Here is a 72,089-nt window from a genome sequence, read left to right on the forward strand (position 1 = left end):
GACAGGAGAAATTAGAGATCCAAATATAGTGGAGAATGGCAGATTGTAATACAAGAAATAAAAAAAATAGTACTTGTGGGTACATGATAAAGAGATGTTACAGTTAGTTTAGTGTATTTACATAAATGTACATATATGTGTGAGTAAATATGTATGTAACTAATAGTACTTAAGTATAGTGCATATATACTGCATGGATATGTATTTTTAGAGAGGGGACCAAGAAGTTTTTCTTTTTTTTTCTTAAATTGTCTTTCCTATAGCGGGGTGATCACATGGAATGGTATAATTTGATGGAGAGTTGTCTTTTTTAACCCTTTAGAATAATGTACCCCTATTGTAAAATATAAGGATATTATAATTCCATACTGAGTTTCATTGTGCATTCATTTACACACACAGGTAATGTGAGAGACAACAGAGGGATGAAAGGAGGCTGCCTGTGGTCAATAAAAGAAAGAAGGTCAAGAGAAACACTGACAAGTGGAGCAGAGAAGAGAAAAGGAGATCAAGAAAAACATTGAAAAAAAAGATAAACTAAAAAATAGGATTAGAGAAGAAAAAAAAATCAAAGACAACATTAAAAGGTAATATAAATGAAAAACAATATACTTGAGATTCATTTTTCCTTTAGACTGTCATTAAGGGAATGGTCACCCTATCTCTAATTTGTCCTGGGTGCCTGTTGCCATTCTGATTAAGAGACAGGATAACCGGTATGTGATATTTGAGCATTCTGCTTTATTTTAGACAGAGGAGAAACTGCACACAGACACCATGCTTCTCTTCCTTCAGGAAGTCTCAACTTTATTAACACTTCTGCATTAACAAACAGACATGACACATGACACCAGATCAGTGTGAGATCTGTATGAGATCTGTATGAGAGCACATTTATTATTGCATATCTTAACAGTGCCATATCAACTTGATTGACGCTACAGTGCATAATTATTAACATTTGAGTTGTTGCCGCTATTTGGGTTTTTTTGTGGCAAAATGAGTGAGTTTGTGTATGAGCACATATTTAAGTTTTTGGTGAATTTTCAAGTTTTTCTGATTTAAAAAAAGATCGGAAATTTGAAAAAACAGTTTTTGATAAACATTCCTTTAATTGTTATAATAGTATTGTACCATGGCCCAGTAAGCAAATCGTGACCAAATTACAAAGGTTTGTATTTTTTTTAATTAACTCTTCCTCCCTCTGTAGCAGCAGCATAAAGGACTAATATATGTTTGGATTGATGTTTTATGAATGCTTATTAGAGATACATGGGCAATTATATGCCCCTCAATAAAGGCAACACTTTCTAACTAATTCCTGATAAACAACTGATTGCCTTTTTAATTCTACAGTCTGTTGACTTATCTTGAAGATAAAAGTGTTCTTTGTTATTGTGTGACAATGTACCCATATGCATTACATCAGTGCACATTTTCTCTGCAGCACAAACACAGTTGTGGCTCCTGTCTCATGCCTGAGGAATATTGTAAGACAGCAAAGAGGATCAGTCTTTGTCAAAAACATCAATACCCTCCTGAGCCTTGGTGACAGATAAAACCTCTTGTGGATGGAAAACAAATAGAGCTGTTAATGATCTCTGTGCTTTTAATGTTGGATTAGTAGCAGTTCATAACAAATGCAAATGGGATCTACCCATGTCTCTGCTTTCAGTCTCTTGTTCCTAGAATATATTTTCTTTATGCTTCATAATCACGGGAAGCCAATGTAGTTCAGTCCATGCTATCACAAAGCCACTAGTTTAGATACTTAAAAAACAGTAAAGATGATCAGCAACTAAATGGTTAATGGACACTCTGGTCAATGGAAATATGTGGTGCTAAATTCATTTTACTTAACTTTGTAATGAATTCATAAATGGGGCACCATGGGATCAGTTTTATAATGCTCAGTATTAAGATAACCAATAGAAGCAAGGTATGAAATACATGTTGTTTGCTGTAAGACTAGGGAGTACACATATTCTCACTGCTTATTAAGCATAACAGATGTAAATGCTTTATCTTGCCGTAGATTATGAAGTTCAAAGCAGGAAAGCAGAAATTGCATAATTGCTCTGTACAATAGCTGATGAATATGATACCACACCTGTTTTACTTGAAAACAAAATGACAATTATAAAAAATATTTTTTCCAGAGATACTACTGTATATTGAACTTAATACTAAATATGCACATATCACAAAACTTGTACGGTCCAGGAATAAAATAAAAAAACTTCTACATAGTTTTCAATTATGCAATAACAAGTACAGGTCCATAAAGATCATGTAAGATTATCTGATGGGACAGATTATAGCCTAGAGCTCCCTATTGTGCTAATGTATGTGCCTGCTTTAGGTAACTGAATTTAAAGTGAGTAGTATTACATATCTAGCTTCATGTTCTTCAAATGATATTACAGTCCTTAATGAGATACAGCACCAAGGTCAGCCAAGACTTAGATCAATTATAACAAATGACTGCTGAGAGTGGTAGATCTACAGCAACTGAACACTTCTTTTTATCTTCTATTTATCTTTGCACTGTACATTTAACAGCTATATTCTTCTCTAGAATTAAAAGTCATACCCCCTTTGTGTAAACATTTCTGTGACACAAATTAAGATTTATCACACTGCCGCTGCAGCATTACCTTGAATTTCTTTTGATTATTGTATATCACAGAAAAAATAAGATATATTTATCATTAGAATGTATTTAATACCCAGTTACATTTTTCTGGAATATATTTATTAATATGGAAGTATACAAAAAAAGTCACAGAAGGCTTCAAAATAAGAAATGTTTATAATTAGCATGCCTTTAATAACCAATTACATTTTTCTGGAACATATATATTAACGTGGAAGTATACAAAATAGGCACCACCTGCATTTACAAAAATGACTAAGGCTTATGGTCACATTGCATAATACTGAAGAATAGATATACAGATGTAAGTTGTTGTTCCAGCACAGGAGATTATTAATCAATGCCATTAAATTGATTACTATATATTTATGGCAGGAATCAATTTTCTTCAATTATTCTTGTCCATAAAACTATAAATATATGGAGCTGACTCAACTCCAACATCATTTTATATTTTCATTTTAGCCATTGCTCATGCAAACATGTACAGACTTGGTTGGATTTTTAAAGACATTACTCAAGGATTACAAAAATTGTTAGCAAATATACTGTTTTTACCTGTAGTTATATAAATATTATATATATATATATATATATATATATATATGGTAGTATATAATATGTTCTATTTAGATTATTATTATTTACATGGATGTATTTCCTTTGGGCAGCAAAGGAAATTTACTTATACACAGTTTACTGTAAGCCAAAGATATGAGTGATCTCTTATATAGATCCTGGGCTGCACTCTACACTTCATGGCAGATATAAAAATTCGGCCCATGGTACAGAATGCAGCACCAGTGGGCAACTGAGAGGACAGGTAAGGGTTGTTGGGGGGAAATGCAACAGTTCCCATTTTACATAAATAAAAACAAAACAAAAACATAATGTTAATCCTAGCAGTGCTGGAAAATAAAAGACACAAGCAAGTGCAAAGTTTGTTGCATGCTGCAGATATTTAACTAGCAAAGCAGTAAATATTACCTTCTTATAGAAACCCTTGACTGACAAACGTGTTATTGGCAATGATCACAGGTCTGGAGCTACTTGTGGTACTACCTATTGCCACAGTGTTTTCATCTGGTGTCTCTGATCAATAAAGTAGTTTGTGCTATTCATCAGCTTATATTTGAATAAACTTCTAATTCAAAATGATATTCATTAAATACATTTTTAGCCCCTTTTAAAATAAATCTGCATGAATACAGTGAATGCTCTTATATTCATTTCATAATAAAATTGTGCTCTCTACAAACAAACTGGTGATTTGAAATCGTTTTTAAGTATTAAAGACTAAGCTGGTGAGATAGCAGCACTTAGGGCTTCTGAAAAGCAGCTTTTGGAGACTAAGTGCTAGGAAGTTACTTGATCCCTCTGTTTACATGTGTTTAGGATTACTATCTAGAAGCCGGGGGAAATATTGGAATCCTGCTTCCATGGTGTTCTGAAATCCGAGGAAGTCATTTATTTAAGTGATATATTTCATTTGTTGCAAAATGTACTTGCAAAAGATATACTTTTCTTTATGTTTTTCATAAATTCATCTAAATTACGTACTGATTTTTTATTAAACCTCATATGAGAAAATCTGTCCTAAAAATTTTTCAAAGCACAGCTACTGTCTAACTTTTTTGACAAGCGCGACTTTTCCAGCACTCACGACTGTTTTGACTCGACTATTTGTTTCTTTATGAACCTTTTTTTTTTTTTGCGATTTTTTTTTACGCGACCACAAATTTTTTTACGTGACCACAACCTTTTCCTTGCAAATTATTTTTGCGACAAATGTTTGTGCCCGTTTAGCAAAAAAAATCTGCCAATAGCAAACTGTGGAATTTTGCTGCAAATCAATGCCTGGTGAAAAATTTTGCTCATCTCTAGTTATAAACTAATAAATCATATGAAAGAAAAGTCTAATGTAAGGTGACAAAACTGTATTCATTCATTCTGTTTTTAAAGTCTACTATGCCATATGCCCCCCAGTGCATGGAGATTGCCTTGCACCAACTCTATCAGGATTATTATGAGGGGTAGTCTTTAGTACTATCTGTAAATGTGGACCACTGTTAAATTAATCTTCAGTCTGATACAGTATATTGATACAGTATATTTGTATATCATTTGTATGTTTTATGTACACACCCTTCTACTGTACCATACTGAGCTTTATGAATACATGATAAGAAGCCATAATGGCAGATTTAAATAAGTGAGAATTCCAAATAATGACAAGACACAGTAGTGTTGTTTGATGTTTTGTGAAGTAATGGATTCAGTTTTTTATATATATATATATATATAAATAGCACACTTTTAGGTAAATAATATATATTTATTCAACAATTATGCATCAAGGGAAAGTGCCTAATCTTTGGTCCATCAGTTTATATAAAGTTAGTGCCTGGAAGCTTTTTAAAGTGATTCAGATGCTTTCCTGTAAAAACCTAAGCATAAAGAGTAGTAGATTGCATTTTTAAATATACACTGCCTATATACTGTATGGCAATATATTCTAAATATAAACTATATCTAAATACAATGTAAACCATGCTTTACAGAGAACTGGGCAGGTCACAACCCCATTTGGGTTACTGTTGGGCAAGAAGCGGTATTAAAGCATGTATAAATCACAGTCTAAGAAGCAATACCAAATTCTCTGTTTGAAAATGGAAGCATTTGGCTATTAGCCGTAAATACTGATTGGTTGTCCGTTACTGTGCTACCCAATCAATGTGAATTCTAAGATAATAACAAGTAATGAGGCTCTGTCCAAAATATTGCACATTGTAGGCTCAGAATACAATAGCTAACGAATGCTGTCCAATGTATTGCAGACATCCTGGATTCCAAATGGAAATGGCCAGTATAATCATATAATTCTATGTTATCGTTACCGATTATAGAAAATGTTTTTTGTTTTTTTTTAATTAATGAGACAATCAACTCTTACACCCATTCTTCATGCATTCACCTCTGTTATCTTATCTTGCTATGGGGGAAGGGGGAGAAGGCTGACCCTGTGGCTCTATTCACACTTTGACACTAATCAGTAAAAGCTGATCTCCGATTATAATCATGCCTAAGGGGCCTTTTCCTGCTATCGCACTTTGTCTTCCTCCATTTATTCTCATAGGAAGAAGCTGGCAATTTAAGCAGCTCCACTAGCCATTAATCCTAGCTTTAAATCTTGGTTTTTTCCCAGAGCATATGCTGTTTGTAAGCCTGTCTGGCTGTTTTTATGTCAAGTACTGTTTTGCTTCAGCCTGCATTAGCCTTAATATTAAATCAAATTTCTGGTAATAACAAAAGATACAAAATGAAATATTTACCATTATATGATCATAAAAGCCTATGATCATATATATTTTGTTCCTGTCATAAAGAAGTGTCACAGATAGGCCTGTGCTGCTATTCTGAAGGTCATTATTATTATTAAAGAAATATCTTTTGGAGCTCTGCATAATGGCATCATCATACACAATAGTGTTGCCAAACAAAATCACACCAACTTAGTTATATTTTTTAATACCTTGTTTCCATTTCTCCAGATTGTGCTCACAATTAACATTTGTAAATAAAGTCCTTTGTAAAAACACAAGATGCTGAGAAAATCAAGGTAAATTTCCCTACTATACACTCTAAGCACTATGATATAGTAATGCAAGAATATAGACAAATCCACACTTTATTTCATATACATTCTGTTCATTTTTGTATATGTTTTTAGCAACAAACTGTAGTTTATCTTGTATGTGCTTTGACCTCTTCAATAACCTGCCTATCACTTCATCTTCTTTAGCATCTGTCTTGATGGGTTCCTAATATATGGAAAATGAACAAGCTTTTAAGAGAAGTGAAAAGACAGAGAAAAGGCAAGATTATATGTATACAGATTCTCATGAACCCAGCCAGGATTAGGTGGTATGCAAGGTTAATGCCTTTTATTAGGTGTGTTTTTAAAATCCTTTTCTCTTTTAGCCAAGAAGAATTTATTAAAAATAATGCTGTTACTTCAAAGCTTCAGTGTGTAAGAAAAAAGAAGGAAGTTTATTTTAGGTAATATCTGTTTTAAATCATTCTGCATCAGAAATATAGATGTCTTATGCTAAAATTGATTTGTTTTGTTAGTCCACAAAATGTAATCTAAATAACTAGTGAAACTTGCCTGCTCCTGCCTGTTAACAATTATAAAAGCACACAGCTAAATTCTGAACCTCATACCATTCAAACTGCAGAATTAAATAAAATAACAGGTGTAAAAATCACAGGAGTACATATATACTGAATATTTAATAAAAGGGACAAACTTTATTAACACCTATAGCAACCAATATGATGTTTGTTTTTAGTAAACTGCTAAGACTACTAACTAATTTGTTACTATGGTATACTAAACTTGTGAAAACTTATGAGTAAATGTACCATGTCCCATGAAACACCTCAAGCTCTAATAGTTCAGAGACTGCTTTTGTCCAATTGTCAAGTTTTTCATCAGGACATTTGCCCAGTGTACTGGGGGGGGGGATATTGATTGTAAATTGAAATTATTGGCCGGCATGTTGGTCTGAGTTATGTTAATCTTTTCTTTTTTTAATAAAAAAAACATGAAAACCTTAAGGGATGCCAATATGTTAGGCACCCCCAGTGAATGTAACTGGCAGTTTTTTCCCCCTTGTGCTTGTCGTGGGGGGGCTACGGTATAGCAGACCATGTGGTCTGGGCCCCCCACGACCACAGGGTCTGCTGTATACATAGTTACGCCGCTGACCAATAACATATGGCACATACATATATTTTTATGCAGACCTACATTGTTTGGTGGTATAGTTGTCCTTTAAAATCCTTTAAAATAGTGGTACCATTGGGGCTGGGAGGTGAGAGAGGGCTGAAAGACAAACTCAAATTTAAAAACTAAAAATTCAACCTCACTATGTTACATAACAGGACTATAATATTGTGGCTTTTGTGACTTTAAATGAACAAAATGTGAAGATTTCATTTATAGTGAAATTTGCTCAGGATGTACTTTGAGGAAGCCAAATGTTTTTCTGCTGGCACCAACCAGTGCTTTGCCACATCTTAATGTTACTTTTCTGCATGTGTTGTATACAAAAACTGCACAGTCATATAGTACATGCTGCTCAGCCTGTGATTTCCTAATCTGGGAATATACAGTAGGACATTTTGCACATCGCAGAATTATTTGCACAGTGAACATATTTGCCCTGCTTGTATTTATATTTATGAAGCCGAACAAGTTTGGTGTAACATAAATGCAATTTTTTTATTTTCAGCGCAATTATCCTTAAAGGGGTTGTCCACTTGTGATTTAGCTTTTAGTATGATGCAGAGAGTAATATTCTGAGACAATTTGCAATTGGTCTGCATTTTTTAGTTATTTAAATTTTTAGTTATTTTATTAAGCAGCAGCTTTCCAGTTATCCGGTTGATAGGAACCAAATTACCTTAGCAACCAGGTAGTGGTATAAATGAGACTATATATGAACAGGAGAGGACCTTAGTTGAAAAATAAGGTTTACAAAGTAACAATAACAATAAAGTTGTAGCCTCAGAGAGCAATATATTTTTGGCTGCTGGGGTCACTGACCCCCATTTGAAAGCTGAAAAGAGTCAGAAGAAGAAGAACAGAAATAATTAAAAAACTACAAATAATAAATAATGAAGGCTAATTGAAAAGTTGCTTAGACTTGGTCATTCTATAAAAGTGCTGTATGGCACACACAGGCAGGGTATGGCAGGTAGAGTAGAGAGGAAGATCTAACCCTAACCAATCACCATACTACAGTGTGGCAGGAAGTGATCATAAAGCTAATGGCCAATAAAGTACAATATGTAAATAGGAAAAAAAAAGATACATGGGCTTTTTCTGAGTAACAATGGAAATAAGGAAGGTAGGGTTTAAGTATAAAGGGATTGTTAACCCTATAGGTTCCTACACAATATTTTATTAGGAGTTTTATCCAAGAGGTAGTAGGAGGCAAAAAACTGTAATTAGCAAAGATTTGCTGTTTGTAAGTTGTGTATATGGCTACCAGATTTTTTATGATCTTGCCTTTCTAAATATATATGACATTCTGAGGTTGCCTTAGGAGCATATTCATTAATCTGTGTAAAACACATACTATGATAACAGCATATTAACGCCAAGGTATACAGTGTAAAATCCTGCATATTTATAGAGCTGGATAATGATTGTATATGTGTAGCCAGGTGTAAGATTCTGGTGTTAATATAGGTGTTAACTTACAACTGCATAAACATTGATTTCTGTTGCTTTTTGAATACCTCATTTTTGACAGCTTGAATTTGTCTCTTTGACTTAATAGGATATGCCAGCTTTGTAAAAGTAATACAGGTGTTAGTCTGGTGAAAAAAAAAAATGAACATTTAAGGCCAAAATGTCCAAAATTAAAATCTACAATTTATAATTTTCTAAAGGCATGATTTTTTGTGACCCTACATTTGTAGGGTAGCTTTTAACTCAGGAGAAAAGTAAAATGCCATAACTTTTTTTGATGTGACCACCACTTTTTAATTTTCATTTGGCAAATCTTTGTTGTAGCGAATTTTTTTGACAGTTTCCCAAAAAGATTCGCCAAAGGCACAATGCATACATTTGCAGTGGATACATGCCTGGAGAAAAAATTCACTCATCACTAGTCTGAAGTCAGTAAGTGGGTGGAAGTCAGACAGGAGGAAGAAAAGCTGGAGGAAAAGCAGCAGAAGAGAGCAGCAGCAACTGCTGTCTCTTTAAGTAATAAGCAGCGTGTTCATAGTAGGAACACGTTGTTTATAAGGATATAATATACAGTTTGGTCCTATAGGAGAATGACCAAACTGTAGATTATATAAATCAATATCCAGGAGATGGAAGTAACCAAGATTGCAGTTAGTGATAGTTTCCTTTCTGTTGTATTTGTTTATTGTTTTTGCAACATAATAAGCCTGCTTATAGGGCAATCCTTTATTACTTTGGGGAAAAAAACATTTGGAAAGGCCCCCTAATAGTTACTAAACAACTTCTTATTTACAGGATCATGGCACAGTTAGGATGTGCATAGTGCTTTGGGATCCCATTGCTAATTCCTTAAATCCTGACCCCACTGCAAAGTAGAGGCCAAGGCATAGGATTTAAATTTTAGTTTAGTTAAGGACCTCTACTCCTAGAGAGATATAATACTTCTTGCCATAGCAAAAGTTATCAGGTCATTTGAAAAAAATAACAGAGACCTTTAGAAAGGCTTCACTAACTGCAATCTGTTTGTATTAATTTTAACTCTGATCACCTTTTTTATATGTGCTTACATTTTCAGGTGTTATGTGGGTGGTGTTGATTCAGGCTATGCAGGGCACATTTGTTTGAAGGCCTAAAAAAGTGGCATATTCCTTTATCATGGATGCAAATCTGCTGCACCCAACAGCAACTTAAAAAGTTACACAGAATTTTTATTTAGACAGATAGCTTTAACCTTATATATTTGCAGGCAGCAGGTGCAGGCTAAAATTCAGCAGCCTATGTAACAAAACCGTGGGCTGCACAATGGGCTTCCACAGGTCATGAAGCAGTATGGGGCCAATAATAACAGAGGCAAGTAGTTTATTGTGTTGGGCATCTCAGACAGCTCTCATCCATCAAAATGGGAATGGCTCAGCAGTCAATTAACTCCCAGGACAGCCCTCCCTGCATTCTAACTATGCCAAATGACAGAATCAACACCTGCCTTTGTATGATTTTCTTACACTTGTTTAAGGAATGCAGTAGTCCCTAGTGAAATCAGAAGATGGCAAATAGAGTTGTACCACATGTATAAAATCACTTTATTAATGAAATTCTATGGTGGCTTCTAGAATCCTTTAGATTTTTATTAGTTTATTTTTAGTTGTTAATGAACCTCAGCATCTGCAATCTTCCTTAAGTATGCTACCCAACAACTCATCCTCATAATCATTAGTCTGCTATTTACATGACCACAGCTACTTCTTATCATTGTTGTTATTTATATTGGTTTACCAGGATATTAGAGGTATTCAAATGTATGTGCATTATACTGGATTAAATACCACATAAAAGGATTAATTAAAAGTGTATAATGAGGCCAACAAGGGGAAGAAGTTCCAGCCATGTTGTAACCAATAAAACTGACAACCTAACAATATAAAGAATCTGGCATTCTGTCTCTTTCTAGATTTCCATTTTATTGCTTATGTTAGAACCCTTGGATTAAAATAATTCAGCAAGCTAAAATAGCTAGCAGCATTTTTCCACTTGCTCTCCCCACTGTGCATAATTTAATGGTATAAAGAAAGCATTATATATTATTCTGTGTTCCAGCAAATATTCTTCTGCAAAGAAAAAATACTAAATAAGCATATTGCTATAGCAAAATAAAATAGATTTGACAATACTGTAGTTAAGTGTGAAAGGAAACAAAATGAAAGATGGACATAATGATAGAAACTGCACTAGTATCAAGGGGTAGTAATATTCATGACATTTCAAACAGATGAGAACAAAATTTGATAGTAACCATACATTTAGTTAATGTACCAGTTCCTGCACACAAAAAAAGAATGCTACAAGCTGATACTAAAACTGATTTGCAGTATCTAAATTAGTAAATCAGTTTTCAAATCATGCACAACAACATTTTAAAGCTTTTGGATAAATGCAATTTAGTTTAAGCCAAAGTAGTTAAATTGTTAATGAAATTATGAATTAATAAATCAAATTATTAAAATAAAATATGCTTGTATGTTAAAAAATGGCTATTCAATTTCTGGACTCCATTTAGACACGTCCTTCCCTTTAAAAACAGAATCAATCTAAATCTGTCCTATTCTATTAGAAAAGAAGTGTAGAATAGAATACCTCACTCCTGGCGCGGTCAAAAAAAGCACAGGCGACAAAAAATAGATGCAGGTGACAAAATATAGATGCGGGCGACAAAAAAAATTGCCACAGACAACAAATAAGTTGCAAGCGACAAAAAAATCGCTTTACAAATGCATTTCGTGAATTTTCTTGCCGTTTCGCGAAATTTATGGCAAACCGAAACGGGACAGATTAGTTCATCACTACTCATGGCCTATAGGTCCTTGATTTTGACAGCAAAGTTTAGGTATAGATTGTTAAACAAAGTCACAACTGCATGAAGGCACTTTTACTTTTCTGCACTCGGCTCCTGTGCTCATGTCTGAGAGTGTATATGGAGATTGTATGTTATGCCCATAGTTGTGTAGTTTTCTTCTTAGACTCTAAAAATATGCATAAATGAAAGTTTTTTTATTAAATTGTCCTTAATATGGGCTGTAATTCATTGTCTGAATAAAAAAACTCTTTATATAGCATTTATATTTTCTTTTGTAAGCCTTAAATTTTAGCTGTGGCATTAAAAAAACTTTCTGTCAAATTATGTAATTGCTGTTTTGACATATTAGCTCTCCAAACAACTAAGAATAAACAATATAGGTGTGATCGGGAAAAAAACGATCCTCATACAAAGCATATTTGAAAGATTACCACTACATCCAAAATGTACTCTACATCTAATTTGTTGGGGCATTTGTTGCAGACCAGAACCCCTTCTTTCTAGAACAGTATATGAGAAACACATGTTTATTGGATAGTGTTCCTCCAATTTTAGAATTTCATACGTAAGTGAAGGTTTCTAGAAACCAATATTAATTGTAATTGAGAGCTAATACTATGTAGATAGTTGGCGGCTAGTTATACTGGCTGCTGTCTCCAGGAGCCGATAGTTTAGGAAGTGGTAGGAATCATGCACTGCTAGCTATCTTAGGAAGCCATGGTCTATCTATACACGACGCCAAACACATAAATATGCCACATTTGATTCTGGTTTTAAACTGTCCTCTAAGTTTGTTACCTGGGATATTATGTTTAACATACCAATAAAACTTTTATTTTAACTTCTTACTTCAAAATGCCATTGGGTAAGAACTGAGGAATTAACTTGGAGTGCCCTTTAAAAGAGAGTCTTTTTTTGATATTCTTTTGATATTTGCACACATATCCACCCATTGTGTGCAGACTAGTATAGGGAACATGGTGTTCCTTATATCTGTTCAGACTGCTATGTTTACTTAAATAGTTATGTTATTTTTAAGAGTGAAATCTGTTCCTTCTGATACTATAATTTACTCATTTATTTAACTTTATAGGGCATGGAGAAATATGGAATAAGGAATGGGATATGGAATAGGGAAGCTGTGAAAAATATGAAATAAAAGTAGTGAAGCAGATAGTTTTATCAAAACAGTGCATATGGTAAATTTGCTATCAATTTTACTCAGAAGTTATACCGATTTAGTATATATGCCCCTATAATGGCTTCTCTAAATTGATGATTTGATTGTGGACTGGAACGCCTCAGAAGATAGAGAGAATAGTCACAGCAGTTGTTTATATCAGTTTTCATTTTATATTGAAAAATAATAGTGTATATGTATAAACAAAAGAACACAGTGAAAGCCTTCTGAAAGCCTTTTGAAAACAGAATGTATTCATATGCCTCATGCTATATATATTATATTGCCTGTAGTAAAAATTAGATTCTCACTGAAAGAATTATAGGCAGAGACATGCAAATTAGTCCTTTGTATCCATGTGGACAACTACTCATCCCTGTGATACAAATGTGATAAGGATGTATATGAATGAAATATGGAAGGTTGACTACACTGGTTTATGTATCAGACATGTTGTACATCAGCAACTATTTCACATTAAATATGTATAACTTGTTTTTGACTGTAGCTTGTTTTTGACCTTCAACTTCTTTTTCTGTGCCATGAAGTGCCAGTGTATACATACTTTTCTAGTGAGTCAAATAATTGTAGTTATGAGAATCCTAGAAGTTTGTTAATTTCACTTATGACCATGTGACGAGAGGAGGGACTATGGGCACCTGGCCACCACCCTAGGCTAGTCCAATCTGAACTGGGCATTGATTTGGAAAAAGATTTTTTGAGGGGAAGCAAATTTTTGTGCACATTTTTCAAAAGAATCCACCAATGGCGAAACGCAGAAATGCACAGCAAATACATACCTGGAACATAGCTGCTAAATGGCAAGAGAAATAAAATTAAAAAAATATCTCCATCAATCTTAACATGCCCAAGTCCAAGTCCAAGTTCCAAACAATAAAATTTTACCTTCTTTCATAATAACCCCTGAGCCCACGATCAGCGCAGTCCTTCTGGAAGAGGCCCACCAGCTTAGGCCAGAAGGTTAAAGAGATGCCAGGACAGGACACTGAACAAAAAAAAATAAGGACAGCAATAGTATTTTCTATGGGAATGGAATTCAGGTACCATTACACAAGATATAATGATACTACTGTAAATAAACCAAATGGCAATAGTCTATATTCTACATAAAGATTATCTGAGAAAATATTGCATTATTCTTCCTTACAGAGGGAAGGAAATTCTTACTACATAGTTAGAAAACCTATAAGCCTTCAAACTTAAATAAAATTGTACCCCTTTTTGACTGAAACAAGCAAATTGTCCAATTAGTGATAGAGCATGGGGTACATTGGAAGAGAATAAGTAAGGATGTTGTTGTTAACTACACCTCCCTACTGCCAGATGTAAAGGAATAAGTATAAGGATGGCAGGAGTTCTTTGCAACAACACTAAACTAATCATTTATTGTTCAAGACAATTCACCAGGGAAACTCACAAATGCTTGATGTATTGGCAGGCAATCAAATAAATAAGAATGAAGCAAATTTGAAAGGTACATCACTGTGGAGACCAGCTTGGGGCTAGAAGAATAATATCCTCAAACAGCAGATCTGGATCACGGAGAATAAATATACCATTTTATTTATACCATTTGTTTTATACCATTTTCACTACTTCAATCCTTTCACTAAGACTGAGGAGCGTCTTTCCTGGTTGGAACACAAAGAGCAGCTTTCACTAGCTATTACCACACAATTGCACATTCCTAGAACGTGACATTACAAAACTGACATGCTTTTAACTAATCCTAATTCACAGGGTCTCTGATCCCCGACTTCACTAGTGGGATGACTCACTTTAGGGCCGAACACTTCTGGGTCCTGTTGATCCAAGGCTCCCTGGAGTCCATTCACCTTATAAACACAGTAGATTATAAATTTAAGGATTTTTGAGATTGGGGTTTTTTTTTACATTATTTGAGAAAATTGCAGTGTGAATTTATACTGTATTTAAATTCAAATTTCCAAACACAATTTTTTGAGATTTAAGTTAATGGGAGGTATAACATTAATAAATGTATAGTGACTTTTTTGAGATCATAGAGTTTATTTTTTCAAATAAATGCAATCAGGTTTTCACATTTACAGTGTATGCTAAAAATATCTGCATCTGTGCGTCTGAGCTTTGAAAAAAATCATGCAAAAAAGAGTTTGTTTTTTTTTTACACCAATCCAAAATTTTAAACTTAGTCTATGGGGCCGATTCATTAAAACACAAGTTCGAATCCTGAATGAGAACAATTCAGATTGGATACGATAATTTCTGAAGATCGCAAATATCACTAAAATGCTTACAAAAATATTGTATTGGCGATCCGAAAGTCACAAAATTTTTGTACCGAACGATTGTAAACAGCAGCAGAGCGTTTCTGAAAAAGTTGTGCGGGTGTACGAAAAAGTCGTGCAGGCGTGAAAAAAATCAGCTAAAATACACTTGTAGGGTTCGAATGAACGCTCCGAGCGTTCATGTCTTAATAAATCTCCCCCTATGTGTAAGAGGGCCAAATTAAAGCCCTTTTAATTATACAGACATATTTTAGTAATATTACATTTCCATTTGCTTCTGAAGTATTCAAACACTGCAATTAATAGAAGGCTTTTTTTAATCCAGTGGTGCATGATATTGAAATCGGACTTATATACTTATGATGCCAGAAGCTTTTCATCAAAGGCGGCCAACTTGTGCTTAACCTAAAGCAATGGGGAATAAAGCAGTAGTACAGAGCAATCAATCAGGTTTTTAGCAGCATACAATAATGTGCAGCAAAATTAGAAAAAAAGATTAGAATAGTTGTGTGAGGGACACAGATGAATCTGTGCTCTAAATAAGGTATTTTCATTTCTTGCTTTTAGAGTATACGTATTATTTCAATTTAAAAAACAGTGATAAAGAATATGGAGCACTTTTATAATGCTGTCTAAATATATTTATTTAATACTCTTTTTAAGAATGTGGATGAAGTGTCACCTGTGTGTGTCCAGTTATGGCTATTTGATTGTTTCAGTAAATGTGACACTGTAAAAAAGAGTCGTTGCTAGTCAAAAATAAGGTTTTCTGCATAGTACAGGTCAGTCAGCATGGTTTATGAGACATGTCCTTGCAGCTCCTCGTTTAAAACATTAGTTGATTTACCTAAGTGTGTGGAATGTATTATCCCATTTAACGCATGATTTATGTCTCCATGGACAGTCACTTTATCACTGTTAAGAAGTGCTGTATCTTTGACCGCTCTGGCACACAACAGCGAGCATCCTACAGAGCAGGGGAAGCTAAACTCTGAGTAAAAGGTAAGGAATGGCAGATAGTGATAAACACCCATAGTCACATTACCTAGGGATGTATTTATATGCTGATTTATTATTTATTTGGTTAAATAATTATAACAAATAGCAGACCTTCCAGTATTTGTGTTTTACAAATGCAAAAGGATCTTTAATTGTAAACCAGTCCCCTACACAGAAACTTCCAACTTTGAAATATGCTGTGTAATATCTATTATTAGCTTATTAGCAGTTGCCATGACCTGTCACAGTGCAGGGTTTTGTAGTTCTAGATACTGCAATATATAGGGGCACATTTACAAAGGCGCGAACGCTCCGAGCGTATTTTTGCCGATTTTTTCGGGCGTCCGCGCGACTTTTTCGGACGTTTGCACGAAAAAATCGGAAAGGTTTTACCGCTGTTTACAATTGTTCGGTACGAAAATTTTGTGACTTTCGGATAGCCAATACGATATTATCGTGACTAATACGATTTTTTCGTAAGCATTTTCGTGATATTTGCGATATTCCAAAATTTTCGTTTCCAATACGATTTTTTCCCATTCGTTATTCGGATTCGTGGATTAGTAAATGTGCCCCATAGTGTAATGTTTGTTATAAGGAAATTTCACACAGAATTTTCACACTATTAATAGTACAGGTATAGAACCTGTTATTCAGAATGCTCAGGACCTGGGGTATTCTATATAATGGGTCTTTCTGTAATTTGGATCTCCATACCTTAAAAACCCAATAGAATTGTTGTACCTCCAACATATCTTAGTTAGGATCAAGTACAAGGTACTGTTTTATTATTACAAATAAAAGGTAATCATTTTTAAAAATCTGAATTATTTTATTAAAATGGAATCTATGGGAGATGGCCCTTACGTAATTTGGAGCTTTCTGGATAACGGGTTTCCAGATAATGGATCCCATACCTGTACTATAACTGGTATTTTTTACATTATAATAGAACCCTTATGTTGCATTTTTCAAAGGCTCGAAAATAATGGTGTAAAATCTGGGAAATGCATTATTATATGAATATATTGTTAGAAATAAAATTAATAGTCCATTGGAAAATCATTAAATATATATTAAACATGCTGTAAATCCATGGCATACATCAGTGCAAAATATCCTCTATTGGCCAAAAGGAAAATAACCATTACAAATAATTCTGCACCAATACTACAGGTAAGTTAAAACAATTCTTCTTTATTACAATCCATGAAAACCCCATGTATATAGCCTAACATGTTTCATGCTTACCCAGCACTTAATCATAGGCTCAATATATATATGAATATATATTGGATAGAACAAAAAAAAAGTTTAAAGTGAGGGAAATTTAATATCAGGGGATGTAAACGTGAGGCTTTACTGTATTAGCTTTCCTATTTTTACTATTTCCAGGCTGCAAATAAAAAGCTATTTATTGAATTGAACTCAGCAGCTAAAAATCACAAGGACCAAGAGCATGGGCACTAAATTTGCCCCAAACATGTCAATGAGATTACTGGAGAAACTGCAAAATGAGTATTCCATTAACCTTCAACATTGCATCCAAAATCTTTAGAAGCAGCGGGTGTAGGGAGCACAATCAGGCTTGTTGCCTGGGTGAATCAGGGGCACATGGGAGTTGAAATTTTCAGGAGTCATTCACACCTGGTCATCTGCAGTATCTGCCCACTCACCTGCAGTAACTGCCCTGGCCCCATTTGGCAATAATTTGTATGCCACTAAGGTCACTGTAGAATATAATGAAAATTGCATTAACCTTAGATATGTCTGTAAGATAACTGCAGAAAATGAATATAAAGCACTCCATAAAAACCCAAACGTCAGTTAGAGAGCTAAGCTCAGGTCATTTACCAGCTTCACACTATAAAGTTAGTTGTTAATCTCCATGGAAACTTTTATTTCTCTCTTACCCTCTTCAGGCCCCCATATGCATATCTTCAGTTGTTTCTACACTTTGTAAATAACCTTGATCATCAATCATAAACATATTGCATCAAAACCTTCATTTTTTTGTCTGAAATCTGTGCAAATATTACAAAGCTTCACAAGTAAAACTCCATATATTCTTGATAGAAAATATCTGAAAAAAATCAATTGTACAGAATTCCTCACTCCTATATTTAGTATTAAAAACCCTGCAGTACACAGTTGCTTGGTATTTTCCCTAACTTCTTTTGAAACAGCCAATTTCATCAGTAAATCTAAATTTACTATACAGTATTAGCTGCTTACAGCAGTTCAAGGTTAACTGTCGAAGATAACACTTATTCATACTAAGCTGCTGTAACGGAGTCACAAATATAACACTGCAGCAAAAATAAAAACAATATACTGGAGATTTGCCAAGCTACAAATACATATAAAAATGAATGAAAATCAAAGCTTGGAAGGGAACAACCTTTACATTTACTGCAGCTTGGAAACACAACCGTTACATTTACTGCAACACTTCTAATAACTAATTTTTTATTCTTAAGCATAATATTTATTTTATATATATATATATACATATATATATATATATATTTTTATTTTTATTTTTTTGTTAAATGACAATGTAAATTCACTGACTTCTAAAAAGAAAGATTAGAAATTCTTGTTAAAATATGCTGAAGCACCAGGATTAACATAATATGAGTTGAGTTATGAACAGTGCTTGGATTAAAATGCTCTTATTGTATCTGCAGCAAAGGGAAAGCACATATGAAGGAAAGATGGCTAATGCATTTTTACGATTGACAGCATTTATTTATAAACTGAAGGTATAAACTTAATCAGGAGTGAGATGCATTCCTTTTGAGAAACAAAACAGAAAGATAAAGATGATTTAAAGGGACCACAATACTGACGAGGGGTGTAGGCTTACTTTATTTCCTTGATCTATGTCTGCTGTATATGATATGGATCACATGAGGCATTGAAACACTAGAACAGGGGTCCCAAACCTTTTTACTCCTGAGCCACATTTAAATATAGAATAAATTAAGAAACAACACCAGCATTAAAAAAGTTCCTAGAGGGTTTGAGTATATGCAAACCCTGTGGATTTTTGGACAAATAAATTCTGTTTTGTTCTGTTGCTGCTAAAACCTTCTGGCATCCTTTATTTTATTTTTGCACTATACCTCCCTTTAAGTCCTTCCACTTAGTGAACCAATGCTCTATCTCAACCTAGCTGGATAGGCCTTTTCTAGCCAAGATAGGGTTATAAATATACTATAAAGTAATGCAATCCTCAACTTTAATATTTGTTTTTAACAAAACCGGTATACTTTACAATCAGTACCTGATATACAGAACATTCATATTACTCCCAAAGCTATGTAATCTATCTGACAGCAGTTTAATTACTGCTTTAAGTTGCCAGACCTTTACAGTCCCTATAGAGATAATTATTTCCTACTTCATTGTTAGAAAATATTACATTTTCTGAGCTATTTTATTCTCTTTGTTTATGTTTTACCACTTTGCCACTTTATCATCTATGAAATCTACAATGCCAAATAACCATACATTTAGATTCAGAACAGTAGGATAGACAAATTACCAACAGCATTTAAATGTTTTTATGTACATTTCATTATACTGTGTCTCTATGATAAAAAACAAAAAATTTGGCTGTAACGTTTAGTAATTTTAGGCTAAGGAAGCACACCATTTATATCTCAAAAACTAAAACATATAAGCACTTTTATATATATCTATGGAAATACAAGTATGGTACCTGTTATCTAGAATGCTCGGGACCTGGGGTTTTCCGGATAAGGGATCTTTCTGTAGTTTGGATCTCCATAGCTTACATCTACTAAACAATGATTTAAACATCAATTAAACCCAGTAGGATTGTTTTGCCTCCAATAAGGATTAATTATATCTTAGTTGGGATCAAGTTCAAAGTACTGTGTTATTATTACAGAGGAAAAGAAAATCATTTTATAAAATTAAAATTATTTGCTTATAATGGAGTCTAGGGGAGAAGGGAGATTTTATTAAAATTTTCAAGGTTTTCCCCAATATAGTAACTCAAAGCAAACATTCAGGAAACTGCAATTTCTAGTCACCTACTTAAAAGTACACATCTGTCGCAGTATATTAGTTTGTATAAAACTTCTACATTATACCCTTTGTATCCTCATTATCTCACGTTTATTTTTCTTCCCTTTATTCTAATTATTCTACTCAGCATTGTATCTTACCTTATCTTAGTACTTATTACTTAGTACTTATTCTACACAGTATTGTATCTTACCTCAGTATTGTATCTTACTCTTATCTTCTCTGTCCCCTCAATTTTTACTTTATTACAAGGTTTGTTTGTACTTAAAGAAGGTCATTAGACATGACCAAAATATTGGACTCCTATGTGTAATATAAATATGGATCACCTCTTAAAAAACACTAGTGTAGAGCACTCCTAGGGGGAGATTTACAAAGACCCAAACGTTCGGAGCGTTCATGCGAACGCTCCGAGCGTATTCTCGCTGATTTTTTCGTGTCCGCACAAAAAAATTCGGAAAGGCTCTGCCGCTGTTTGCAATAGTTCGGTGCGAAAATTCCGTGACTTTCGGATCGCCAATACGATATTATCGTGACTAATACGATTTTTTCGTAAGCATTTTCGTGATATTTGCGATCTTCAGAAATTTTCGTTTCCAATCTGAATTTTTCCCATTCGGGATTCGAACTCGTGTTTTGATAAATCTGCCCCATAGAGTAAAGGAAGAAGAGCCAATCCAAGTTTCCCAATCACATACCCAGTTTATTATTCTGTTGCTATGGGTAAGTGAGTTTTAGTGTTGAGTGAGACCCATACTTGGGGACAGTAGATGCTGCATATCCTGTTAATATGGAAGTGCAAGAAATGTCTTTGTTTAGTTTGTAGGGGCTGTTGTGCTAGACACTTAACTCATGGTAGAGCCATGCAGGCTTAGGATTCTCTGGTTGTTGTATTTAGTGAGGGGTGACATTTTTTTGGCATTTAAAGGTCATGGAAAACACCCATAGACATTTGCTCTGACAAAGTTGCTGCAAAAATATGTCCATTGACTTCGATGTGTTTCACAAACTTTTGCTGTGAAATTTTTAGCAAAGCAAAATGGGACAGATTCTCTTATCACTAGACTAGTATTTTTTGTAGTCTAGCTTTTCATGTGAAGATGTAATAATACTGAATACATGGCAGCTGTTGCCTATTAAGAGGGGTCATATATTGTAGTAGTAAACTCTGCTTGATTTACTTGACCTGCATGTTCAGGGTCCTGATAATTACCAATGAAGTGGAGGGGCATTTTTTTGTCCCTAAACTGTAAGCACAATGTGTGCCACTTTCATAGAAGCTAGGGAATACAAGTAGATATGTAATAAGACATTCAACTTTTAATATTTTAATTACAAATTTTCATGGAAAATATGATGAATGAAAGCATGATGGAACTTAAGGAAATAAAATTCTCTATGAGCGCATAACTGCCTTTGTATTTATAATAAATGTCCTGCAGATCTGAATGAATGCAGTAGCTGTATTGTACACTTTCTCAAAGAACTCTTTGCCACTGACAGAGGATTTCCCATAGATTACAGGCAGGGTGTTATGCCATGCCTCTCAGCCAGCAGCCAGTGCTTGGCAGACCGTACACAAGGAGCTGTAGGGGGTCAGCAACAACATAAGTTCATAAAAATACATTTTGCAAAAGTGCTTACAACTAAATTTCTTTTTGAAAAGTGGAATATATTCCGTCTTTTCTCCTATATTTTCATTTTTTCTTGTAGCACCACATTTTGCCAAATTAGCCATTGGTGAAAGTGATATGATTAGAGAATCAAAACAATAAAGGGCAATGCTTTATCCAACTTCTCACCTTTTCATAAAGCACTATACATTTTTAGTATTTATCTCCTGGTTAATGGGAGCCTCTACAGAAAAGCATTTTTTTGCAAAATAAAAAAAAATGGAATTCTAAGCCACTTTCCAATTAATGCATATTAATCCAATTTTCAGTAATTTTAAACGTATTTGTAAATGTATTTGCAATTGAAAGTTGTTCTTGTTTATTCCTTCCTATTCCCTTGTTCTGACTGTGACGTATATTGAAAAAGTTTCTGAGAATGACATTATCTTTTACTATTGAAAAAAAGGGGTTTTGGGTGGCAGACCCTATTAATAAATATGAAAATTGCCTAGCATTTGAAAAGTCAATAATTTATGATTTTGAAATAAGATTTGCAATATAATTCTCAGGTTAATAAATCAGTCTTTTATGGTGTTTATTGTTTCTTAGCAGAAAGTAATATAGTGAAAGAAACAGATTTCCTTTACTTTATACCCCATCCTTTTTTGTTGTACAGAGAAATAAGTTGCCTCTGGCAATCTATTGTAAGAATACTTTAGAACCACAGGAAAGAAAAAGCCATACGGTAATGATCTACCAGTTCAAAAAGAAACTGTTCCCAAAGGCTGTTTTGCAAAGGGATGAAATCTATGTAATTAATGTGTTTAGATTTTGCTATTATTATTTTTGAATGTGCTATCTTTGTTGACTTGGGACTGGTTACCATATAAATGTGCTACCCATACATAACCAAATTCCTAAAGAACTAGTTTGTCTTCTAGTTAATAGTAAGTCACTTGCACTATACATTTAAAAAATGTGTTGAATCCAATGCAACTTGTGTTCATTTGCCAGCAACCCCTGTCTGTCTTCTCCCAGTGGCGTAATAGTATGCAAATATGTTATTAATTATTTAGCGTACCTTTTATTACCTATTGTGTACCTATCCTGAACTAGTTGAGTAATATTTAATGAGCAAAGTTGTCTAATTTTTGGGTATGTTGGTAGCCCATGGGTGTCGTGCATATGTCAGATTTATGGTTACTGGTAGAGATGTAGCGAACCTCACAAAAAAAGTTCGCGAACCCGTTTGCGAACTTCTGCCAAAAAGTGCGAACTTTTGCGAACTTTGCGAACCCCATAGACTTCAATGAGAAGGCGAACTTTAAAACCTAGAAAAGCCATTTCTGCCCAGAAAACTGATTTTAAAGTTGTTTAAAGGGTGCCACGACCTGGACAGTGGCATGCAGGAGGGGGATCAAGGGCAAAGATTTCTCTGAAAAATACATTGTTGACACAGCGTTGCGTTTTGTGCTGTAAAGGTCAGAAATCACACTACATTTCTAAACTTGTGTAATAAACTGCTTTTACAAGGACTATTGGGGTACAGCAGATGAGATCAGCAGGACAGCTGTCCCCAGCAGCTACATACAGAGCAGTAGAAAGTATATTACTAGTCAGCAAAGCTACCTAAACTGTCCTTCAAACCCCTGCACAGCTCTCTCCCTATGCTAACTCAACAAGCACACACAGGCAGAATGTAAAATGGCTGCTGGGCTTCGGTTTATATATGGAAGGGAGTGGTCTGGGGGTGGTCCAGGAGGGAGAGCTGCCTGATTGGCTGCCATGTATCTGCTGGCTCTGGGGTAAGAGGTCAAAATATGGCTCCAGCTAAGGCGAACCCAAAATTGCGAACATCGCTAAAAGTTCACGAACTTGCAAACTTGCGAACACCCGATTTTCGTGCGAATTAGTTCTCTGGCGAACAGTTCGCTACATCTCTAGTTACTGGTAAACACTGCCCAGCACTGCTGAGGCTACATTATTAGGATACAAGTCTTGTATCCTCTGTATTATTTTGTTTGGGGGGGAATTAGGCAAGGTTACCAAAAAATGCAGGAGTATTATGGAACACTCTCAGTTCTCAAGTAATTCTGGAGTGATAGCATGATTTCCATTCAAACACACCAATAAGTTTGAATCTTTAGACTGACTGTGTTCATCGGGAATTGTATTTTCTGGAAACAGACATGCATTTTCATTGCACTATATACTATACACAGTCCTTGGCTAAAGACTTTCATCAAGTGAATAAAATTGGCCACCTCTATTTTCAAGCAGTTACAAAATTCCAAAAAATACAGTATTCCTAGTTGTTATTGGGATTTTAAAATTAAGTTTTTTATCAGTCTTTCCCAATGTGAAAATAAAGGGGAAAAGCCGACTACTAATAATTCAATATTCTTGGCCAAGAAGGTTCATTAGACAGTTTTTATTCTGTTAACTTTAATAGCACATTGCAACCAACATGTCACAACATGGCGTACTTTTTTATGGAAAATAACAGTTTTTTCAGTAGGATGTATTATTATTGTATATATATTGTATTATATTATAATTACACATTACACAATGGTGTATATGACAAAACACACAATCTTTTCCGTTGTGGTTGAGCAGCTAGGTACTTTCAAAACATGTCAACTATGTATTCACACAGATGAAAAATTGTTCCATTTACATCATTTATTATATTCCCCAAATTGTATTCAGTTGGGCTGTAAATAGATTGGCAACAGAGATTACTGTACATCTGTACCCCCAAACTTTTATATTATGTCATATGTCTATCACTATCCATATCAGGTTAAGGTTTATTGATTCGTGTCAGATGGTTAACAGACTTCAACTGTTATAAGTGGTTTATCCTTATTTATGGACACAGCGTAGCCAAAGCATGAATGTAGATTGCCTCTAAATATAAATATGAATTTTTTACATTCTTCATACTCTTGTACCACAGCAGAGTTAATGTAGTTCATGGAAGACTGGTTTATAGTGAAGGGCAAATGAACACTCTACATGTGTTCTTTACTGTTTCTTAAAAGGTATAGCTTACCCGAGTAAACATGGCTTGAAATTAAACAGTTATTCAGATATTTCCAGTTGCTATAGTAACATAAATCTTCAGATCTGAGTTTTCAAAGTGCTGCTAAAAGAGACGCAGACCAGTTGTTGGAACAACTGAGTCTATTTATTCAATATAGATACAACTGGTGCAATGTACATCTTGATGAAAAGGAAATCTCAGTTACTGTATATACTCGAGTATAAGCCTAGTTTTTCAGCACCCAAAATGTGCTGAAAAAGTCACCCTCAGCGAGTCGGGTGCCATGGGTCCCTCCAGACTAGCACCCTCTGTCCTTTGTGTGCAAATTAGGTCACCCACAACCAGACCCTCCGGTGCCCTGGCCCTCTCCCAAATTCATCTTCATCTACCAGCCTCACCTGTCCCATTCTGCACTAGACATTGCACTTTATATTCTACATAAACTATACAGTGTTTTGAAGGATTGTAACTCTTTGTGTTTTAGCTTGGTTGCTGATTGAGCTAGTTTACTGTATTTCTTTTAAATAAATATTTAAAAACATATACCCCACTGATGCCTCATTTAATGTAATTTTATTGGTATTTATTTTGACTATTGAAACTTAGCAGTAGCTGCTGCATTTCCCACCCTAGGCTTATACTCGAGTCAATAAGTTTTTCAAGTTTTCTTAGGTAAAATTAGGTACCTCGGCTTATATTCGGATCGGCTTATACTTGAGTATATACGGTATATAGTATCTCATTTATACTCAGCATATAAATGGCTGTATTTTATTACATCTTATAGCACAAAACAACCCATAACTCTGCACCAGTATCTTATAAAAAGGCAATCTTTATTGAAAATAAATAGCCTGCCATGATTCATGGTATACAAAATTTTATTTCATTACATCCACAATTGTAATCATATGCGTAGAAGTGACTAACTGTGATTAGTCTGACCCCGAACCCAAATTATCTAAATTCATTCCACTGTTGGGCTATCTTCAAATAAAAGAATGAATTAATTATATGATACTCTTGCAAGCTATAAACTTGACAGTTAGCTCATAACAGCCAGGTTATATCAGCTGTATATTTCTTTACACATTGTAGAGTGGGCTAGTATGTGGACAGAGCTTTTATTTTATGAGCTTATTTTGTGAGGGCCTAAAAGAATACTGTAACAATGTATCATGACCTGTGTCTGAAGATAAATAGAGACAAGTATTTTAACCCTTTTACTGCTAGCCGTTTTGGTCAAAGTGGAACTTGTTTCAATTCGGGGCCTTTCCTTGGGGGGACTTTTAGTTTACCAAGGAAAACAATATATCGTTTTTTCAGGACAACCTTAATACTATAATATAACACACATACCAGAAACAAAAATTAATCTATGCACAATACAACTGATTTGGAAAGTACCATGTCTTCTGAACATGCCAATACCAAACATATATAGTTTTATGGAGAATTCTCACTTGTATAGGTCAAAAACTCCCAGCAGTACACTACCAAATTTCCAGAACAATGCTCCAGTAAGCTGCATATTTTAGATTTCAAGGCTAAAACTTCCACTAACAGAAAGTTTATCCAAGAAAATTATACATTTTTGGAAAGAACAGATTTTGCAGAATCCGGAATAGGTAGAACTATCTGTCTACCAAGTTGCAATGCTTTTTGAAAGTTATTGGTTTTGATTAAAATTTGTAAATTTGTTTTAAAAATCGCTTCAAAGCTTCCAGTCTATTAGGGCTGATTCACTAAAGTGTGATAAAATTTATCACACTTTTTTGCGTTAATATAGACACGATAATTAGCCCGCGATTCACTATAGTATTATCGCGTGCGTTAAGTCGCCATATCGCATGCGTTAATTTTCGCGCAACCGCATGCGCTAGTTTTAACGCATGTGTTAATTTTCGCGCTGAAAAGAATATGATCACATGATTCACAAACACTTAGGCGCGCTAAATATCGCATTGGTCTATGCGAAAATTAACACCTACTTCAGGCAGGCGATAAATTATAGAAAAGTACAGTAAATGAGTTTTTTGCAATAAAATATGGACTTAGCAGTGTTATTTATTCAAGTATGTGTTTTTTTACTAAATTTTTACTAAAGTCTTGGCATGTATGGAATTTCGCTACTATAGTGGTAAATATTTAGTCGCCATAATATGCAGTACTATAGCAGTAAATATTTAGTCGCCATAATATGCAGTACTGTAGCGGTAAATATTTAGTCGCACAAAATATACAAACCGGATTCCAAAAAAGTTGGGACACTAAACAAATTGTGAATAAAAACTGAACGCAATGATGTGGAGGTGCCAACTTCTAATATTTTATTCAGAATAGAACATAAATCACGGAACAAAAGTTTAAACTGAGAAAATGTACCATTTTAAGGGAAAAATATGTTGATTTTCATGGTGTCAACAAATCCCAAAAAAGTTGGGACAAGGCCATTTTCACCACTGTGTGGCATCTCCCTTTCTTCTTACAACACTCAACAGGCGTCTGGGGACCGAGGAGACCAGTTTCTCAAGTTTAGGAATAGGAATGCTCTCCCATTCTTGTCTAATACAGGCCTCGAACTGTTCAATCGTCTTGGGCCTTCTTTGTCGCACCTTCCTCTTTATGATGCGCCAAATGTTCTCTATAGGTGAAAGATCTGGACTGCAGACTGGCCATTTCAGTACCCGGATCCTTCTCCTACGCAGCCATGATGTTGTGATTGATGCAGAATGTGGTCTGGCATTATCTTGTTGAAAAATGCAGGGTCTTCCCTGAAAGAGATGACGTCTGGATGGGAGCATATGTTGTTCTAGAACCTGAATATATTTTTCTGCATTGATGCTGCCTTTCCAGACATGCAAGCTGCCCATGCCACACGCACTCATGCAACCCCATACCATCAGAGATGCAGGCTTCTGAACTGAGCGTTGATAACAACTTGTGTTGTCCTTGTCCTCTTTGGTCCGGATGACATGGCGTCCCAGATTTCCAAAAAGAACTTCGAATTGTGACTCGTCTGACCACAGAACAGTCTTCCATTTTGCCACACTCCATTTCAAATGATCCCTGGCCCAGTGAAAACGCCTGAGCTTGTGGATCTTGCTTAGAAATGGCTTCTTCTTTGCACTGTAGAGTTTCAGCTGGCAACGGCGGATGGCACGGTGGATTGTGTTAACTGACAATGGTTTCTGGAAGTATTCCTGAGCCCATTCTGTGATTTCCTTTACAGTAGCATTCCTGTTTGTGGTGCAGTGTCGTTTAAGGGCCCGGAGATCACGGGCATCCAGTATGGTTTTACGGCCTTGACCCTTACGCACAGAGATTGTTCCAGATTCTCTGAATCTTCGGATGATGTTATGCACAGTTGATGATGATAGATGCAAAATCTTTGCAATTTTTCGCTGGGTAACACCTTTCTGATATTGCTCCACTATCTTTCTGCGCAACATTGTGGGAATTGGTGATCCTCTACCCATCTTGGCTTCTGAGAGACACTGCCACTCTGAGAAGCTCTTTTTATACCCAATCATGTTGCCAATTGACCTAATTAGTGTTATTTGGTCTTCCAGCTCTTTGTTATGCTCAAATTTACTTTTTCCAGCCTCTTATTGCTACTTGTCCCAACTTTTTTGGGATTTGTTGACACAATGAAATTCTGAATCAACATATTTTTAGTTTAAACTTTTGTTCTGTGATTTATGTTCTATTCTGAATAAAATATTAGAAGTTGGCACCTCCACATCATTGCGTTCAGTTTTTATTCACAATTTGTTTAGTGTCCCAACTTTTTTGGAATCCGGTTTGTATTACTAGGTATATTTTGCCGATTTCTTTGTCGCGACTTTGTAATCTCGCGATTTGCGGACATTTTGTAGCAATTTTGTAATCTCGTGACATGTGCGACTTGGGGCCATTTTGTGTCATTGAGCCTGCAGTCACACTGAGAGGAGTATCATGCCTGGGGTTTCTGATCTGCTACCAGGGGAGAGGAGCTATACTGTCACCTTTCTCCTGCGCTCAGGGTATGACAGCCTGCCGCTGGGGCCCTTAGGGGTCCACGAGAGGAAGAGGGCAATCCTGCGCGAGCTCAGAGATGGTTTGCTCGCCGGGTTTGCCCTTGATGTGGACCTCCGCCTGCTCCAGCGCATATGGTCGGACCTGAAGCGCAGGAATTCAGATCTGGTGGCTGAAGTTGCGGAAGGTAATTATTGTACTTTATTATGCTTTTACAGTATACGTTTAGTAAAAGATTTAGCAAGTAATTTGAACTAAAAGTACAAATGTAAGAAATGTCAGGGATGACGAAAATAACATAGTAACATAGTAACATAGTAAGTTGGGTTGAAAAAAGACATACGTCCATCACGTTCAACCATAATGCCAGTGAGGAACTGAAATGTTGGACACAATAAACCTCTGAATATTATTTCACATCTTCGTGACTCCTTGTGAAAATCCTGTGTGTGCCGTCACCCCATGTCTGTCTAGATTTTGTTTTGCCACAGGCACCCAGGTATTATTATTCCTTATGGCTTCGTATTGTATATATATATATATATATATATATACACATCTATTTTCAAATACATATGCATAAATAAGTTTAAAGCAGGGGGGAAGCAGCAGGGAGCGGCCCATAGTATGAGTCATTTGGGGAAGGGCCACAAATGTTTAAGGGGGCCCTGGCTAACAATGTCTGTGTGTCCTTTGTATTGATGTGAGGGTTCCCAGGGGTAAGGGCCATTGGAGGCGTGGGATGAGGGGGGCCCAAACAATGTTGTTGTGAGGGGCCCCGTTATTTATGATGGTGTATGAATGTATATACATATATGTATAATATATTACACAAAATAACATCTTGCAATACTATCTCACAGAACTTCAGCTGGTGCCTCATCCCCAGGCACACCAGGCTCCTGTGGCCCCAGCACCCGGCCAGGCACACCAGGCTCCTGTGGCCCCAGCACCCGGCCAGGCACACCAGGCTCCTGTGGCCCCAGCACCCGGCCAGGCACACCAGGCTCCTGTGGCCCCAGCACCCGGCCAGGCCCACCAGGCTCCAGAGGCCCCAGCACCCGGCCAGGCCCACCAGGCTCCAGAGGCCCCAGCACCCGGCCAGGCCCACCAGGCTCCTGTGGCCCCATCACCCGGCCAGGCACACCAGGCTCCTGTGGCCCCAGCACTCGGCCAGGCACACCAGGCTCCAGAGGCCCCAGCACCCGGCCAGGCCCACCAGGCTCCTGTGGCCCCAGCACCCGGCCAGGCACACCAGGCTCCAGAGGCCCCAGCACCTGTCCAGGCCCACCAGGCTCCAGAGGCCCCCGAGGCCCCAGCACCCGGCCAGGCCCCAGAGGCCGAAGAAGCCCCCTAGGCCCCAGGGTCCCCCAAGGCCCCGGACACTCCCCCCCCCTTCTTTCCTCCCCCAGTTTCCCCCCAGGCCCCCAGGCACCAGGTTCTCCTGCCAACGAGGGACCATCGCGCCGGTCAATGCAGGAGGACCTGGCCAACATCAAGGCCGGGCTGGCCCAGCTCCGGGGGGAAATGGCTGAAATGCGGAGAGACATTTGAGAACTCAAGGGCAGCAAGCCCTAAGTTTTATTTTCCCTATTTTTTTCCCTTTAATTGTTAAAATAAAAGTTTTTATTTTTCTACTTTTGAAATGGTTAATGTCTAATTATTTTTCCTTCCTTGATATGGTATTCTATACTTTCATGTAGTTTCTCCTACATTCTTACATTTATCAGTAACAGTATCAATATGCTATATGGGTTAAATTTTTGCAAATATTCTGCCAACAATTTTGTCTTTAGCCCATTTTGCTGAATAGTAAAACTTGCGTTAATTAGTACGTAGCGTATTTTCTGGCGAGTGTGATAACTGCCAATCAAATGTTTTGTTGCCAGAATAATTGCAATTTTATATTTGTTCCCGTTTAATAAAGTGCCCATAACATATTTGCCATTTATTCTGTGTCTAAAATCTCCCACTTAATTTAAGCCACTTTAGCAAACGGATCCCTAAGTATTTGGCTAAATATTCTTAAATGCCCCCCCCCCCCCTATTTTATTATCTCTAGCACTTCTTTTTTTTTCTTACTTATATTTTTATTGTTTTTTGGGGGGTTTTTTTGCAAATAAACATTTATACAGCACCTCTCTAGCACTTCTGTGCTCTCCAGGGGCAAAATGTCGCCAGTTGTATGCTGCCGATTGCCGCGTGCGTAATGTCGCGACAGTTAGCGCTTGCGATAATTAGCGTGCATGCGAAAAATACAGCGCACGTTATTTACCGCGACAAAAATATCGCATGCAGTATCGCTTGTAAAATAGCGCAAGTGTGCTAATAGTGAATCGTGCGATAAGTCGTGAAATTTTAGACGCAATAAAATTTTTAACGCACGCTATAAATAACACACGTTTTATCGCACTTTAGTGAATCGGCCCCTATAGTATCTTATCTCCTTCAGGTCATAAAGTAACCAGATAAAACACCCTAAATTTGAATGCCAGGGGTCCACTGAACAGTTTGATGCCCAATATGTATAGGTTTACCTAAGAATGTGGCATGTAGGGGCCCCAATGTGAACATACCCCCATATGATCTATCATTTCTGTCATTTCAGCTCCTGCAAAATCAACACATTTCATCATTTTATGTGGGATAAAGCTACAAAAAAGTATGCTCATCCCAGAAAGCCATATATTTTTGGAAAGTACACATTCCTCCGAATCTAAAATGGGTACCCATGTCTTTCTACTCCAAAGTATCAAGCCGCAGAGCTTTCTTAAATTTGCCGATTTTGATGACAGTTTCCACTTCCAATCTTATCTTCCACATAGTATTAGGTTCCAAGATAAAACACCCTAAACTTGAACACCAGGGGTCCACTGAACAGTATGATACACAATATGCATAGGTTTACCAAGGTATGTGGCATGTAGGGGCCCCAATGTTATACATACCCCATGCAAGCTATAATTTCTGTCATTACTTTTCTGAAAAACAGCTAAAAATTTTGCAATATGCCACATTTATCTTACAACATTTCATACATACAATGACACATCACACTAAATATGAATGCCAGAGGTCTATTGAACAGTTTGATGCCCAATATGCAAAGATATGTTGTGTACAGAGGCACCCAAATGAAAATAGTGCATATGAATTTTCTCATCTGTAAGAAAACGATATATTTTTGGAAAGTATGCATTCTGGCAAATCCAACATGGGTAAAGAGCCCTTTTATACACTAAAGTACCAATCTGCAAATCTTTCCTAAAGTTAGTTGTTTCTATGACATTTCAGAAAAATGTTGTAATTTGCCGCTTTTATCTCACACAGTTTCTTGCATACAAAGGCAAATCACCCCAAATAGGAACACCAGAGGTCTACTGAACAGTTTGATGCAGCAGCTTGTCTATCATCCAGTGGTAAATGCCACTGTGTGCACCCTACAAAAAAGGAAAACTCGCTTTGTACTAACTACTACTTGCAGCAACCTATGATATTGCATTGATACACATCTGACATATGCCCCTTAGCAAAATTAATTTAGCCTCCTCCCCTAAAATCTGTGAATATAATTTAGTGAGTTACTAGGCAGGATAGAAAACTCAGCAATTTCTTTATTGAAACTTCACATGCAAGAGGGATCTGAATAGAGCTGTATTCTCTGTACAGTTTGGGCTAGTAATAGAAGGGATGTGTAGGCAAAGTGATGAGTGTGTTCACATATTGATTCTAATAGGATTTTTTTTGTCTTTATAATACAGCTAGGAAACAAAAATCCTGTCTTTTCCAGAAGTCAGTAGAACATACTATTGATCTACGTCATTAAGTTGTAGCAGAGATAGCAGAGAAACATATGCAGCTGGGCTGAGACTGTGCTAATACAAGAAAATCTGTTTATGCTGATATTCATTTATATTGGTAAATCTAACAATAATCTTGACATTTTCCTTTGTTCAAAATATTCAATTTCCAGGATCTAAGTGCCCTAACAGCTGTTTTATCTCCTAATGGCTTTTCAAGAGGTTCTTCCTGACTTTATGATGTCTATTTAAAGGAATGTGTGCTTCCTTTACTAATTAGGCCAAAATATATCAAATATATATTTTAAACAGTCACCATTCATCTTAATAGAAAGGCATATTTACTTGATCTACCCATAGGTGAATAATTGTATATAAATATTGTATAACTGAAACAATATTACACCAACCCAATATGTATTTGTACTATAAAAACTCATAAAAATATAATCAAATAAGCCATAAATGCAATACATGACAAATTGCCCTAAAAAAGGTATATTTGCCAAGGCCTCGTAGTCTTGAAAGTTAATACAGGTATCGGACCCCTCATCCGGAAACCCGTTATCCAGAAAGCCCCGAATTGCCGAAATTCCGTCTCCCATAGACTCCATTTTAATCAAATAATGTATTGTACAGCGCTGCGGAATATGTTGGTGCTTTATAAATAAATGTTAATAATAATAATTCAGAATTTTAAAACTGATTTCCTTTTTCTCTGTAGTAATAAAACAGTACCTTGTAATTGACCCCAACTAAGATATAACTAATTCTTATTGGATGCAAAACAATCCTATTGGGGTTAATTAAAGTTTTATTGATTTTTTATCAGACTTAAGGTATGGAGATCCAAATTACCGGAATACCCTTGGTCCCGAGCATTCTGGATAACGGGTCCTATACCTGTAATTTAATTGAGATCCAATTTAATTTTTATTTGCATCAGCTTCTTGTCAAGATCACCACCTCTCATGTATCCTATCTATCCCTTAACGGAAAACTATAGCCCAAACAATGTAGGTCTCTATAAAAATATATTGCATAAAACAAGCTCATATGTAAAATCCTGTTTCATCTAAACAAACCATTTTCATAAAAATATACTTTTTTAGTAGTATGTGCTATTGAGTACTCCAAAATAGAATATTGCCATTTTAAGAATTATGGCCCGCCTCCTGGGATCATAGGATTCATAGGGGCCGATTTACTAATCCACGAACGGATCGAAAGCGTCCGAATGCGTTTTTTTTGTAATGACCGGTATTTTGCGTTTTTTTAGTCGCCATCGCAACTTTTTCGTAAATTGACGTGACTTTTTCGTAGCCGTTACGACTTGCGCAAAAAAAAAGTCGCGACAATTCACGAAAAAGTCACGGCGGCCACAAAAAAATACGAAAAAGCTGCAAAATGTTCGTTTCCAATCCGATTTTTTCCCATTTGGATTCGTGGATTAATAAATCAGCCCCATAGTGTACACAAACAAGCCATGGCACACATACATGCTAGGTCACATCAGCCAATTAATGGACAGAGTTCTGTCTTTTGCTTCCACACTTCATCCATGTGATCTCTGAGGGAGCACACAGCCCATCACAAAATGGTAACTCAAGGGAAAAGGCAATATTTACTGATATATATATTCCAGTTTGGCGAGATTCTTTAATAGGCCACTTAACATGATATAAACTATCTGTTGGTTATGTATTCATTCTGGGGGTATAGTTTTTCTTTAAAAGCCAATGTCATATGTGATAATACCCATGTTGCACGGTGGATTATCTATTGATTTTAAAATGATTTACAATATATACATCTGCTTTGACATATGAATCAAATCTTAGGTTTGAGTCAAGTAAAAGCAGCAGACTTTGGGACAGCTATTGTCCAATGTTCAAGGTACAATGTCTTTGTTTTATGTATATTGCTGGGTAAACTGTACACCCAGTTATTGTTACCTAGCAAACATCCTTGGAATAAACAAACAGACAGCATATAGACAATACACTCTATGTACAACTTATTTGAGAAACAATTGTTTAGTTAGATCTTTTGTTCATGACAAAAGTTTGTACATAATATTGCACAATAAGTCAGCACATGGTGTTGAGGGTTTTGCTAAGAACTCTGGTATAAAAGGGAGCCTCCACCATGTGTCAGTAGCTTTGCCTAGGACTCCTGAACGACTGCCGGGACATTTGGATCATCGCTAGGGATGTAGCGAACCTCAAAAAAGAAGTACGCGAACGCGTTCGCGAACTTACACCAAAAAGCGTGAATATTCGCAAACTTTGCGAACCCCATAGACTTCAATGGGAAGGCGAACTTTAAAACCTGGAAAAGCCATTTCTGGCCAGAAAACTGATTTTAAAGTTGTTTAAAGGGTGCCACGACCTGGACAGTGGCATGCAGGAGGGGGATCAAGGGCAAAAATTTCTCTGAAAAATACTTTGTTGACACAGTGTTGCGTAAAACCGCAAAGGCAGCTGGCAGACCTAGCGGAAATACGCGGCGTTTTTTGCTATTTCGCACTATTAGCACCATGGAAACGGGAATTGCTTACACCAGTACTAGGCTGAAAAACGCCATGTGTGGCTTGTGCGGCGTTTTTAGGCCGAGAAAAAACGCAGAGAAAAAACGCAGCGGGAAAAAAAACGTGGCGAACATACGCAAAAAGTTTGCGAACTTCCGAACTTGCGAACACCCGATGTTCGCGCGAATTAGTTTGCCGGCGAACAGTTCGCTACATCTCTAATCATCGCTTGGTTGTCGGGAATCTGAAGGTCTTGCACCAAAGGTTGTGGGGCTCCCCGATTGTGCTGAATTGATGCAGAACTGGCTATGCTTGTAACTATAATCATACTAAGATAAGTAAATCTATTTAATTTTATTATTACTTGTGCACGTGTAAGTTATTGCTCACTAACAGCCTATCAGAAGGTTTAATCATTGATCTTACATATGTATTAATATTTGTTGTTAATGTCAATTAATACAAATTATTAATATTAATAAAGGTTCACCCCCTTTATTACAACCCATCATGCACACAGGCAATATGTTATGCTATTCTTATATCCAAAAGATACTCATATGTTTGTCTTTTAAGAGTCGTTTTTGTTTTCCCCACATAATGCAAGCCTCAAAACGTCAATAGATAAACCACATATGTCATTTTTTAGTTTTACATTCTATTTCTGCTTTCCAAGTAATAGGTAATAGATATCAGAATGAAGTTACATTGCCTACATTAGACCCATGTACTTTACAGCATTTATTATAAGAATTACTGTTAAAATGTATATGCATTAACATCTCCTCAAGACTCTAAGATTATACTGCCTTACCCTGAGTCAGGCATTAATATAGCCTTGTTTCTTGTTTCATCCTGATTGGTCACATTATTCTGTTTCTGACCATAAGGAAGTAAGTCCCTGTCTAGAAATAGGGCATTTTAAGAAGCCTCATTCAGTACCCCAGACCTGTAAACTCTATTTTTAAATATCCTATATAACTCTTGTGATTTAATTCAAGTAAATCAATTTCTAATTGATCATTTCATTTCAAAAATATTAATATATTTTTATAAATAAAACTCTTCCTTCCATCTTGTCTTGACTTTTCCCCACCAACTACGGATGGTTCCATTTCACATCACTCCAGGTCGATCTCAAGACCAAACTTTCTTTCCAGTCTCTCTTTGATCCTTCTATTCTCCTGCTGTACCCCCTGAGTCACCATGGGGAACCTGTTATATTGTCGGCAGTTATGTGATGAGGTAGCGTAGCTGGTTGGGCTTAAAAGAGCTCATAAAAGAGACATCTTCACTAAAAATGTTTTCCACTCTAAATTTCTAGGTTCTGCATCATTTATTTATACTGGCAGCATGCCTGTTGATGCTTGCATTCATGCATCATGTGATGTGTTTCCCCCCATGCCCTACAGACTGTATACACAAAACCACACTAGCATTACAGGTGTATTTTTTCTGTATACACACTGCATGTTTGCCGCAAAATTGACTGTACTACAAAGGGAATTTATGACACAGCTTTGTGAAAATGTTCACTGGTTGAGAAAAGAGAAACCTTGCATGCGCAACCATAGCTAAGCAGAAGTCCCGGCAAGTCATCAAATTCACGAAAAGGATTTTTTTTATTTAACTAATTAATTGAAACCCAACATAAGGTACATATAAGCATACCCAGCATAAGTTGCAGCTATAATTACCCACCTGTATTTCATAAAAATTAGCTTCCATTTAAGGATTCACAAATGTGCTGTTTTTCCATTGTATTAGAATTGCAGATGATATATTTCTCCTTATAGAATTGGATATTAAAGTCACCTTTAAGAACTTCTTTTGTATGAAATCGATCTAAAGATATCAAGACTTAAAAGATTTCCAGACTTAAAAAGGCTTTTAGGTGAGTAATTGAAAGCAACCTTTTAGAACAGAACAAAGAATACCTTTACATGATTTAAAAAAACATATATATTTTATATATTATCGTTTGTAAAGTAAATAAAAACCTAGTTTTGTGTGCTTTTTTCCTTTATTTAAAACACTACACATTTTTTTCCAATAATAAATGTTGTGCTCTATCTCTATCGCTGAACATATCTTAGCACCTTGGGAATAAATTAAAAATCAAGAAACTGCAGGTTGTTTTTTTTATGGATTGACTAGCAAGGCAGTTTTTGAGTGAGTACATAGACAGTTTTTATTAACTATACTCATGGGCATACAACAACACCATTTTACCTGTTTTATGTGTGCAAACTGATTTACTGTGAGCTTGGGCCTATATCTTAATTTCCTCTGAAGCAATGCCATTAAGTAATATCTCATTAAGTAACCATCAAGTTTTGTCACACAGCCCCTCTGGGTACTGTTATTTATGGCAACAAATATTTATGCTGGTTTTCCCACCGTGATTATAAAATGCTTTATTTTCTATTGTATTGTTTTTGTTCCTGTACAACTGTATATTAGTCTTGGGTGGTAGGTATTTGTTCTTGATATAGTATATAGCATACTTAGTATTATTATTAATATTTATTTATAAAGCGCCAACATATTCCTCAGCGCTGTATTTAGAAGATAGAAGATATGCAGATACACTATTATGAGCTTGGATTTCCAGACATCTTTGACTAAAACAGGGTTTACGTACAAACTGAAATTTGAGAAAATAGAGAAAATAGCCCCTTAATGTGAAAGACACAGTAGGGTATATTTATTATTCTGTGCAAAAACTGGAGTGAGACATTACCAGTGATGTTGCTGTTGGAATCTAATTTCTGATTGGTTGCCCTGAACATCACCAGCAATGCTTCACTCCACTTTTTACACAGCATGATAAATATACTCTACAGAGTGGTAATATAGATAACTCTTTTCTGGGTTCATAAAGACCTGTGTCAGAGACACTCTTATAGGACAGATGTAACATCCTGGAGTTGAACCAGCGACCTGTATTTACTGCGCATTCTGCTATACCGATGTTATATATGAGCAGGCAGCTAGGTTTTCTTGAGCAATGCTTTGGTATCCTTGAAGTTTCAGGAAAGCATGGTTTGTTTCAACTGTTACTAATCCGGTCACAGGTGCTCAGAATTCACAATCACTCTGTCCCCAGCTCTAAGGCTGATGGCAGACGAGGCGTAGGGCGGATATTTTACCGCCCTATGCCTCCTACATGTGCCTGCACCCATCCTCAGCCTAAGCCCTCTCACTGCCCTGGTTTGTCTAATTAGCTGGTTTTTAGGTGCTCCGTTTCCCAATTCATACTGCTACAAATGCAGTCTTCCTTAACCCAGCTGAAGCTCCAAAAGTTGTGGGGGGGGGCAGCAGCATTCTAAAAGCCGCCTTAGAGAGGCCATGGTCTGACCTGGTCTGTCTGTCCTTACCAACTCTTACCAACTCCTTCTCTGGATTAAATACGATAATTTCTGATGATCAGAAATGTCCCGAAAATGCTTACAAAAAAATCGTAATGGTCACGATAATATCGTAATGGTGTTCCAAAAGTCACAAAATTTTCGTATCCGAACAATCATAAATGGCAGGAAAACCTTTCTGACTTTGATCCTTCTGTGCATGTTTTTGAAGCCTCCCATAGGACTCAATGGCACTCTGCAGCTCCAACCTGGCCCAAGGAAAGTCACGATAATGAAGCTTTAATGAATCTGAAACTTTTTTTTAATTTTTAGATTTTTATTGGGTTTTATAACAATCCAACATTTGTATCAATATGATATCATGGCAAAGTTTACAGAAATAGAAAAACATGTCATATCATATTACAGATTGTAGTCACAATGTTCCCATATCAACATGGCATTATACAATTCTAATAAAAAAGATAAAGTAAAAGGTCTGTCCGTTGTCAGGGTATTTGGTTGCTGGATTGAGTTTTGTTTTTTAACTAGGGAAAAGAAGAGGGGAGGGAGGGGGGGTCCGGGCAAAAAATTATCTGAGGATTAAGGGCAGTTAACTTTCCACGGCCCTTAATTTAACCTTAGTATTATGTGGTAAGAGTGCATTTGTCATGAACATCATCTTATTCTTCTTTCGGCTTTTGGTTTATGGTCTAGATTTGGTAGAGACATGGTTCGGCAGGATCTTTATCCTTGCATTTATTAATCAGGATATATGGTATAATCAGTTAGCCCTATTGTCTTTTCCTAAATATATTCTCCAAAGTCTCCAAGTGGCCCAATGGTTTTGTTTAGCTTTATAAGAGTCAGTGTGCAGGTCCTCAAATTTGCAAATGTCCTCCATTTCCTGAGTCCATTCATTAATAGTGGGTAGTGTTGGAGATTTCCATTTCCTAGGAATTAATATTTTGGCCGCATTGAGTGCATATTGAGTGAGTGATTTCTTGTATAATGAAATCGGTTGAGTGTTGTGATGTAGTAGGACTGTTGCTGGATCATTACGGATTCCCAGCTGTAGTTTGTCATTGCAAACCTGCAATATTTCCATCCAATATTTTTTTATCTCCGAGCATTCCCATAATATGTGTAGAAGGGTGCCGGGTGATTCACCGCACCGCCAACAGCTGGCCGAAGTACCAGGGAAAATTTTGCTAAGTTTGGCGGGGGTGTGGTACCAGCCACTGAGGATTTTATAGTTGTTTTCTAATATTCTACAGCTCCTTTGTCCCGTAAAGGATTTAAGTATTATGCCTTCCATATCTTGTTCTGTGAATTGCGCATTTAGCGCTTTTTCCCATTTTAGAAAATGTAATGGTTTCGGAGAGGAGACGATTGTTTGCGATAGTAGATTTTGATGTATGCTGGAAATATTGCGTACAGGGGGTGATTTTTGTCGGCACAAATTTTCAAAAGTGGTGTAAAGTTGGTCTCCAACATTGCCTTTAAGGATGGGTGCAATAAAACTTGTTAGTTGGTGATATTTGAAGTGTTCCGAATTCGGTAGAGTAAAGATATTTTGTACTTGTTCCCATCGTGGTAGGGAGGCTTTAGGACACAGGTGGAAAATTTGTGATACTGAGTCCTGTTGCCATGCTGCAAAATAGCCTTTTTGTAGACCGGGAGGGAAAGCAGGATTATTTGTTAAGGGAGTCAGCAATGAGTGTTCTGATATTAGCTTGTGTTTATGTTTGAGTGAGTCCCAAGTATCTAGTGCATATTCAAGCAAAAAATGTTCATGCCTTAGACTTTGGCGATATTTGGGTAATAGCCACGGTAGTAGTCTAAGGGGTTGTTCCGCAAATGATTGTTCAATGGATATCCATTCTTTGTAATGATCATGGTGTGTCCAGTCTATAATACGTTGGAGAACGCAGGCCTGATGGTATAATTGAAAATTCGGTAATCCAAGACCTCCTTCTGTTTTGGAGCGAAACAGGATAGTTTGTTTGATGCGGGGAGGCTTGTTATTCCAAATGAATTTACGGATTAATTTGTTTAGTTTAAGGAAAAAGTCAGAGGGTGGTTTCAATGGAATAGTTTGGAAAATGTATAATAATCTTGGCAACACATTCATTTTAAGGGTGTTGACCCTGCCGAACCATGATAGAGGCATTTTGACCCAGACATTAATATTGGTTTTAATTTCTTGAAGAATAGCTTGGTAATTAATGAAGGCCCAGTCTTTATAATTAGCCGTTAAGAAGATGCCTAAGTACGTCAGTTTATGTGCAGTCCAGGGGAAGGAGAACTTGTCTTTGAGAGCTATTACTGAGGAGTGAGGCAGGCTAATGTTAAGTGCACTTGATTTACTGTAGTTAATTTTGAAGTTGCTTATTAGGCTGTATTGTTCTATTTCTATTATGAGGTTTGGTAAAGTTGTGATGGGTTGGGAAAGAGTAAATAACAGATCATCTGCATATGCACAAATTTTTTGTTGGGTTGTGCCAACCTTGACACCTTGGATATTGGGATTATTTCGTATAGTTGAAAGTAGGGGTTCTAAAGTTAGCACAAACAGGAGTGGAGAAAGGGGGCAGCCTTGTCTTGTCCCATTCTGGAGCTGTATTGGGTCTGAAAGGGTTCCATTTATTTTGAGTCTGGCAGTAGGATTGGAGTATAGCGATAGGATCCATTTCAGAGAATTTTGGCCTAGTCCTATATATCTTAAACAATTAAACATAAAATCCCATCGCACTCTATCAAAAGCCTTTTCGGCGTCGGTAGAAAGGAGAAAAAGGGGAATGTTGTTACGTTCCCCAGCAGCTATGACGTTAAATATCTTATTGAGATTGTCCCGTGTTTCTCTTCGAGGAAGGAAACCTGCCTGATCTGTATGTATTATTTTTGAGAAGCCGGGCTTCAGTCGTTTTGCTATGATATTTGCTAATAATTTTACATCATTGTTAATTAATGATATAGGTCTATAACTGGCTGGAGAGGTTGGGTCTTTCCCTTTTTTCAAGACCAGGCTAATATGGGCTTCTAAGGAGGTGGAAGACCAAGTATATCCCTTTTTTATTTCGTTAAATGCTTTAGTTAAAGGGGCTATTATTTGTGGTTTTAGTATTTTGTAAAATCCCATTGAAAATCCGTCTGGACCTGGGCATTTCCCCGTTGGGGAGTTTTTGATTACCTGTTCTAGCTCTAAAGTGGACATTTCTGTTTCTATGTCGTCTATCCATTCTTGATCACCCTGTCTCATCTGAGAGGCTGCTATATAATTTTCATGACGAGTATGCATAATATCAGAAGGAGGTGTGAGTGCATTTTGTTTTGTAATCTGATAGAACTTACTATAGAATTCTGTCAGAATTTTTTGGATCTCCTTGGGAGAATCAGTTACCTGGCCAGTTGATTATTTCATTTTAAATTTATGGTTTTTCTGTTCTTTAGATTTAAGCATTCTAGCTAACATTTTGCTACATTTATTGCCATGATCATAAAACATTTTCTTTAGTAAAAATGCGGCCCTGTTGGTTTCTGTTTGTAATATAGCTTTTAATTCCTGGCGGGCTATTGTCAACTCGGTAAGTAATTGAGATGCTCTAGAGATTTTATGTGAGAGCTCCAAATTTTTAATGTGTAAGAGCAACTCCTGTTTCTTCTTAGTTCTTTCTTTTTTTATTTTTGCACCCTGTTGTATAGCTATACCTCTTATATAAAATTTATATGCTTCCCATTCTAGTATAGCGTTACTAGCAGTGTTGGTATTATTTTCAAAATATTCCTTAGTTGCTTTTGTTAGGGTTTCTAAGGTGTCCGAATTTTTGAGTAAACTATCATTGATCTTCCAGGAAAAATGTTTCTTGGATATGGTGTTGAGTGATAGATCTAGGAATACTGGTGCGTGATCTGACCAGGTAATTGAGCCTATGGTAGCTTTTCGTACCTATCTAATGCTTTATGAGATAAGAATATATAATCTATCCTGCTATATGTTTCGTGACTATGTGAGTAAAAAGTATAGTTCTTGTCTTGGGGGTAGAAAATTCTCCAGCAATCTGAGAGTTGAAGTGAGTATAATTGTTGTTTGATTCGTTTAATTTGCTTGAATGGGAGGGATGTTGCTCCTGTGGAACAGTCTAGTCTAGGTTCCAATGGGGTATTAAAGTCTCCCCCTACTATTAAAGTCCCTTCCGCAAATAGTAGCAGTGTGTCATGTATCTTATTCATAATATCTACCTGTTCTTTGTTTGATAAATAAATTGAAGCAAAGGTATATGTTACAGAGTTCAGTTTCCCCTTCAGGAATGTATAATTCCCTTGGGGGTCTATTTTAGTAGATAGAATTTCTAAGTGCAGGTCATTAGAAAGAACAATAGCCGTGCCTCTAACCTTAGTAGGTTGTGGGGTGCTATGTATTATTGCAGAGTAAAGTTTATCATACCATTTCGGAATCTGGTCTTTTTTATAGTGTGTTTCCTGTATTAAGGCAACTTGAATCTTATTAGTTTTTAGTTCCTGAAGCAAAGCTCTCCTTTTCCAAGGTGAGTTTAAACCATTTGCGTTAATTGTGTAAATCTTTAAATTTGCAGATTTAGGTATGAATTTATTAGTTTGAAGCATTGTAAGATATGATTCCTGCCTGGGGGGTATTAGTAAGGGTTAAAGAATAAGGACGGGGGGAAATAGGGGAACAGAAGGATGCGAGTACCTTTAGTAGGAGATAAACCACCTTTAGTAGGAGATAAACCGGGAGGTAACTAGTGAGGGATTAAAAAGGAAGGGTAAGAAGTAGGGAAATAGGAAAGAGAGTAATGTAGATATCCCAAGTAGGGGGGGTGTAGGGAGTTAAAGGATAGGGAAAGACTAAACCACAAGAAAAGCTGGGTTGTCCAGTTATTTCTGTTTCCGTGGTATAAGAGCGTACTCCTCTGGGGGGGTAGAGGTAGGTTAAGGGTTGCTCAGTTTCATCTCGGCTCCGTGTCACAGACTATATGGAGGAAATCTTGGTGAGGTCTGGGTCTATCTAATCTGATTAGGGGGGGGGTCTTGTCAGGGGGTATGTTAACTACTTGTTGTCCGCTGTCAAATCATAAACCATATTAGATTTCCGTAGCCATCAACTACAACATAATAATAATTTGTAATGAAAAGGGGAATAAATGTGTCAGTTTCAGGGATAAAAAAAAAAAAAAAAAAAAAGGGGGGGGGGAGGGGGGGAAAAGGGGGGAGGGAAAGGGAGGGGGGTTAGGGAAATGAAGGGGAAAGGGGGTGAAACCAACATAGTTGTTCCCCTCTGTTTAAATAGAGGTAGATTAACCTTCTAAGAAATGTAACTAACAATGCTTACAGTACAACTGTAGCTAAATATGTATCCATATCAGAAGGATATAAGCCCATCCTTTGGCCTGTCAGGCCTAATCCCTTGTAGCTGCCCTAAGGCCGGTGTAATTGCTCCTTTATAGTTGAGTAAAAGAGAGGCCTGTTCTCTTACAAGTGGCGTTTGTCTCGGGGAACGCTTGGTGAGCGGGCAGGAGATTGTGTGTTAAGCCGCTTCCTCCACTGTCTGGATGGGGTTGCCTCTCTCCTAGGGAGCGGTGTGGAGGGGATCTCAGGTGGGTGGCTTTGAGGGCTTTCTTCCGGTGTCCCCAATACATAGTTTCTCCATTCCGTTATATCTGGTAGCGGTATATCCAAATGTTGGCAGAATTGGTCAGTTTCCATGGGGTATCGTAGAGCAAAGGATTTGCCCCCTTTGTGTGCTAGTAGGGCAAAGGGAAATCCCCATTTGTACGATATTCCCCGTTCCCGTAGCATCGTGGTTAATGGTTTTATTAAGCGTCGTTGGTTTATAGTGGATAGTGCTAAGTCTTGGTATAAATGGATTGTATTCTCTTCAAAGTGTATCCCGTTTGTGTTACGGGCCTTCTGAATAATTTGTCCTTTTATCTCAAATCGGGCTAAGCAGCACAGAACATCACGAGGGAAATTTGCTCTTTGAGGTCCCGCCCTGTGTATCCTCTCAATTTGTATTTCTGGGGTTTCAGTATCATTTAGGATTTCCAAGAATAGTTTATTCACGACCTCGCGTAGCTCATCCTGCGGTACCGATTCGGGTATTCCCCCGAATCCGTATGTTGCACCTACGACTGCGGTTTTCTAAATCTTCCGTATGTCGTCTTAGGTCTAGGATAGCTTGGTCATGTTTTTGTATAATTTTAGTGTTAGCCAGCGTGTCTGCTGTTAGATGAGTGATACTGTCCTCCATTTCTCCTAGCGTGTCCCTTACATTAATTAGTTCTTGTTTAAGCGCTGCCGTTTCTGTGTATATAGTGTGTTTGAGATCTGTTCCCAAAGTTTGCAAATCAGCTTTACGAGGCATTTGTGCAAGTACATAAAAACATTTAAACATAAGAAATATGCTAAAAATAAGGATAATGAACCCTTGACGTGTATTTTGACCTATAGTCCCCAACAAAAAATGATAGAAAAAATTATCAACAATAATTTAACTATCCTAAAAACAGATCCTATTCTGAGACAAATACTTAACAATGGACACAAATACATCACTCGAAAAACTGAAACTTTAAGTCATCTATTATCACCAAGTTTAATCCACACTAGAAAGCCCACAACCACATGGTTATCTACAAAAGGGTGCTATAAATGTGGATCTAGACAATGTGTCACTTGCAATTATATACAAAAAACAGATTCATTTACCTCGTCTATGACTATGAAAGAATATCAGATAAAACATTTTATCAATTGCAACACTAAAAATGTCATTTACCTCCTTACTTGCACTAAGTGCATGAAACAATATGTTGGTCAGACAGGTAGAAAGCTTAAAGATAGGATAAGGGAACACGTACTGAACATTACTAACGTCAACAGTCTTACCACTGTTGCAAAACATTTCTCTGAATGCTCAAATAGATCCTTGTCCTTCTTACAAGTTATAGGGATAGATAGAGCCATCCCTAGTCCTAGAGGGGGCGATATCTCTTCAGTGTTAATTAGAAAAGAAACAAAGTGGATTTTTTTCCTAAAAACTCGACAACCATATGGACTCAACTATGATTACGATGTTACTTGTTATGTATAATTACCTAAATCTAGCTTATTCATGGTTACACACAAATATATTGTATATAATGTTTAATATATCCTTATGTGAATTTATGACTTTTTATCCACTTTCCCTAGCCAAATGACCTATCGGTCTGATTGGCTGATTGCAAAGCTTATTTCATTGGTCAATTTGTCTTTAAATACTGTGTATTGTGTTTAATGTATTCAGCCTATGACTAAGTACCCTATTGGTATGAAACGCGTAAGGCTATTTGTTTTTACATATGGATAAAATAAAATTTATACTTTTTTAACTTAATTATTCTCTACTGGCTGCATCTTTCTACTTTTGCAACAAACAATCCGGAGTGCCTGCCTATCTTCATACTTGATTTCCTGTGATGGCTCCCTATGCTGAATGGTCTGGGGCATGAGCACCCGGACCCACCGTCACTGTGGGTAAGAGTTATATATCCACTAAAAAGTGTGATCACATCCCATTATGTTTTGATTTTATTTGTGCAAGTATATTGTATATCCCCTCCAGATTGTTTCCTACCTCCGATGTTGTGTCTGAGATTGCTTGTGATTCTGGGCTGGCGCAGGGCCTTTCCATCAGGTCGCGGGGCCTATCCGCCATGTTGTCTCCATCCGGCGGTTCGGGAGTATCCTGTGAACGCGGAAAAAACTGCTTGATGCCGCCTGTTGGAGGTATCTCTTTATGCCTGGAGTGGTTAGCAGATGATAGGTGTTTGCTATGTTTCCCCATCTTGTTTCAGATAGCCAGAAACTGCTTCTTTTGCTGTCTGTGTCACGGAGCTCAGTATAAGTGCGTCTTACTCCCGCGCCATGCAGCCACGCCCCCCGAATCTGAAACTTTTGTACTCGGAGCGTCAAATTGTCGCAAGGTACGAAAAAGTCACGCAAATTAAAGAAAAAGTTGCAAAAAATACGCACAGTTCACAAACTTGGAAAAAACATGATTTTTATGTATTCGGATTCAATCGTACTTTAAAGAATGTGCCCCTTAGTCTCTGGATATCATGCGGTAAGATCTGGCAACATCTTTGGGGCCAGGCCCAAAGACAAAGTGGTTTTTATTGGTAGAAGAGCATGCCCAGACTAGAATCTAGTTACAAAGCTTAGAGTAGAATAATTTATAGCATTGTGAGCATTAACTCCCTATCCAGCAATTTTAGTATTAGTCTGCTTAGAATTGTTATATAGTGATGTCAAGAGTGCAGTAGAAAAAGGTTTTTTTTCTTAGCCAATGTCTATTCTATTAACATTCATAGTTGAAGGTCACTTATACTGTATATTCCATTAGAATGATTGTTTTGCTAGTTAGCTCAGTAGCACCTATGTGGCTCCATAAAGCAATGTACAGGTATTTAACCCCTTATCCGGAAACCCATTATCCAGAAAGTTCCAAATTACGGAAAGGTCATCTCCCATAGACTCCATTTTAATCAAATAATTCACATTTTTAAAAATGATTTCCTTTTTTCTGTAATAATAAAACAGTACCTTGAACTTGATACCAACTAAGATATAATTAATCCTTATTGGAACCAAAATAATCCTATTGGGTTTAATTACAGTTTAAATAATTTTATTAGCAGACTTAAGGTAGGAGATGCAAATTACGGAAAGACCCCTTATACGGAAAATTCCAGGTCCCGAGCATTCTGAATAACGGGTCCCATACCTTTACTAAAGAACTAGCCATAGGGGCACTGCTGCTATGAGGCAAAACAGACAGACAGCGAAAAGCCACTCTTGGTAACTTTAAGAGCTAAAATTCTGAGCACAATAGCGCTCTCTGCACTACCAATGCTATTCCTCCTCAGCCCCCTCTGTTACAAGAAGCTTACATTCAGAGGGATGAGGGGCGCAGCATCACCAGGGCTGCCTCAGGGTATACTAGGGGCCAAAACACCCCTGGTTAGATGCTAGATTATTAGTTAGTAAGGATAATCAGTAAGAGTATGGAACCAAACTTAACAGATTTTTCCTAAAGTGTATGTGGACACATTTATCACATATAAGACAGATCTATGTGAAAATCCAGTTTCAACAGAAATCCCCTGGAGAGAAGCTCAATATATATTACACTGTGTGTAAAATGTGAAACAGACAAAAGCTTTAGGGTATTTGAGTTACATTAAAAATGAATACTGTATATTTGGCTCTGAGCCTTCACTGAGTTGTAAATTTAAGTCATCAACAATTAAACCTTAGAGGAAATGTAAGGCCTATGGCACATGGAGTAATTCTTGCCTATTTTGCCTGTCCTCTTTGCCTATGCTTTTTTAAAATATCACATATTTTCCTATTTCCTACCAGCCCTGGATTTGAAGGAAGGAAGAACAAATGGGAAGTATAACTTTACACTTACGCTGCCATATCAGTTGTAATGTAGAGTTTCACATTCCAGAATAACTCTATATCCAGCTAAGATATACAGAGCTTTCAGGGTTTTGAAAGCATGAAAAGTAATATTGTTTGCAAACCAACACATTTTCACTGTTATCAATTTTGAATGCTCTGTGTCATGTACTATGCATTGTATAAAGCCAGATCAGGAGACCAAAACCAGGATGTAGTTCCGTATGATTCATTTGCTGGCCTTTCACTTCTGTTAATCTGTCCATCTACACTTTCCACTATATCTTTTCTTTCTGCTATAATAAATAAAGCTAGGTAGATAAGGAAAGCATATGAAAACACAGCAGAGTGTTTGGAACCAAAGAATACAGAATTTCCAGCAGGATCTGCATGTTTCTTTTGGTTGTGTATTTCACTAAGATTACATTATAATATATGGTTTTCTTAGCCCCTTGATAACCAGAAGGAACGGGCAAGCTTTAACTACTACTTATTATGGTTGAACTTGATTGACGGATGTCTTTTTTCAACCTAACTTGCTATGTTACTATGTTACTCCCAGCAACATACACTGTCAAAGTTGTTGACCAGGGACTTTGGCTCCTTATTCAACTGAATGTCTGCCAGTCTTATGGCCTTACATATTATATTATGGTGGCGCATATTATTATATTGGTATAGGCATGCATGTAGGATGTGTTGAAGGACATTTAACTCTTTCTGAGTCCATACATACAAATCTGCATTTACTTTAAAGTATGTGACACAAGACAATAAAAATATGTTTACACTCCTGTGAATTCTTATAACAACTAGACGTGACACTGCCTAGGACATAATGAAGATTTAGGGTCCTTCTAGGGCCTGATTACCTTTTGGGGATGAGGGCTAAGTAATACGGAGAGGAGCCCAGAGGAAAGGTGCCATTTTGTTTCAACAGCTCCCACCCTCCCTCCCTCCCTCCCTATTTAAGGAGTAAAAAGGGGTGAAAAAGACAATATGGAGGTAAGGAGCATAGTTGCAGCCGGGGATTCCATAGCCAAAGGAGATTGAAGTGGAAGGTTAGGCCTGAGGCTAGGGATTACAGGCATAGGTCGGTAGTAAATGGGGCTGGGGTAGTTAGAAAAAGGGGTTTCTAACCTCAGGGAACTGATTGCGGTGGGGGCAGGTACAGCTTCCACAAAGCAGCCATCAGCGGCTCATTGTTATTATGTTACCAGGAGACTTATGTTATGTTAAGTTATGTTATTTAATGACATTAATATGTTATTGTTAAATGGAATTGTGTGTAATAATGGTAAATTTGATACTGTTGCAAATAAAGGGGCTGCGGCCTTTTCTATCCACAAAAAGGTTGTTGCGTGATTGTCTTTGTTAGGTAAAGCATAAGTAGGTAAAGCATAAGGGGGTTTAGGGTGGTGTAAGGAGGGACACAAAATTGATGCTGCACTTGTCATGATTTGACCTAAATGAGTTGGTTAATATCAAGTGATTTGCAGTTTTTATTAAACACACAGCAAAATCACTGCAGTTTCAGGTCATTTTTTTAGAAAGGCTTAGGCAGACTGATGTGCAGTAAAGAGACAAAGAGTAATTTATACTGTATACAATGCAAAAAAAGGCCATTTCTCTTCACCTATTACTTTGTGCTATTTCGCATTTGAGTATGCTAGAGCATCCTATGCAAAGGAAGCGGCGTTAATAAAAGTTGCTAGCACAACCTTTTTGGTAAGGAACATTTATTTTATTGGTGACCTTGCCTTCTTATCATAACTATAAATACTGTGAAACAAATTTATATATTTTCCTCTCAGCGCAGAGACCACTATAACTCTGCATCTGCAATATACCATTTTCTTTTTTACAACTTTTTTGGAACTCCCCTTAATATAATGATTACATTTTCTCTTTTTAGCAAAACTGTGGTGCCTGACTGCTGACAGTCTGTCAAACCTGGAAACCCTCATCCGTAGCATTGGGAGAGACTGGAAAGCTATATTGTTCCACAGCATGATGCATTAAAATATTACAGACTGTTCCTAGTTACAATAGTCAAGGCATGTATAAATATTAATACAATAGTGTAAGATATAAGGTGTCATTTACAGACACAAGAGCAATGTGCAATGTGTAGTGATGAGTGAATTTTTTTGCCAGACATGGATTCGCAGTGAAATTCTGCATTTTACCATCAGCAGATTTTTTCACGAAACAGGCACAAAATTTCACCATGGAAAATTTGCAGTTACTTAAAAAAAGTCGGGGAAGCAAAACGGGACAAATTCGTTCATCACTAGCAATGTGCCATCTCCCATGCTAATTGCCATTTTTTATACATAATGCAGCAGTTAACCCATAATTCATGCATAATTGTGGCTGCACCCCAAGAAGGTGTTTACTTTCAGTTCACTGGATGCAAGTCTGGTAGGCTTATTGATGTAATTGTGGGATCCCTGAAGTTGCCAGGACCTAGTTAGCAGCAGCTCCAGGGTTCCCCTGCATCAATAACTGCAGTTTAGCTCATCAAAAGAGGCAAAATGGATGCATTGGCAACCACTTGGAAGTGCAGGAGTACATTTTGACACAAGTATCATAATACATTTCATTGATTGCATGCATTAAGAGCACTGGCACATAAGGGTGTATTTGTAAATTACCCCTATAGCCATCATTGCAGGACTGAGAAGGATATGGCAACTATGCCAAAGCCAACTCAAAAAAAGTGGTCAATATATACAACTATAAATGCCTGTGCAAACCCAAAATCCAATTCCTAAATCCTTTTAGTGTCACCCATGTAAGTGTCACAAATAGTGTGTCTAGACACTTACACACAACCAATAGCACATGAACCAAATTCATTGCTTTAACTCCCATTGTTACAGAACTTTAAATGAAGGTCCCCACAATAGTCATATGGAGAGAGTATACAATTTGGAAACAATTTCTTCTCTGCATTTCATGGAGAGTCAGTTGTCAGAGTCAGTTGTACAAATGCAAAAACATACTGGATTAATTCAAATGATAAATATATACTCACATAAATGCACATTTTATGTGCCGCAGAGTGCAGTGTTTACACATTACAATGCTGTTGCATGCAGTATTGTTCATTATCAATCCTCACACCACTCAAGTACCAGCTTTCTTAACCTCAAGAATGAAGAAAACAGCAGCACTCCGGTTGTTTTGAAAAATGTGAATCTTTACTAAGTGCCAAAGGCAACGTTTCGGGCTTCACTCCAGCTTTCTTAACCTCTCTCTCTCAGCAAAGCAGTATATAGTATGTTCAAAAACAAATGCTTAGGTTCTAAAATAGCATTCAGAGCCAAGTAAATGATTTTCTGTACATTTTTTTCTCTTTACCAATGTTGTGCAAAATAATCAATACTAGCTTTGTTAAAAAAAATTGCCTAAGGTTAAAATAATAAGGAAACATGGCTATATGCCTGCATCTATTACTCATGCCAAATCTATGTTCTACCCTTCATAAAGTACTTCATGTTGTCCTTGTGTTATTAAAAGGTAATATTTTACAGCTTTATAAACAAAGAAGAAAGACTCTTATACATTGTTGCAGACACTGCAAAAAATGAAAGTCAGGTTTTTCCTATTTATATCAGATTTTTCTTGCATTCTCTTCAGTAATGCCCTATGGGTACATGCTAATTACATAGTAACATAGTAACATAGTAACATAGTAAGTTGGGTTGAAAAAAGACATACGTCCATCAAGTTCAACCATAATGCCTATACCTAACCTGCCTAACTACAAGTTGATCCAGAGGAAGGCAAAAAACCCCATCTGAAACCTCTCTAATTTGCCTCAGAAGGGAAAAAATTCCTTCCTGACTCCAAGATGGCAATCGGCTGTAATACAAAATAAACAAATAAATAAATTGCAATGTAAGTTACATTTTAATGTTGAAATACATTAGGACAATACTCTGGTTTTCCAGGCTCCTTGATGCAGACTATATATTGTTTATTGGACTTTCTATGAATATTTGCCTGCCTTTTTCATACAAAAAACATTCAGGGAGATGTGGAAATTGTAAGGGATTAAAATAATAAAAAAAAAAATTATATAACTAGAAATGAACTCAATGAAGATATGAATTATGTCATTATGTTAAGAATGAGTACAAGCGCATATATCCATTTTTTGTTTTTTTACTTTATCTTCTATTACATTTTAAAATGTTGTTCTTAAAATGAACTGACAATTTGATTTAGGGGTTTTCCCCAATTACTCCCCAATTAATTTGCTTATCATCGTCTCCACCCAGGAGACTCCACCACCACGGCCTTCGCACCACTGAAGTACTGATTCTGCTCAGCATACCACCATCATTTTATCAATTTTTTCCCACAAAAATAAAAAACTGTAGTCTGAGGAAACTAATCCACAATTCCAAAAGTGGTGGGGGGGGGGGGGGGCGCATATATATATTGATAGTGTTGGTGGGTTTCAGAAACTTGTGGTTATTGGGGTATGTGTGTTTTAAAGGAGACATATCCTATAAAAATTATGAATGTACCAGGGAATTATACTCCTCTAGATATAGAAGGATTGTGCTTAAAAAGTTGTATTTCTGACTGATTTATTGAGAAATTCCACAAAAACCCCACTAGCCCCGCCCATCTGTTCCACTTCCTGCTGGCTGAATTCTCTGGATGAGCTGGGGAGCCGGCGGCCCTCCGTACACTGCACTGTAGGATAGGAACCAATCAGCAGCTAGGCTGACCTGATAGGGAACTGAAGCCTGTCTTTGCTTGTGTGAGTGCAGGGCTCTGATTGGCTCTCCCCCTCCTACTGTGCTTCTGGCAGGGGCCGTTAGGACACGCCCACCCCTCAAGTGAAACCCAGACAGGGACCTGAGAGGATCTATAGGGAGCTCCAATAAAGGGGCCATTGTTACAGATAGGGTTAATGTTTAGCCCAAAGGGAAACCAGCACCTTATATTATTCATAATTGCCTACAAAATTAGGGTTTTTCCCATTTATCCAATATGTCTCCTTTAAAAAGGTGAGGGGAGGCCCAGAGACGATATCACACCAAACTATTTGTTCGCTATAACTATTCTTCTTTTGAACTATATGTAGTACAGTACATCACTTCAGAGTGTGCATGTGCTGATGAGTATCAAGTTAGCAGCAGCATTTGTAAGTTTCTTCTCATTATCACTTTCCTCAGACGCACAGCAAATGCTTCTTGAAAAAATTATTTCTCATAGGCTATAAATTATTATCCGCATAACTTTAGTTTAAAGTTTTCACCATTCACTGCCCATAAGCTTACTACAGCAAATTCTTCCAGCATTCTACAGAGTGATAAACAAGTCATTATCAAATGCTGACTAAGACTATAAAACAAAATAATTCTGCACTTCATACTCTGTTGAAGGTCTAACATGTCAACTACTGTTAAGGCATGAAGCGATTTCTTTAAGTCTCAGTGTTTATGCATGAGATCAAGTATTTTTATTGATTATTATTGATAAAAACATAAAGTGATGTTGATTTAGAAAATGTTAAACATTACACACATGTCAGAAATGTAGGAGTGTCATCTTGTATTTTAAAGTATTTTTAACCCCATGTAGGAGATTTTAAGCACAATGTGCTTAAAAAGATGCTGGGCCTAGCATCATTGAAAAGTTATTGTGGCCTTGGTGAGCTTTGACGTCTTGTACCTGTTTCTGTGATTGACTGTGGCCTGTTCTTGGATATTGACCCTTTGCTGCCTGAACTGACCTCCTACCTGTCTGACCTTGCCTGCCAATTTTGGTTGATCTTTGGTTCCTGACATTCCTGACACTCCTCCACTAGGCCTCCTTTTTTCACCCTGAGAGATCTGCCTCTATGTACTTATCTACCAAGCCACCTGATACCACACAATTAATATAAGGAGCCCAGTATCAACTTCTTGCTGACACCTTTGTCCTTCTATCTATTGCTGCCCGTGAGCGTCATTGTTAACAGATTGTTGCTATTAAGAAAACATTGGAAATGAAAACACAGATGCAGGAAAAAGCATTGTGCTGACTGGAACTATATAGACCAATGTCAAATTACTATAAAAAAGATTCTCTGAATTAGTGGTGTATAAGATAAGAAGTAGGATCAAGGGCTAGGGTACAACACTAAATAATATGATGTTTAGCCACTACATTATATGAAATATGAGAGTTTTACTATGAATCATCATGATAAATTTGCTCATATTTTCTGAATCCTAGGAGACCTGGCTGAAACAATGAGCGCTGCAATAATTCTGCTCTTTTCCTCTAGCCTGCATATAGGCTTCATTATACACAAAATATCAGCATTGCTTCTAAGATTGAGTGGTGATGGAAAATATTCTCTATAAGCATAGACAGGAACACATACACACACAAAAGGATGTGTGCTGTTATTAGTCATTGCCATACTGCATGGCAGCTGTGCTGTCATTTTCCATAGGGAATATAGTACAGAGATTGTAGAAATCAGAGAATTTCAGATCCTGTCATATATTTAGTACAGCCTAATGTGCATTACTAGCAGCAGCTAATGCAGACATGTCTGGTATTGACAAATATTTCTAATCTTTCATTTTATTTGCTAATTTTTATAATTAAAAATAATGCCTAATTACCCGATTGTGATTAAAATTTCTCAAAGGTAATCTGCAAAATCCTCAATGATCCTCATCATTCAGATTGCAGGAGTGCATCATATTATCTCACATTATACATATACTTCTTTCAGGATAGAGATAGGAAGTCTAAATAATGTATGGGATTATGGTGAACCACAAGGTCAAAGCACATAATTTGTTTTATATACCATACAAAACCATTGACTGAAAGTTACCATACTATGAAAAAAACGGGCGGTGTATATAATAAGGTGACTGGGTGACTTAAAAGGAAATATACATCTTTTTAAATACAGCAACTAGTTCACTTTAATGGAAGATTGCAGCTAATGAGACATACACAGCTTTATAACTGCACCATTTATTTTAAATAGCTTTTTCACCAGTTTTTCTGGTGTAAATCATTTATATAGTTTGATAAATATGCCCACAAAAGTTAACTTTAAGATGAATTGAACATAAAAGATTCAATTTAAAATTAGTGCATTATGTTTTAAATATACCCCCAATGTATGATTTTCTTGCAAATAGCAGAAACATATAAAATATATGCAGTGAGATTGCTAAAGCTGTTTTTCTTCAGAAAGGAATGCACTGTCCAATATCTGCTTTGTGCAGCCATGGAATATTACAGTGCAGAAAACAATTTAACCACTATTGGGGTTATGTAATATAAGGTACTAAGTTTGTCCATGGGCAGTAACCCATAGCAACCAATCAGCAAGTAGAATTTACTGGTCACTTGTTTAAAAGCAAATATACTATTGGTTGCTATGGGTTACTACTGCTAGTACTACTTAGTGCCTTTTATTACATATATTTATTATCAAGATTTTCTTATTTTTACCACATGTAACAAAAGGCACCACATTTTCTCCACATGTAATACCAGGCATGGAACACCTAAACAAACGATTATGTTTTCTAATGATTGTGGAAATGCACTTTGTATATTAGGTTCTCTGGGATACTAGGTCTATTAAAAGTAAAAAAAATACCCAAGTAAACTCTATTCTAATCTAGCATAATGTAAAACAGCTTGATCAAGTGCAGTTCTGTAACCAGAGCAGCCTGTTTGGATTTATGTGAACCCTTCAAGGCAGAGAATTTCATTAAATTACTTTTCTTTAAATGTATTAGTTTCTACTCAGGAACATGAGGTTTGCACTCCCTCTTGGCATAAAGAGCAGCAGTCCAGTGGGGGCAGGATTTGGGAGTGCCTGTCTGAAGTGAACAAAATTATCTATTTGAAAAAATATTGCTTTACTGGCTACAGACCCTGTGCCCTGGGAAGACTCTGTGCAGTGTGGCCACAGAAGGGATGTTTGTGGGGCTAAATTTAGTTACTGAGGTGTTCACTGGGCCAATGGCTCTACAGATTAAAAGTGTAATTTATGACCACCCACAACAGAAATGCAACAGCACTAAGGAGTGAAGATAGCACAGAAGATAGACAGAAGCAGGCCTGTCCTGTCTTTCCTGCTTACCATAGGGTAAGGGGTAAATACAAGGCAGCCAAAACCACTCTGTGACAGAGCACAGATTGCAGAGTGGATGGCAGGGTGCTAAGTGCAAAAAATGCCAAATTGCACCTGTTTTGTTTGCACCATGCCTCCACTTTGTAAATGACCCTTTATATGTTAACTCATATTGTCATCTCATATCTATCATTAGCCCACTGATCCTGAGATATTAATCTGATCAAATAGCTCAAAGTACATAACCAGTTCAAATGTAACATGAAATAAATTGCAATTGTACCTGAACCTTGTTGAGCTGAACATTTTGCCCATTACTATAATTCCCTGCAGTGTCCACACCCTATTTACACCAAACTGTGTACTGTTTGTGATATGGTTTTATCTTCTATTTTATGTTTTGTTACTGTCTTTTCTCTTCCTATATTTGGTGTTTCCTTTCACAGATTTTGTTACTTTCTGCCCATGCTATACTTTGACTTGGATTTGACTATTCTGCTTACCCTAATTTTTCTATTTTTTTACTATTCTCGTGGTTTACATTTTATCATTACTGCTTCACTTCATTTGGGTTATAGCATTGCTGCTTGTTATTTAGCTTTTAAAATCCATGTAGGCATTACTCTGTAAGTCCTATCACAGGAACCTTTTTATGTTAGCTGCTAATGCATTATGCTCATTACCTGCACTGCTGACCATTTGGAGACATGTTTTTTTAATTAAGCACTTTCCAACAGCTTATTTTTGTACATGGTCCTTTCTATTCATTATTGCTACATTCTGACTCTGGAATTGGCTTTGACTACTCTATATTTCATTCCAAGTATATAGTGCTTCCAAGTATGACTTTGTTCTGTCTCCATGTGCCCTGGCCGCCCTTGTGGATGCTCTTGAAAATTCATGGAGTTGAATCGAAAAGATTTTTCCTAAAGAAAATGGAAGAGGAAAAAATCTTGCTAAACCAGGATTTCCAAAAATGAGAATGTTAAAGAATTTGAAATATTTTTTTTGTACACAAATATTTTAAATGTATCCAAATATAACTATGCTACGGTAAGATTTTCCTTTAGAAATGCCACAATATAATGTGTTTTATTCTGCAGAAAAAATGCTAATTTCCCAGTTCTGGCAACTGCATCACTTACATAGCTTCCTGCAAATCAGGTGAAACTCAAAAAACATGCATAATAAAGAGTACAGAATGCATATAGTTATGGAATTGATTTTCACATATAAGTTAAACCACAAAAAACATATCTAAAGATGCTAATGTTAAAATGTACTTCTCTTTTAGGATTTTATTCGTTAGATAGTACATCATATTTGTGAGTTGTGATATAGACACCCACATGTATATGTAACACAATGTTTATCTGCCCTATTTAGTATAGATTTAAAGAAAAAATATTGGTAATCTGACTATTTTAATAAATGTATTTTTCCAGACGGTGTTTTGTTACACAATAAAGCATTCTCTGTGCCTATCATTACATTTCAGTGAATATAAATCTCCTTTGTGTTTTATAGTATTTCTTTGCTCAAAAGTAAGATCGCTCCTATTTTTTCTTATTATGTCGTAGGTGTTTCTCCATTCCCTCTTTCCACTGGAAAAAAGAAAATGTAAATACTGTCTGATCTTTTGGCTGCTAGTTGAGCCGGTATGTAATATAGCACAACATGCTATATATTTTATATATTTACAGCATATAAATAGAAGGCGGTGCGTGGTGCTCATATATATGAGTAGAAGTAGACAGAAAAAAAATGTATATGATGTTTACATGCCCACATTTATGGCCAATGTTAGCATTTAGTGGTAAACCACATATAATAATTTGCCCTTAAGTCTCTGTGATCAAGTACAATCCCAGCAGATGAGATGTCGATCAGTAGTAAACTATTCTAGATCTAAAAGGTCATGTTTGTATTGCAATATCCTTCCTTATACAAAAGAATAATATAACAGTTAGGTCTGCGATCATTCTAGTTATTTAGCTACAGGGGGTGGGGTCACAAATATTATGCTATTGATTTTAATGGATTTGCAAAGCAAATCTGACTGGTAATAAAATTCAGACCACTATAAAGAAACACCCCAAGCTCTTTGATATAATCTCTGAGCCATTGTGGTGAATTTTAATATACCGCAGTCCAATAATATAAATCACAGAGTAATAAAAAATATGAACACAAAAAAAAGCACAAACAATAAAAGATGTTGATGGTATTGATCACTAGGCCGCCCTTAAGGGAATAGAAAATAAGATAAAGTCAGTTTCACATGCCTCATATCTCTATAGTACGAAATGAAATAATGATAACAATATTTCAACCTATATAAAATTAAATTAGTGTCATATCCACTTCTAATATTAATGTCCAAAAATACTCCTTAAGCAAATTTTAAACACAATAACACAAATAAAGGCCAATGTGTGGTTATTGTAATTTTTTTTTTAATTCTATTTAATAATGTTATATTATGTTTTATATCACAGAAGAACCTAATGTATTTCTCTAGGTAGCAGATGATCCTTCTGCATGCCCTGGCTTCTGCTTCTAATTATATTACCTTATAAAACCTTAATTGAACATATCAATAACAGACCTTCTTCACTGGGATTCACTTCCCCAGATTCTGTGCTATACTCCCTGGAAAAAGTGATACATTCTCCTGAGATAGCTGTCCATAAAGTTCAACTCATTATTATATGTCCCTGTATCTTTGGTCCACTTTAGACAAAAAGAAACCCATATAAATTCATATATGTACATACATACAAACATAAATACACACATATAAATATCTTACATACAGACAGATATACATACTGTATGCTTGTAAATGGGGAAAAGTGTCAAAGGAAAGTGTTAATTGCCTTGAATAATCTCATTTGGAGGATACTTTGCATACAGAATAGACAACAGGGGAGAGCTGAGAGGAGAGAGCAGAAGTGTGGAGCACTGCTAGCCAACATTTTACAGCACTGTACAATAAATAAGTCTATACGCAGAACATACAGATTATATATAAAATACAGCTACAGTAATTGCCAATAAAAGAGGTAAATAGGGTTTACAGTTCAAAAGCAAAAAAAAGTATAATGCACAACTTGTGGCCAAGATCAGTAGTCAGCAAGTTGAAGTATGTGGCACTGAGCATTGCATTGACCAGGGCAGCACCAAGGCAACTGGTCATACCTTTCAAAACCCAATTCTTCAATTCACCTTTCCCTTTGAATAACCCCAACATACTTACCACACAGTCCTGGATGGATAAAACGCCACTGCTTTATTTACACAATAATAACATTGAACAATAACATGTTAGGTTCAAATAATGAAATACAAAAGTAAAACATCCCCCCAGTAAACAGGATACACGTTGGGGTCAGTGTCTAAGAAATACCTAACTGCTATTAATCCCAATTTGTATTGTATAAATCCTGAACATCAACAGTTACCCATATATATCATTATACTATGGTATGTGATTTAAAATATCTAGAACATGGACAGAATTATAAACCTAACACTTGTTTTTGTGGATATTTATCAATATAATAAGACAGATTGGAAGCAATGGAATCAATGCCAGCAACAATAGGTCTACCAGATGGATTGTTAAGTGTCTTGTCAATTTTAGGCAAGTGATAGAAATATGGAATGGGTTAAGTAATATACCGAGCAATAAGGAGCAACATTTGCTACAGTTCTTATAACCTATAGTAACCAATAAGAAGGTAGCATTTATCGGTCACCTGTTTAAAACCAAGTATCTTATTGGTTGTTATGGGTTACTGCACTGGACAAACTTAGTGCCTTTAATTACATGTGGGGGTTTTATTTAAAAAGTTAACACAATTTCATTTTGTTTACAACTCAATTTGTAAAACCCTCTAAAACAAAGCTTTCAAATATTTTAAAAATTTAAGAAGTAGGGTTTAATGTAGTAGAATAGAAGTTAAGGGGACTATCTAGGAGAAGTCAAAGGGCTTCTCCTGGATAGTCCCTTTATTTCTGGAGGACAACTCCCTTACCTTTAAAGGCTTTTCTTATAACAATGTCAACATTCTGTGTTAAATCCTTGTCTGTTTATCTGTTGACAGATTTGAGTAAAAAGGCTTACTTTGGAAAGGTATATTATTATAAAAAAGCCACTATAATAAAAAAGATTGATAAATACACCCTTATCTCTTTTAGAGGGGTGAAGTACCTTCCTGTCACTTAAAAGCATTCAAAACACCTCACTAAGGGCTCTGGTACACGGGGAGATTAGTCGGCCGCGGCAAAACTCCCTGCTCGCGGGCGACTAATCTCCCCGAGTTGCCTTCCCCCTGCCATCCCACCGGCGAACATGTAAGTCGCCGGCGGGATGGCAGACGCGGCGGCGCGATTTCGCGCAAATCGCCGAAAAAGACTCGCGAGGCTTTTTCGGCGATTTCCCGAAATCGCCCCGCTGCGTCTGCCATCCCGCCGGCGACTTACATGTTCGCCGGTGGGATGGCAGTGGGAAGGCAACTCGGGGAGATTAGTCGCCCGCGAGCAGGGAGTTTTGCTGCGGGCGACTAATCTCCCCGTGTACCAGAGCCCTTACATACAGAATTTCTTTTTTCTTCCAACTACTCCAATATTGTTTTAACATTTATCATTAGGGTTGTCTATAGTGCTGCGCTGATCTTATTACACATACCTTTTACATTAGATCTATTTATGGTTAAAGTATGTTAACATAATTTAACATCCATATTAGTAAGGTTAAATATACTAACATTTAGCTCTACTCCTTTTGGTTAAGCAGTTTAGTTAAATAAACTAAATTCACATTTACCAGTAAGGGAAAATTGTGGATATAATTTAAATGCATAGAAAACTCTTTAATTTGTTGGTGTTACTGATTGTTTAAAGGTCCTGGGGGATGGGCAGACCCAGACTGTGAGGTCTTTTGTATGGTAGTACTTCAACTCAGCACCTCCTGTTCGTATAATTTCCCCCACCCATCCCAAATAAAAGAGCAGGGGGGTAGGCAGCTGGCAGCAAGGCTGGGAAGGACGAGGCAGCTGCAATAAACTTGACCCACTGGGCCCAATACTAGTTGCACCACTGATTCCATTCTTTTTGTTGAAAATGCCTCTCCTCCACTTTAAATGCATGACCTTCCATGTGAAAAAAGATTATTTTATTATTTGCCTATAATGTGATTACATGTATTTGTATATAATTTCCAGAAACAACAGACTCTTTTCTTGTAACTTAATTGTTCCATTTAAATTGTTAGTTACAAGTCATTTAGTAAAGCCTCTAACACAGTTTCAGAAACTCCCTGGTCTCCAACCTGGGACCTGTTATGTAATGGTCGCTGCTCCTCCTTCCTTAGCCACAGGAGGCAGTGCAATTTGGCACTGGCTGATTATCATGATGACTCTTCCCCCCTGTTAGTATTCCCTTTGTCTACACCCCTAATCCAGCTCCAGGCATTAGCCCAATTAAGGGGTTATTTAAGCCTGTTTCCTGCTACACCCTGTTGTTGGATGATTGGCCATTCTGCCTAGTTTCCAGGTGGCCATACACATTAAGATCCGCTCGCCTGGCGAGGTTGCCAAGCGAGAGGATCTTCTTCCAATATCCCCCAACTACGGGTGGGCGATATCGAGTGAATTCAGGCTAATTCAGTCGTTTGGCCCTGGGGACAAACGATCGAATTAGAACGCCGGTAATAGGCGCAATTGGTTCCGGCTAAATTTTTTAACCTGCCCGATCGATATCTGGCTGATTTCAGGTCAGATGTTGGTCAGGCAGGCCTGTCATTTGTGCCCCTACACGGGCCGACAAGCTGCCGAATCGGCCTAAGGGACAGATATTGGCAGCTACAATCAGCCCGTGTATAGCCACCGTAAGGGGCATATTTATTAAGCTGTGTGAAACAAATTCACTGAAAAAATGGCATAAAAAGCTGTGTAAAATAAACAGAGCAGATCGCCATCTGAACAACAGATTTTACGCCGTTATTTAACGTAAGTTCCGGTGGAGCCTTGACTGGCGATGTGTGGCGAATTTTCTCACCGTTTTTTACACAGCATATTAAATATGCCCCTAAGTCTCATGTTCCTGAGTTCCTGTTTGTCGAGTTCCTGCCAAGTTTCTCGAGTTCTTGTACTGAGAATCCTGCCCTGTAAGTTCTGTCCTGTAAGGTCTGTCCTTGTTCCTCCGATCTAACTTCCTGGTTTTGACCTTGGTCTGTTACCTGAACTCTTGTTTGTCTGCTGCCCGCACCTGACTTTCTGCCTGGTTGTACAGACTTTCTTTGCCACCAGCCCTTTTCCTTTGCTTGACTTTGGTTTATCTTTTCCGTATTTCTCAGTTTTTGCTACTACATTTTGTTAAAACCTGCAGTTCTTGTAAGCAGTGTGTACTTAGCATATTGGGTCCTTACAAACCAGTAACTTTCTGACACACAGCTCTAATGCTTAACCTTGCATTTAGCAATGTTGAACCTCATTTACCAATTTGATGCCAACTTTCCAAATTAATTCTAATCCCTCTGCAATGCTGAAGCACCAGCCTTTTAGTACAATGTTACATATCCTTTTCAAATTCATCAGGAAAACCAAATTCTCTTGTTTTATCAAAAATTTCAGTTATACTGAAAAGACATTTGACAGCGTTCTCTAAGAATACAGTATCTATTAGTATCCAAAAAGGAATATATATTCCCTGGAAACCATGCTGGTGTTTATGTTTATATAATACAGTATGTATAAGGCATGATTCTTTAAGAAAATCAACAATTTATATGACAAAATAGTTAATTTTGGAACTATTAATTTATTGTCATTCTGGAGCAAAAGTATTTTTGTATTTATTGAGAGTCCACTAGAGAGTAACAAGAAAAATAAATAATTGTACTACAAGAGAAACAGCCTAAATGGAAATAGTTAAGTGCTTTTGTAACACTCAATTACTTAAACATGTATTGCAAAGTGCTGCATAATTTGGCGTTATATAAATAAAATATGATGATTTCATTTGTAATAGTGAACATGAAAACCAACTATTCATTCATTTTATTATTTGCTGCTTTTTAAACTACTGTACAAGTGAATGTAATATTTATGCAAGCCACTGTGACCTATTGGTCCAAAGGGAATTACGTTACAGTTCTGGTAAATTGCACCATTGGGGCCATTATTTCTAGCTAATCTTCAGCTGTAACTGCCTATTATGCCCCCTTATGGGAAGCAGAAGATCATCTAGGCCCTTAGCACATTATTACAGCCTTAATCTCAAAATATTAATACAAAATGCAGAAATGTAGGACATAACACTCACCATGACAAGTATTAATGAAACAACAGACAAAACATGCCATTACTACCCCTTCTGCTGCCTGCTGCAGGAATTTGGTTTAAAATCCTTAAATAGATATTCTCAGAAATATATACAAGTCTCACAGGAGATAATCTAAAATTAGCAACCTTGGCAGCAATGTTTTAGTTTTAATACACAAAAGCATCCATTATAATTGTATTTATATTATTGTATTTTTTGAGACAGGATCTTGGTATTTAAAGGAGAACTAAGGGCTAACTAAAGAAGTAGGGCAGAAATGTTGTACATTATGTTTTAGGCATCTTTACCAGCCCAAGGCGACCCCAGCCCTTTAGCAGGGAAGATCTGTGCCTCCAAAGATGAACCCCAGAAGCTCCCCATCTTTTTTTCTGCTGAATCACTGCACATGCTCAGTGCTGCATTCAGTTACTGAGTTTAGGGACCGATGCACAATATACTGTATATATAGAATATAAATGTAACAGTAAAAGGCTGATTAGTAATTCATTCAGATTTAAATTTCATGAAACCAGGGAAATTGCATCAGAATTAAATAATTAGCCCTGTAGTATCCTCTATGATATTCCACAGTATGATAGACAAGCTTCATTTTCTGCTTTACAATTTGCAATGACCCCTAAGCTCAGCATTTCAACAGCTGCTCAGTGCCCACTATGCATGTGCACTGTATCGTTACTACTACTATAGAGATGCTGAAACTTTAAACCACTGCAGTCAGTTTATTATATAAAATATGGCATTTTAATTAATGTTCACTTGCTGTCCAGTTTTATTTTCTTCCCCGTTTCTGTGTACACAAGGGATTATTTATGAACTCAAGTGCAAAGCACTAAAATGTATTTAAAGGAGAACTATACCCCCCCAGGGGCAAAAAGCACTCATAACTATCACTGCCTAGACCCCCCTCACCTCTCCCTTATGGCATTGTTTTTAAGTTTAATATCTGTCCCTATCTCTAACTGCTAGCTAAAAATGCAGAGAAGCTCAGCGTACCTGGCCAACATCTTCTTACCGACTGAAGACACTTCAGTTTCTCCACCGATACGAACCTGCTTACGCAAGTGCATGGGCAAGCAGGTGTTGGCGGTGAGACCAGAAGTGTCTTTAGTCAGTAAGAAGATGTCGGGCAGGTACGTGGCTGCGCTCCTCTGCATTATTAGCTAGTGGTTAATGATAGGGACAGACATTAAACTTAAAAACAATGCCATAAGGGAGAGGTGAGGGGGGGTCTAGGCAGTGATAGTTATGAGTGCTTTTTGCGCCCGGGGGTATAGTTCTCCTTTAAACTGGAGTGTGCATTAAAGCTAATCAGAAAGGACTATGTCCATACCTGCTCCTTTGCAACTTGCAACTAATGGCAATATGAATCTTAAAGGACAAGGCAACGCAAAATATAATTTTTTGCCTAATAAAAGAAACCAAAATTCTAAGCAGCATTGTAAAACATTGTAATAGCAGACTGACAGACCTGCCTTGCTGGAGAAGCAAGACCTTTGCAACATTGTTTAAAATGTAACAAACAGGAGTTCAGCAAATGCTGCTTTCAATAGCAATTATATTTACAAATAACGTTTAAAGCGCTACAAATTTTTTATTATTTCATATTGGAAAGTTGCTTAGAATTATGTTTTCTTTCATTATGAAAAAAATTATTTTTGGGGTTGACATGCCCTTTAAGACTGCTTTGACGCAACAAGGGCACACTTTGTAGTGAGAGAGCCTAGAAATTACTATCAGCCTGGGTTCTCTTTGTGGGTTACAATAAAAGTCTCAACTGACTTGTACGCTCATACCCTTATTAATGCCACATGCAGGAATTGATGGCATTTGAACACAAATGCATTGGAAATAATGTGTTGCAAGTTGCTTGTGATTTACCAAACAGGTGCTACTTTGCATCCATATTACTACATTGCACACAAGCTGCAGTGGATGCTGGGACTCGCATTGCGAGTAGTAAAACATTCCAATTTGTATCTAAATTTTGCTCTTTAAATATAGCTCAGTCTTCACAGTTGAGCTTCCTGTGCAGTTTGAATTGTATTTTTTATTTACAGAGTGGCTAGCACAAATGTATTAATGTAATTCCAGGAAAATGTACATATTTTTCATGTTACATTACACCGAGAGCATAATGTAATTATTTAAAGACATTTTACTTACTGGAACACTATATTGCACTAAATTTTAAAAACACATAAACTACCTTGCTAATAACTAATTCTTACAATTTCAATATATAATCTTTGCAGTATAAACATACACAGTATGGCTTCCAAGTTCTAATACATATAATCAATCTCCACTGTCAGAATGCAGATAAGATCATTCTTTCTGGTAATATACAGCCTACATACAATACATAATATCCTGTTTCCAAGGGAATTGCATTGTAATCACCTTACAGAGCTGAGTTTTTATTGTCACAAGCAACTAGAGTGATATGTTCCCTCTGTGGAACATTTTTTGACTAAAGGAGTCTTTTTTTTATTTAGAAGAAATCAATGTCAATTTTCCAAAAAATGTAATTTGAGAAAAACTGATACATATTTATCAAGATGCAGACTCTATTTTTGAGGCATATGGGAATATATTTAATTATAACTCCTTCTGGTGATAGAATTCTACCTGACTGTATAGACATGAGAGTGACCCTTCTATAAATTACTAACATTATTAAAAAAAGAGACAATAAGGCTAATACCACACACTGCTCTTCGCCTGCCTACACTCGCATTAGCCTTTCTCTGTGTTGGTAGCACCCAGAGCCATTACATTGGCTACAGGCACACAGAGTGAATTTTAGCACAGAAATGCTTACTTGCACATTTTGACATTGAAATCAGCTCTGTGTGCCTGCACCAGGGCTGAAGCAGTGCAAGCAGAGGGGCTGAATCTTGGCCAGCAAAATCAGCCCCATGTGGAATTAGCCTAAAAGCATTTTTTTTTTGTTTTTAGTTATACCACTTTTCTGTTGTAAACAAATCATTAAATGGATAATGTCATGATTCTGATGGTGTCATTTTTAATGGTGTAATACACTGCGTACCTTGAAAATAATTTATTCTACCATTTTAGATTCAAGCTAATGTTTTAATAATGGTGTTAAGGCAGCTATCTTATTTCACTGTGCATGATTATGTTGCTTCTGTTTTGTTGTTGATGAAATGTAACAAAGGGGAGTAATACAACTGACTCTTTTAGACTAATGTCCCATGAAGAGATTACTCGCCCATGATAGACCTCTGCTACTGTAGGAAACTAATTTCTCCAAAATGCCTTTCCACTTGCAACAAAGGGAATCGCTGGTAGAAAGACCTAAATGTTGCTTTGGTTTTCTGAAGTTTTATAAATGATTGCTTGGTAAGAGCATTTAGCTAAGAGTCTTTAGCTATTGTCACACCTATGTAATCTTTACTGTGGGCTGCCCCTAACTTTTGAAAAACCTACCTTTTCTGAGCATCCTAGCATATCCTGCCTTGCTATTGTATTCTTGTCTTCTCCAGTCTGTCCTGTTGCATGTCTGCTCCAGGTAGTCCTGTTCTATGCCCAGACTATCTCACTCCAAAACATTCTATACCCACTGTCTCAAGATCTTCACCTGTCCTCCTTCCTGTTTGTTGTTCCCTTTAGATTACATCTTCAGATTGCCCAACTTGAACTTTGTAATGACTTTAATATAATATTTTTACTTAACCCTGATGAAGAAATAACAAATCTGAAGGTACCTACAACTGGGGAGATCCTTCTTTACTCTAATATGGAAATGGACCCAAATCTGCAGTCAAATCTAAAGTGAAATTGGCATCTGTAAAATACAGGGAAGCATTGTTTACCTGACACAAATACTAAAGATATAAGAATATAAATAGGTTGTCTATTGAGTACATCATTATGAATTGAACTCAGTTCACTCAAATATAAAGCTTACATTTATTGCTTGAAACTATGAACAATCTGGATGGCTGTATCATCTAAGCAATTTGCAAAAAAAATTAAAAAACAGTTTTAGACATTAGGGCAGACTTACTAGCTTTTTCACATGTGCCCATTATTTAATATTATGATAGAATTTAATTGTAAAGTTTAAATTACAGCCGTCATTGTAATTACTTGAAATGTAGCCCATTTTATTAATTTTGAGATTATATATATCATGCGCAGTTAGTGTAATTTCTGTAAGCTTTGTTGTTTAGCATTCTGGCATATTAGCCTTTGCTTAAATAATATTTAGTAGGTATCATTTATTAATCCATCCTATGGATGCAAGTGCTGAATCCTAAGGGGCATATCCACTTGTGAACATAGCATCCATGGAGAACTTTCTCCCACTTTGCTTTTTTTGCCATATGCTGCCTTAAAGGGATCCCCAGATTCTTTAGTTTCACTAAAAATATCCACACCAGAAAGACAAGTCAGGTTTTTTTATTCGGTCTGTTCAGTTCCAGTCCCTTATTCACCTTATTTGCACTTGAAGAGCAGCATTAGCCATAAAACATGGGGTCCTGTCTTAAAAAATAGTTTCCATATCTTGCAACACCAAGGGGCTGATTTACTAACCCACGAATCCGACCCGAATTGGAAAAGTTCCGACTTGAAAACGAACATTTTGCGACTTTTTCGTATGTTTTGCGATTTTTTCGGATTCTTTACGAATTTTTCGTTACCAATACGATTTTTGCGTAAAAACGCGAGTTTTTCGTATCCATTACGAAAGTTGCGTAAAAAGTTGCGCATTTTTCGTAGCGTTAAAACTTACGCGAAAAGTTGCGCATTTTTCATAGCGTTAAAACTTAAAAGGTGCGTAAGTTTTAACGCTACGAAAAAAGCGCAACTTTTTGCGCAAGTTTTAACGCTACGAAAAATCGCCAGATTTTACGCAACTTTCGTAATGGCTACGAAAAACTCGCGTTTTTACGCAAAAATCGTATTGGTAACGAAAAATTCGTAAAGAATCCGAAAAAATTGCAAAAAATACGAAAAAATCGCAAAATACCGATCATTACGAAAAAAAACGCAATCGGACTCATTTCGACCCGTTCGTGGGTAAGTAAATCAGCCCCCAAGTCTGTTGGCTGGTGTTTACTTTATTATTTCATTAATTGTATAATTCATCAACAAATAAGAGTGGAATTGGGGGCATAGAGGATGACTATTTAAAGTCCGGAATTACTAATTCGAAGACTGCAGTATGGGTACAGACTGAAATTCAAGAACCAATTATTGTTCATCAGATTCACTGTTATTAAAAACCTATGGCATAAATCTCCTACCAAGTATGTAAAAGGACAAACTTTTAGACAGAGAGGTGAAATTTTGTGCTCTATTGATCTAGAACAGAAACCGATCTGTAAATTAATCAATTTTCTGTCTGCAGTTGAAGCTTGAGATGTCGGATAAGGAACAAGGATATTTTGGAAGCAGAATCAACAGCTCCATATCCGGAATGTGAGGTTGTAGCTGAATTAATTAGCAGGCATGAATATTTGTAACTCAATTCTAAAAGCTGACCTTAGTGCCCAGACAATACTAACCCATCATTTCAAGAAGTTTATGATTTCTGTACATATCTCTTGCAAAATCCTTTTTAAGAAACATAGGTTTCCTAAAAACAAATCCTGTACACGCCATATCAAGTGCTCAATGAGTTTTTGTGTATAATATCTGCATTAATCTTTGAAAATCTGGACCTCTGTCTTAAGCATTCAAGGACATTTTAATGCACTGTGTTTACTGTGAGATAAACCCAGCAGGCAGGAAGGAAAGAGCAGCAGAACTGAGATTGTTTTTCTGTTCTGGAATTGAATCATATAAGGCTGGGGTTATTTAAAGACATTAAAAACTGTCCATGTTAAAAGTACTTTGGATAAGAAAGGGGATTGTCTTGAGCAGGCAATTAAAAAAGGCCAAAGATCTTAAAGAAAGAGCAAACACTGGTAAGTTTGAAAAACTACCTTACTGTGAGCGGGAACAGATAAACAGACAGTTCTTTTGCATGATATAGTTAATTTATTACATACAGTTCTAGACTCAGTTGCCAAACTGGAGCATAAACAAAATAAAACAAAACTGCAACTCTATCAAACACAGCCAGGTAGGCCTCCACATCATCTGCTGGCGTCATCTTTTGCAGAGATCTTTGCACCGCTTTGCCGATATTTATTGGTGCTTACAGGGCAGTACTACCCTGTAACAGCAAGTGCTTAGATCCCCTGCTGTAAATGCATGTTAACTTGCTGTTATTGTTGTTCTAAGGTCATTACTGGCTCCCGCTTGCACATTCATTTGTGAAATCAGCAGCTGGTGGTGTGCATTTTTTTGCTGCTGGGTTTGCAGCATCACCTTTAATATCTCCTCCATTTTAGTATAGTATAGTTAGTTATAAAAGACTTCACCTTTAAGTGTATCTGTCTTTTTAAATTTTGCCTTCACTATTTCCACCAATTGTGAGCAGAATCAGATGAACAGACAGTTCTTTTGCATGATAAAGTCTGTTTATTATATACAGTTCCAGACTCAGTCGCCACACTGGAGCATAATATAAATAAAACAAAATAAAACCCTTGCCACACTTGGGCTCTAACTACTACACAGAGTACTTTTCCTCTCTATTACCTGTCCCCTTAACCCCCCTCAAACTCCTTCAAACTCCCCTTCTTCCTTTCAAACTGTTTTCCAGTTACCAGTTCACACCATGTAATAATTAAATGTCACAAATATATTTTACTACAAGGCTCAGATGTACGGTAGATAGTAGAGGAGTAGCACAGTAAGTTGAAAGACAGTCTCAGTTATACACATGCAACATTAAAGTCTTAAAAATGTATTAAACCTCATTTTGAACTACAAAATAACTATGATAATTAGAAAGGGGTCTACCAGAGGTCTTCAGCATGAGGGAATGTATAGGAATGTACTCCTAACAGATAAAGGGAAAACCAATAGACATATGTTTGTTCAAAAAATATAACCATTATTTTCTGGTCTTTTAGTTACTGTTTCTTGCTTTCTAGCCATGCCACCAAGAGGCAATGAGGATATGCAAGAATACTGGGTCCAGAGAAGGAATGATAAGTAGCTCCTAAGGTATACCTCGGAACTAGAATACTCAGTGTAATAAGGCTTCACAAAACATCCTAATTTCTACACTTTGTACATTTCTAGATGTATTGTGCTTCTAATGAAGTGCCCAGTGCTCTGCCTTAGGACACAATCCATGGGCCAATGTGTAAACTGTAAAAAATCTCTTTGGTTCTGTCTCTTTGGACCCCACTTGCTGGAGGTGCTAAAAAGCCTGATGTAGGAGGCGTCAGTAGGAGTAGCTATTGTGATTTTAGCTTGGTATAGCTTACTGTAGCAGTAAGTAAGGAGTCAGGCTGAGGTTAGTTAGTTGAGCAGACAGAGGCTCAAATGGGGAGAGTTGGAAGGGTTAGTACTCTGGTTGTCACCCACCAGTGGAGGGACTCAAGTAGACAGGCTCATGGTTAACGGGATCCACAAAATCACCACTGTGAGGGCCATGTATTCTAGGGACAAAACACTTGCTAGTGGACTGTTGTTTTAAACATCCACTGGCACCCACTTTATTGAACATCTGTACAGTGTGTACAGTGTGTGGAAAACCCTTTATCACCACAGAGAGAGAGTGCCATGTAATGAATCCTAGAAAGCCACTAAACTTATAAGTGGCCAAAGAACTAACTAAATCTGAGTTAGTTTTAGTTGAAGGGCGGTCTGGGACTGGTAATATGATACATGCAGTAGGGTAATTATGGGCTCCCAGTGCAAAGCATTTGTCTATGTTTTGTCTTTAAGATGAAGCCACTTGTGTGTGAATTGCAGTACCTCACATTTTTCCTCTCATATGCCTAAGCATAAATTCAGTGGAATGCCTTGCCAAAAGAAGTCATAATTGATTGTACTTTAATAAATATAAGAAATAGTTTTATGTGTTTTTAGCTGTGGAAGATATCCAAGGTAAATGATCCAGTAAAAAGCATAGAGGAAGTGCTGGGGCAGACTTGCAGTGTTATTGCATATCATACATACAGAATCCCACACAGAAGACAAGTGTTAAAAACAAAAAGCATTATTAATGGAATTGTTTTAATTGTCCTTTAATAAAGAATGACATTCTAGGAAATGCAGATGTAGCAATACCATTAAGAGGCAGAAGGCATGAGTTAAACAAGGTTAATGACAGACAATATCAACCAATCTCTCAGAAACCAGGCTCCATGCTTGCAGTCTAGGCATAATCAATCTGTGAAATCATTAGAACCTTGCCAATAGCTTTTTATTAGAGGAGTTGTTGCAGCAGAAAGCGAGACTTTCAATCAATAATCTCTGGTTGGAAAGATGCAGGTATGAAAAGAAAGAACAATTATTGAAGAAATTGATGAAAGTTGATTATTTAGAATGAAAATAGGCAATTAAGGTAAATAACAATTTCGACTATTAGGGAAAAGTGAAATAATTCAAATGTAATTGTTCTG

The sequence above is a fragment of the Xenopus tropicalis genome, chromosome 7 (genome assembly GCF_000004195.4).
Source record: "Xenopus tropicalis strain Nigerian chromosome 7, UCB_Xtro_10.0, whole genome shotgun sequence".
Taxonomy (NCBI): Eukaryota; Metazoa; Chordata; class Amphibia; order Anura; family Pipidae; genus Xenopus; species Xenopus tropicalis.